Raw genomic sequence first — 72089 nt, forward strand, 5'->3', positions numbered from 1 at the left:
GACTATTCAAATCCCACTTCCCGACCCTTGTGGCACATCAACATTGACGTTAGAGGGAGGTAATGACCCAAAGATTTATAATTGTACGTACAGTTAGAAATTATTTTTTAAAAAACGCGAAGAAAAACATTATTTTCATAGTTTTATTATTGAAAAGTGTTTTCTGTCCTCGGTCAGTGGAAGAGAACATGACTGAGACAATTTTTATTTTTGTTCCAATCCAAAGTGCCCTTTTTGGGGGAGCGGGATTTTTCCCACATTAAAAAACCGACCTTGTGTCTAACTCTGCCCTCGTAAGGGGGCAAGTAAATAGGAAACTCAAAAACAAATGTTAATACGTTTTTCTTTTAAATAAAAAATTTTCATCTGCCAAGTGATGAACTTCGTTTGCTTATAAAGATGGCGACTATATTTTTCGTGTCCGGTTTTTAGGTATTCACTCTACGCTGAAATTGACATAAACGCTTTTTATGTTATTTTTTTGGTGCATCAAAGTCAACAGATCGTTTTTTTTGTTGTTGTTTTTTTTTTAAATATGCCATTTGAAGCAAAAAAAAAAGTACTTAATTGTCATGTCGAAAATAGTAATATATCAAAAATTTACGAAAATTCATTAAGTAGAATAACTGCTACCGTGTTTTGTAAAAGTCCATCGATATTGCCTTAAAAAAAAGTCCGTGATTAATGTGTCGAAAAGGTAGATATGTATGTCTCCTGTATTCACAATCTTCAAGGTGTTCACATCTAGGGAAAATGCAATTTTCCATAATTTTCCGTAAAAATTACTTTTCTACTCAATGAATTTTCGTAATTTTTGGATATATTACTATTTTCGACATGACAATTAAGTAATATAGTTTTAGTTTAAGCAACATATTAAAAAAAAATCGACCTGTCGACTGCATTTTAACAAACACCTATTTTTATTTCTTACTAAAACATGATTTGGCAAAAGAAAATTGTTTTTCAATTTTTAACGGAATCTTTTGCTTATTAAATTGTCGGCTGCCAACATTCGCAAGAATTTAGTAAAAATTTGAATATAAAAATTAAACGTATTTAAATGATTTGTTTGATTCAAAATTCAAGTGTGATTTTTTTGGTACATATTTAAATTTTTATTGTTGGTTTTTTTCTTTTCCTCCTTTTCTTTTTTTCGATGACCGCTGACAGGGAGAGAATCGCAGCGGGATGTTATGTGTTTAATTACCCGTTTATAATGTGGAATTGGGAGAGACTTGGACCAACTACTTAACCTCTCCTTCCAAAGGGATGGGTATCTCTATTCAAATACATTTATGTCGACGGACACGAAGTATACCCCCACCCCCACCACGGCCCCACACCGCCAATCTTTAAGAAGCTATAATGTTAAAACGGTGAAATTAAATTTTAAATGAATAATGAAAAATTATTCTTTTTCGGCGTTAAGTAATTTAAAACAATTGATGTACCGTAAATAAAAAAGAAAGTGAGAGAGAGATAGAGAGAGAGAGAGACCAAATTGAAACGGACCTACTTAGTGGTATAAGGGAAATAACTCAAGAATTTGTTACAACCTGAACCTCCCGCTGTTATCTCCCCTTAACTATTCATTTCAAATACTTTTCTAAGCGACGCTAAAAATGGCCGCAAAATCAAGTTGTTGTTTTTTAAAACTAAATTACATTTATTAAAATCCATTATTTCTGAGTAACTTTTTTCCCCAGAAAGATAAAACCCTGAATTTTATCATATAGAAAACTGAATAATTTAAAACTTTTTCTACTATTTTTAATTAAATTTTAAATGTTAAATTTTCCCCAAAAGTTAACAATTGACATTTTTTGTCTTGCACAAAAAACGTACTTAAATATTTAAAAAAAAAAAAAAAGGTTTTTGAAATAATTAATTTATTTATTTATTGTCTAAGATTTAGGATGATTTTCTAAGAGAATATGCAAAAATATTATAATATAAGTACCTGAATTTCAAATAATTCCACTTATTCATATAGGTAACCAGATATTCCGCTTCGATGCAGAGTCGAGATCGACTCTGTTTACTTTTAGCGTTTTATAAGAAGAAAACTATGGAAGACCAAACAGGCCAAAGAAAACTTATTTTTCAGTGACGAAAATTTCAATGTATTATTAAGCTGAGGCTGGCCAGTACCAGATGGGTGACCATTTCTATGAGTTTGGTTTTTAATGTGTATGTGTGTGGGGGCCAGGCTCCCCAAAATGGGGGGGGGCAATTTAAAGCAGAATAAAAAAAAATTATTTCAGCGCGTTTGGTCCACCGTAGTCGAAAGGAGGCAAACGTTTTCAAACGGGATCGAAAAAGATGATGCTATTTTTAACACAAAGGGCACAACATTTATCGAATTTTTTTTTTTTGTATCGATTATTCAAAGCATGCCCTGTTTAATAATGGTCATGCATTATTCGGCTCGCTAAAAAAAATTGTTAATTTATTTATCAAAAATTTTAAAATGGCTTTTTTCGTATAAATATTAAAAAAAAAAATTTTTTGTTTTGCTTAACTTAAATTAATTATTTTACTTAACATATTCACCGAATTTCACACTTCAAAACTCAAAAGCGGGATAATTAAACACAATCGAAGTTCTGATATTCAGACGTCAAAATAAGGTATGCAAACAATTTTTTTTTTTTTTTTTTTTTAATCTATAATTCTGTCCCTTACAACAACACAATATGTTTTGTTCAGTTTCAGATGATTATTTTAAGCATATTTGTTCCCACTTCAAAACAAGGGGGGGTTGTAAGCAAAAAAAAATATATATATATATAAATATCGTTTATGAAAAATAAGTACACTGTTATAAAGTTCATTCTTCTCCTAATAATCGCTGAAAATTTCGTATTGATCGAATAATTACCTGATTTTTGGTAGATTTTTAAAAAGACGGTCCGTCAAAAAGTACTGACCTGCCCCCCCCCCAGTTTTGGCGGTGCCTACGCTAAAGAAATGAATTGTATAAGTAAAAAATAATAAATGAACAAAATACCAATGGTATTTATCGTCATATTTCTAAGAATATATATATATATATATATATATATATATATATATATATATATATATATATATATATATAAGAGCAAACAGTTAATAAAAGAGTTTTAACTGTTTGCTCTTATTATAAGCTCTATTTCCTATTTGGTTTTATCGAGCTTTTACATCTGGTTGAGATTACTTTATTAATATTAATTCTTTAATATTTATAATATACTTTGGTTTTAGCATCTTGGATCATTTTGGTAAATTTAACTGTAATTCTTATTTCATTATATATATATATATATATATATATATATATAATTATTATAATTATTATTATTATTATTATAATTTTTAAATACCTAGTATAGATACTAGTGTTTCATCCTTTCGGGAATTATCAGTGCAGGCTGACACGATTGCTACTGGTTAGGATATTCAAACCCGGCCATGAAGCCACCTCGTATTCCAATAGCAAGAAACTAGCCTCACAGCTAACCTCAACCGCAACAAATATCGTTGAAATTTTCACATTTATTTTTAAACGTGGTAACGTCAGTCCATAGTGACTTAATCATAATAACATCATGATCTGTGCACGCAATCTTAAGTGATCGACTTTCGTTTCAACTTTAAAAAGTTCTTAAAGGGCTGACATAATTATTACTATAATAATTTTTAAATACCTACAGACACGAGTGTTTCGTCTTTTCGGGAATCATCAGTGCAGGGTGTCATGAATACAGAATGTAACCAGAGTAAAAAAAATCTAAAACATGTGTCTGTATCGATAAATTGAGTCTTAGACTTCTGGTTTGTTGGCTGTCATGGTTCTTGTGAGCTGCGACGTTGTTTGGTTGTGGAAATAATTTTATATTATATATATATATATATATATATATATATATATATATATATATATATATAAACAAATGATTAATAAAACATGTTAAAAAACATCTTGAAAAAGAGTTAAAAACATTTAATTTTAAAAAGGAAGCACAAGATAAGTGGATAGTCCTTAATCCGCGGAGTTTCGAAGAAATACTATCCTTCTCATCAGAGGGCAGCAATTAGCAAAATGTGGGATCGGATTTTGCATGTAAAAGTATTTAATGAAACCACAAGTCACAGATCTTACTTGGTTAAAAATGGGTGAGGTAAGGGGAATAGGAGGTAAAAGAAAAAATGATAAAAAGATTTCACATGAATGGATAGTCCGGTGAAGGGTAAAAAATCCAAGAATAGTAAAATCCAAACACGGTCGAATTAAAAACTTCCAATCCAACAAGTAAGTTACAAAGGAATTGCGTAACTGGAAGATGGTCCAAAATGATCCAAAAGGCAGAATTCCTTGGAAAAAATCACAAATGGAATGAGTTCAAAATCATTAAAAGAAAAGTTCAAATGTGCACAGAAAAAGCACTGGAGAATATTATAAGCTCTATTTCCTTTTCGGTTTTATTGAGCTTTTACATCTGGTTGAGATTACTTTACTTGTAAATATTAACTCTTTAATATTTATAATATATTTTAAGTTTACCATTTAGATTACCTTGGTAAACTTATTGTAATTTTTATTTCTTATATATATATATATATATATATATATATATATATATATATATATATATATATATATATATAAAATAATTTTTTCTTTTAACTTATTCATAATTTTTTATTTTACTTTATTTTAATTTATTTATCAACATAAAATTAATAATTTAGTTTTTATTTTATTTTATTTTAATTTTTGATCATGGAATTTTGAAGCTAAATGCTTCTCATCAGAGGAGAAGGGCCAGAATTATACAAAATGTAAATATAGAAAAAAAAAACTGGCTTAATGATATTTAGATATAACATGCTAAACAATAATTAAAAATACGTACAACATATAAAGGTAATATGTAGATAAGAGTATAAAAAATATATAAGTTACTATAAAATAATGGGAAACACTAATGAAGAGCCAACAATAAAAGAAGGAAAAAATTGAAAAGGTAGAAAAGAAAGCATAGAAAAAAAAAAAAAACAGGAATACGGAAATATATATGTAAATAGATATGTAAATAGATAAAAAGAAAATAATCTGAAAGGGGAGGAAATGGGATTAGAATATAAATACTATATATATATATATATATATATATATATATATATATATATATATATATAAACAAATATATATAAGGGTAAATGTTTCTCACATGCTTTTTCCGTTAAGGGAATTTTTCTTTCTTTTTCTTTCTCTTCAAACAGTGTTTTCTTGGCCTTCGGGACAAGATCAAAGTGTAGTATCTCTTCCGACAGATGATGCACTTAAGATAATTTGTACCAGTCAATGGAGGGGAAACCCTCTATACTGGGACAATTATTATTTTTGGTAACCAGAGTGCCCCCTTTTTGCCTACTTTTAGGGGAGCTGGTTTTTACCTCACATTAAAAACGGCCTTGTGCCTAATTTGCTCAGTGGGGGAGCAAATAAACACCATCTGTTCCGGCAGATGCTGCACTTGGGATGGTTTGTGCCGGTCAATGGAGGGGAAGCCCTCTATACTGGGACAATTATTATTTTTGGTAACCAGAGTGCCCCCTTTTTGCCTACTTTTCAGTGGGGGAGCAAATAAATACCATCTGTTCCGACAGATACTGCAAGCTATGACTAGCTATGACTAGCAAAGACCAGATGTGGGGGCAACCCCACATGCCTGACCATTAACACGCTCCCATTTCCCACCTCTCGGGAGCTGGTCCCCTTTTTCCCTTCCCTCTCCCTTCACTCCTCACATTAAAAATCGGCCTTGTGCCTAATTTGCTCGGTGGGGGAGCAAATAAATACCATCTGTTCCGACAGATGCTGCAAGCTATGACTAGCAAAGACCATATGTGGGGGTAACCCCACATATCTGACCTTCGTCACTGAAGGGGCAACCCTTCATACCAACAGTTACCTATCCAGCTCCCATTTCCCACCTCTCGGGAGCTGGTCCCCTCTTTCCCTCCCCCCACCCCCTATCTCCACATTAAAAAACGGCCTTGTGCCTAATTTGCTCAGTGGGGAAGCAAATAAACCCAACAAGATCAAAGTGTAGTATCTGTTCTTCAGATGCTGCACTTCAAGTTCTTGTTCTCTGTCAGTGGAGGAGAAATACTTCACGACTGAGACAATTTTTATTTTTGTTTCTTTTCTCCACGTTAAAAAACGACCCTGGTGTCTAACTCTGTCCCGTGGGGAGGCATTGTAAATAGGAACAATGTTCTATTGTCAAAAGTGTTTTTATTCATAAAGCCTGAAGAAATGCTGGTTTTTGAAAATTTCCAAATGATATGTTTGAAATTGTCAACCGGGCATGGAAACAATTGTAACGTAAAATGAAATACACTTTTTATTGCTATCAGCATCTTTTTTGAAGTCTTGATTTTGCTTACACGGTATATTAATGCTCAATTATGAAATATGATAATTTTGTAGCTTACTTTTTACGTCATCTCTTTTTGGCTTAAAACTTATTGGTATATGAAAATTTACTGTATTACAGGAACTCAATATATTACATACAAGTCTATATATATATATATATATATATATATATATATATATATATATATATATATCTTCTATAATATAAAGCTGAATGTGTGTGGTCACGAATAGGCTCCTATATGGTTGACTATTTTAAAAAACTGATTACATATAATGATAGATGTATCGAGATACAGGAATGGGTATGTTTGATCTGGCAGAATGGTGGTTCATTAAAATTGTGGGGTCTGCATATGCCCCTGGTCCACAAAGTATGGAATTAAAAAATTAAAAAAAAACGTTTACAAGTGTTTTTGATATAGATGTACATAATAATACTTTGATAAGTATGTTTTAACTTAAATAGGGATGGTATAATAAAATTGTGGGGTCTGCGTTCGCGCCTAGCCTCCATAGAATGGAAATAGGCACAAACTTTAATAAAGACTTTTCATATCTATCTGCATAAGTATACTTTGATAATTATTTTTCAGTTTGAAGAAATATGGTATAATAAAATTATGGGATGTTCCTTCGCACCTGACCTCCATAGAATGTAAATATGTCACAAAGTTTAACAAGGTTTTTTTTATATAGATCCACAGAATATTGTGATAAAGTGTTTCAGCGTGAACAGGTATGGTATAATAAATTATGGATTTTATCTATTTCATTTTTACTTTCATCATATTTTGCTTTGGTTTTGATACCCCCAAATTCGAAGCTCTCTCTTTACAACCCTCCCTTTTCATAAGCTATCATACTTTCATAAATCAGAGTTTATTTTCTGTAGACTGTTTTTGAACCCAGTCAACGATGGGTACTTTTGCTAGTATGTATATATATATATATATATATATATATATATATATATATATATATATATATATATATATATATATATATATTTAATTTCTAAAAACGTAAAGAAAAAATGACTTACTCCAAGTCAGGACTTGCCACACAGACTTAAGGTAAGTGGTAGGAGAAATCATTTATTTACAGTTTTTCAGGAATTAACTTCTCCCTTAACAGCTTACCATTTTTTTTTTTTTTTTTCACATTTTGTGCAAAATAAAACTTAAATAATTAACAAATTTAAACCAGTTTCAACGTTGGAAGTATACAGTTTTTTTTTTTGTTTTTTCTTTTTACAAAGGAGTTACCACTTATCAAGGCCCGGAGGCCACTCGAGGATAAGGGTTAATGAGTGTACGTTAGTCAATGGAACAATATCGTAGTAATCGTTAGTAGTGGAAATTTGGTAAAATGGATTACATAAAGGGAACAGCTCATCAAGAACTTGTTTACATTGGACTTGAAGACGGCCATATTGTAGTCAGCTGGAAAGCAGGGGAACAGAAGAGAGTTCCACAGGCATATAGTTCTAAGAGAGAAACTTTGTTCATGGAATCCACATTTAGGTTTAAGCACAGATAAAGAGTGGGGGGAATTATTGATAGTGGTTTCAGAGAGAGACGAGTGTTTTTCGTAAAAGTTTGGCATGGGGGCACCATAGATTGAAGCTCAGACGAGCACTTGCCATGAAAATGATATGCAGGCTTGCAATGTTTCTTCTGTGGGAAAAAGGTTGTAGAAAAGAGAAAACGAAATCCCCTATGAGGCTACAAAGTATATATTGAACTTTGTCAAGGCAGGAGAAGGTACTTCTAGCAGCTCCTGCCCAGATGTGGCAACAGTATTCCATCCTAGGATGTATTTGGCTCTTATACAGATAGAGAATTGCATCAACAGTGAGATATCTTCTGGAGCGGTAGAATCATCCCCCATTTTTCCAGCAGCCTTGGCAACGGATTTGATGTATGTGTTTCATTTCAGATCAGGATTAAAAGTCAGATCTAGAAGCGTGTCAAAACATGGAACCTCCCCAAGGTCAATAAACAATTAAATTCTACTGCGTTTGGTGTAAGTTATTTGTTGATTTCTGTTTGTTTTTTTTTACTTTACAATTTCTCAGCTGCTAATTATGTTGGGGAGGGGGTTTTATCTTAAGAAAAATATTTAGTGTTTATTCTTTTCTGTCATGTTTGTGTACACAAGGGACCCACACGTTGTATAGTCTACGTCTCAAAGGAGACCAAGACAAAGGATAACTCAAACTCATTTTTTCGTTTTGTAACAACGATATTGATTTCCTAATTTTCCCACCAATAATGATTTCTCATTATGGTTGTGACGTCACCCACTTCTCAAACATGATCGTCTTCTCTAACATGCTCTCTCTCCTTTTTATAATCTTTTCTTTACAGTGACGTCATTTCGCACTTTGTATGCATTTGCATACGTGCATCTGCACTCTGTTACACTTGTTTAGAGAAAAATTAGTTAATAAAAAAACAAAACAAAACACACAACAACAAAAAAAAATAAAATAACAGAAAAACCGTTGCCTCTGATTCGTTAATACATAATTCTATTCTGGACTTTTGCTGAAATTGATTTCCTTGGACTGACCGCAATCTCCATGCTTTTTTGAATTGACCATTTTCACTTATTTCTTTTTCAAAAATAAAAGGCGATCGTTCATCTTCAAACTTCAGTTTTTTGTCATTCTTCCTTTTTGCTATCCCATTCTCTTTTTTTTTTAGTTGTACAGTAAATTGGTTTGATCACCTTTCGCTCCCCTTCTGCAAGATGCTCCCCTACACTAGCAGTGTCAGAAACTGACATTAAAAATGTGTGATAAAAACTTGAATAATTCGACCTCCTATCTTTCCAAGCTTATAACTACTTGAAAAATGTAATTCAAACCCTAATTTTTTTTAAATTAAAGACGCAAAGATCAAATTTTTAAAAAATAACTGGTTTAATAGCAAATTATGCAATATTTGTTTTTTTAAATCCATTTAAAAAAGAAAATCAACGTATTTAACTTGCGTCGATAAATATATGTATATATAAACAGGAATGAAGTGTTCTGTTGTTTGTAAAGGCCAGAGGGGCCCCAATTAAGGGGAAGTCACTTCCCACTTTGGAACTATTAGATATGTTTTTAGCTCTTAAGGTAGCCCAAGTTTTAGGTGATTTTGGGCCCCTTAATATTGATAATTTTTTCCTGATGTCTGATTCCCAAGTTGCCCTCTCGTGGATCCTCAATGGTAAAGGATGCCAGAAGAATATATTCATTGAAAACAGGATCACAGAGATCAAAAAATTTTCAGAAGATATTAATATTAAATTTGGCATTCTACCGAAATTAAAATGTTTCTTCGTCAGAAAATCCGGCAGATCTTTTAATTAGAGGTATCAATACTTCTAAATTTTCCCAGTTATTAAATTTCTGGATGTATGGCCCAGAATGGCTCAATAGAGATGGTATTGTTTGGCCAATCTCACCCTTACCTTGGCTAAACGAAACTAATAAAAAAATTGTATCATATTTGTACTCTCAGGAGACATATCCTTCTGAAAATACCTTCCCGTTGGATATTACAAGGTATTCCAGCTTATCTAAGGCAATCAGCGTCTTAGAAAAAGTGTTGAAATTTTATGATTTGTTACGTCACCGCAGTGCTGACAATTTTAATAGGGCCAAATTATTGCTATTTGCTAATATGCAAATGGAGGCTTTCCCACAGGAATTAGGTTACCTGAAACAACCATCCGGGAAAGTGCCTCTCCCTAGGGTAACTGCCTTAGGGTTATTCCTTGATAAAGATGGCTTAATTAGAACCAGGGGTAGGATACAGAATTCTGATATTCTGCCTTTTGAAGTCAAGTTTCCCCTTTTGTTGGAAAAATATTATTTAACAAAACTGGCGATTAGGGAAGCTCATCTTAACTGTTGCCACATGGGGATTAATTCAACCCTCAGTAAGTTAAGGCTGTCTGGGGTTTGGATCCCTCAGGAGAGACAAGCTGTAAAAGCCTTCATACGTACTTGCATCATATGTGAAAATAAATGCTCTGCCTTGTAAGGCACCTGCAGGGTCGATATTACCTGCTCATAAGGTGAACTTTGTCCGTCCATTCAAACAAGTCGGTGTGGATTTCACCGGTCGATTTTCTCTTAAAGTTGGAGGAGTAGAAGTTAAAATGTACAAATTACTCTTTACATGCATGAGTTTGCATGCAATTCACTTAGAATTATTGCCGGATATGAGCACCCGCTCTTTTATGCTGGCCTTTGTAAGGTTTTACCAACTTATTTGGTATCCCTACGCATGTATATTCCGATAACGCAAAATCCTTTGTTGCATCCGGAATATTGTTATCGAACGTGCTCGAATCGGACAAGTTGAAAGAACAATTTAAATCCATACACATCGTCCATGAACAATTCCCCTTTACTCTGTGTGTGGGGGGGGGGGGCTGGGAGAGACTAATTAAAACTGTCAAACAATATTTCAGGAAACTATTGGGCAGAAGAAAGTTGGATTATTTTGAATTTCTGATGAGCAAAAGGGAATAAATGATAGACCCTTCACTTGTTTCTGCCGACAAAGACTTTAGGATTTTAACTCCAAATCATTTTCTTCAAACAGGATATCAACTTCGTTTGCTTATTAATAATTATGATGCTGAATTATGTCCTGACCCTCCAAATATAACTGCCTTATTACATTCCCTCGAAATGAGGAATAAATTTGTTGAAAAATTCAATCGTATCTGGCATAATGATTACCTCTTGTCATTAAGAGAAGCTGATGCCAAAATCGGGAGCAATTGTGCCCCCAAGTTATCTGTTGGAGAGATAGTACTTATTAAGACTCCCAACAAAACCAGACAATTCTGGAATTTTGGTAATCAAATCAATCAAATTAATTACTGGAAACGACAAAAAACCTCGTGCCCTTGGAAATTAAGGGTAATGATGATATTGCATCAACTGAATTTAAAGAAGAAGGAGATCCCTTTTTCTGTCCAACCTGTTCTGTTCCTAATGATGGAACATCGCCAATGGTGTGCTACGTTTCTTGTGACAGCTGGTACCATTTCAGCTGCGTAGGAGTTAATCATCAAGATACCGTAGGAGAGTGGTTTTGTTCTAATTGTAAGAATGAGGCTCCTCAGGTCGGTCCATATAGTGGAAATTAGCTAATGTCTGGATGCATGAAAAATTGAAGTTTATACTGAAGATTGACAACAGACAATGGCACACATATATTAATATTAAAAAAATTATTGAATTAAAATTGTAATTAAATTGTATTGTGAAAAAAGTAATGATCATCCATTACTTTTTCCTCTCCTCCTTGGCAGTGTAATATTAAGAAAATTTACTGAATTAAAGTTATAATTTTGAATCTCAATATGAATTGTTAAGTTAATAAATTTAACTAAACTAAAAATATCGGAATTATAAAATTGTCTAAGTTAAGATGTATGTTTATTGGATTAACTTGTTATTTGTCGTTTATCCGACTGTTTTATTAATTAACTTGTATTGGGAAAAAAAGTAATGATTATCCATTACTTTTTCCTCTCCTCCTTGGCAGTGTGTGAGAAATTTTCCACGGACAACCGCCATATTGTTATTGGCCGCCTACATGCTTTGTAAGCCGGTCAGTCATTGGCTTAATTTGAATGTGCCAAATCTTGTTTGGCGCCAATTTGTATTCATGTATTATTTTTTAGTCTGTAAATGAACACGGAAGACAGCAGACTCAACCAGAACCAAGATGCTTTCATGGACACCAAACAGTAGGTCTTGTTTTCTTATCTTTCTCCTAAATGCTTTTGTCAAAAATACTATTATTAACCAATATTTGTTTTTTTTTCTTATGTTTAAAACGAAAAAAAAAAAAAAAAGTCTCCCATGAAACTGAACATTTCCCAAATTATATTTGCATATTATCTGAATTCAAAAACATGCGGCTTTTTTGTATTTAAAAATTTTTTTTTCTTAAATATGCATTACTTCTAGCTAAAGTTAATGCATAACCCTAAAGGTATTAATTCTTAACGGGCTTTTTAAACGAGTTAAAAATAACCAGACTTTTTCAATTTGATAAAAGTTCCATTATAGCATATTTATTATGGGGCGGAGCTGGAGCGGTTTAACATCCCAGCTCGACCTAGATAAAGACAAAAAGTATCCATGCATTAACATGGGAGGGGAGACTATCTTCAAGTAATATCCTAAGCTGAGAATGGGTAAAGGACTTATACTAAGTAGATATTAATAAGTCCTTCTCACCTTTTTTTTATTTTAGTTTTTTTTATTTATTTTTTTATTTTTTATTTTAGTTTATTTATTTATTTTAGTTTATTTATTTTTTCAATGGAGAGTAGATGATGCATGTGGATGTGTTATTGCAGCTCCTATAACTCTCGCTTCTCCTTTTTTGTCCTTCAGTCTCCATTTCCAATGAGTGATTTTTCTGACAAATGGTGAAGAAAAAGCTGCTTTCTAGGTCGGTAGTACTTTGTAAAGAGTAGCCTGAGATGTTGGAAAATTTCTGTTTCTATGTCTATCCTTATGGTCATGTTACTAGTAAGGGTGCTGGAGGTAAACTTTTCATCTGGGCTGACGTTACCCACCTGATACTCAGGGACCCGAACCTTGGATTAACCACTAAGGAGGCTATCAGCAGGTGCAAAGTACCGGGACTGCTGTATTGCCAGTTGGTGAATGGATTCTGGACCATACAGTAGTTTCTGGTGGGGCCTCTCGATGCCATACTAGTGGGTAATTGTTACGCCTTTACCTTATGTGCCACAAACAAAAAAAAAAATTTCTTGTCTTTGTCTCTCTTATTTTCCCTCTCTGTCCTGCTCCAACCAAGTCTACCGACCTGCTCCACAAACCCCAAAACCTCAATCACGACAAATCTCCAAAAAAGAAACACACGAATAAACCTAGAACCCCATCCACCAACGTAGACCCCTACTACCAGATCTCCTTCTCCAACATCAGGGGTCTACGTTCCAACCTTCCATAGGTTGAAACACAATTATAGGACACTAAACCGGACATATTGTTCCTAAGTGAAACTGGCATAGTGCCAACCACTTCTCTAGACGAATTCATAATTAAAGGATACTCCAACTTGACATCTAAATCTGACCCCCAAGATCGCCATGGGCATGGAATATGTGCCTACATCAAAGATGGCTTTCCATGTGGTAGGGATATCTCTAGAGAAGACTAATTTACCTTATATGTGCTTTAGGGTTGCACTAACTTACACCACTGCATTTATATTTGCCCTCTATCGCCCCCACAACAGTGGAGTTACTATCTTTAAGAGCATATCTGAGAAAATTGACCACATCCTGTTTACTCATCCTTCGGCTAACATTCACATTTGCGGTGACTTCAATGTCCATAATGTGGAGTGGCTGACCCACTCAAATAAAACCGATGATGAGGGGAGGTTTTGTCATGATTTTGCCATTGCCTATGACCTCACTCAAATTGTTCACAAACCCACCCGTGTGCCCGATACACCCGGTCAATATGCAAGCCTTCTAGACCTTTTCCTCACAACTTCCTCTGAGCTGTGTTCATGTTCCGTTCTATCTCCTCTGGGATCCTCTGACTACTCTGTTGTAGCAGTTAAGATAGAAATGAAATGTAATAAGTCTTCAGACGTACCTCTCCACCATACTGTATATCGATACTCTATGGCTGACTGGGATAGCTTCCGTACATTCATATCTGACCTACCTCTGCATTCCATGTTTAAAAAGGATGTGTCCTCCATAGTATCAGACCTGACCGAATGGTTAATTATAGGCATAGACCGATTCATACCATCCAAAAAATTCCAACAAAAACCTAACAGCCAGCCATGGTTCTCCCCTGAATGTGCTACTGCCATCGCGCACAGAAATCACTTTTTCCATAGCTACCAACTTAATAGATGTACTGAGACTAAAGCTGCTTTCAGGACTGCCAGCAACCACTGTAAAAGAGTAATAAAACATGCAAGAGAGCTATATGCTCAGTCTGTTAAATCCAAAGTAGCTGAGCAGCGGTTTGGTTCCCACCAGTTCTGACAAATAGCAAACAGGATCTTGAACAGAAGTGTGCGTTCTCTCCCAACTATCATCAATGGATCTGAGGTCATCTCGTCAGCATCAGACAAGACCAGACTATTTGCCAAGAACTTTGCAGCTAATTCTACCCTATGCGACAATGACCATCAACTCCCTGTATTTCCTCCTATAACAGACAACACGCTATGCAACATACAAATATCTGTGCATGAGGTCGCCAAACTAATCAAGAACCTTGATTCCAGTAAAGCAACTGGCCCTGCTGGCATTCCAGTTATAGTGCTGAAAAAGCTCCAACCAGAACTTGCCCTCATACTTACAAAACTGTTCAAGCGCTGCCTTAAGGAGAAGTGCTTTCCAACACCTTGGAAAACCTCATCAGTATGCCCTGTATTTAAGAATTCAGGTGAAAAGTCATCTCCCTCTCAGTACAGACTAATAAGTCTCCTGTGTGTCATGAGTAAGTTTTTGGAATCCATATTAAATAAAGAAGTAGTCAACCACCTCAACAGAAACAACCTTCTTAGTGACATGCAATATTGTTTCCGCTCTGCAAGATCTACAGCAGATGTGCTAACGGTTATATCACATAGGATTAGTGAATCTCTTAACAAAGGTTTCCTTTCCAGGGCAATTGCTCTTGACATATCAAAGGCCTTCGATAAGATATGGCATAAGGGCCTACTTCACAAGATTTCCAGCTACGGTATTACTGGAAATGTTTTCTCAATTATTAAATCATTTCTCTTCGATAGGTTCATAAGAGTAGTGGTTGATGGGCAGAAATCAAAGGCCCACAGTATTAATGCTGGAGTCCCCCAGGGGTCCAACCTGGGCCCAACTCTCCTCCTGATCTACATCAATGATCTCCCAAAACACATAAATCATTCGTTGACATCTATGCTGATGACACGACCATCTATGGCAACACATCAAAGGCCGTAAATGAGAAAGTTCTCTCTAATTACCTCTCCTCTGATCTTGAGCACGTAGTACAATGGGGGAAGAAGTGGCTGGTCACTTTTAATGCATCCAAAAACAAGCTTCTATCTTTACATCATCAACGCTCTGATCCCCATCTGGCATCAATTGAAATGGATGGCTCTCGTCTTGGGGAGGCTCCATGTTTTGACAAGCTTCTGGGTTTGACCTTTACTCCTGATCTAAAATGGAACACGTACATCAAATCTGTTGCCGGGGACGCTGGGAAAATGGTGGGATCCTTCTACCGCTCCAGAAGATATCTCACTACTGATACAATTCTCTATCTGTATAAAAGCCAAGTACGTCCAAGGATGGAGTACTGCTGCCACATCTGGGCAGGAGCTGCTAAAAACAGCCTATCCTGCTCTAGAAGTGTAAGCCATTTTGAGTTTCAGAACAGTTTCAGATGGTTCGCTGTTACACACAAGTCCTGGGAGGGGACTTGTTTGTAGTAGACAGTTCCACAAAACAAAATATTCTTACCGTGTTGAAACCTGGGAAAGAACATGTGAAATTGCTCCAGAAAAGGTTTAATATTTATGAAGCAATTCTGGTTTCTGATTGGTTTGTAGCAGAACGTGAATTAATTTGATTCGTCAGTTCTTAGCAGCATCGTTTATAAATAGAATCGTCCGACTGTGTGGGATCATACCCCATTATAGGAACTCTTATGATGGGATGAGTCTCCTAGCGGCCTCGGCTGCAGGGAGACAGGGTAGTACACGTCAAGGATTCGTCACTTGACACTCAGCCCAACAGGTGAGGGGCCGGGAACCGGCCCAGCACCTGTTGGACTGAGGTACACCGCCTGGGTAATACCTAAGTCCACCCTCCCAGGCCTTGCCACCAGGCTTTCCGGTGGGGCAAGTTTATTGCTTGCTGCCTGAGGCGCCCCGACCGGGGAATGCCGATGGGGTTACTCAGGCAATTTTTAAAATTGCAGGAGTGCCCCTCCTTTAGGGGAGCCTGCGGGGTTCCCACTTTCCAGGTCTTGTGCCAAATTATGCTGATGTGAGCAGCATTTAAATAAATACCCCATTATAGGAACAAAATATTGCAACACCTGCCTTGACAGATTACAAAATAGACTTTGTGGTTTAGTGGGGAATGTCCTTTTCTCTTCCCTACAACCTCTCTCCCATAGAAGAGACGTTGCGAGCCTGTCTTTTTTTATCGCTATTTCCATGGCAGGTGCTCGTCTGAGCTCCAATCTCTCGTCCCCCCCTCGCCAATCTTTTACGAGAAACACCCGTCTGGCTGAAACTACTGTCAACAATTTTCCCCACTCTTTATCTGTGCCTAAATCCAAACGTAGATTCCATGAGCAAAGCTTCTTTCTTAGAACTGCACGCCAGTGGAACTCGCTGCCGCTTGCCTGTTTCCCATCTGACTACAACTTGGACGTGTTCAAGTCCAACATAAACAAACTCCTGACAAACCGCCCCCTTAAGTAAGACACTCTATCAAAACCCCCAATACTAATGATTACTACAATACTATCTCATTGATTACTGTACACGCAATAACCCTTATCCCTGAGTGGCCTTCGGGCCTTGATAAGTGGTGACCTCCATGTAAAAAAAAAAAAAAGTGAATATAATAATCAATAGAGAATTGACTTCATAATAAGAAATACGAAATCTGCATAAATTAAAATATTATATTTAAGTGTATTATACGACCGGGTAACGCCAGGCGGCATGCTAGTATTGACTAAATAGATTAAAAAAAAATTTAATCAGATTCAGGGTTTTTCTTTTCTTTTCTTTTTTTTCTATATTATTCTATATTATTTCACATTATTATTCCGTATTTCGTAAAGAAATGTGATGCTGCACTTTCGTAACATTTTGTAAAATGCAATAAATTATCCACAGCAGACGAATTTTTGTTCATTCCTAGCCACAGTTTCGCTATTTATTTAAAAGACTTTTATAAAATGCGGTACAATGCGAAAAGGATGCTGAAGTTATTTTATTTTTGCTTTTGTTGTTATTATTCCTTACTGTAATTGAAAAAAAAAAAAAAAATTATTGTTGTCGGTTTTCCGGCGGAAAAACAACACCCTTTTAGACTTATTTCTCACCATGTCTCAACAGTCAATAAGAGTTATTTCCCTTTAATTCCTGTTTTTCACCATGTGCGGAAATTAAGGTAAGGCATGCGTTTGTGGTTTCCAGCCATGGCCGAATTCTATCTGGAGGTATGTTTTCTAACTTGCTCATAATCTGTTTCCCCTTTGGGACTTGTGCAGTTTATAAATCGTGCTATTTTGTTAATGGCGTTTTCAAGTTAAATTCAATTTTTAAGGTATATATTTTTTTTATTGTTAAATTATTAGGTGAACGTAAAGCTAACGCCCCACTCACACGATCCGTAGAGTGTTCTGTTCTACTATCGCAAAGAAAGAGGTACAATTTTAAATTTTGCGTGATCAGAACCTCCATTCAGATTCTCCTACCTTTGCACCTCCTTTCAAGAGAAGGTAATGCCTGGAAACTTTACCCTATATTCCCTAAAACTTAACATAGCCATACTCCACTTTGTTATAAGCTTGAAGGTCTATACCAGAAGTTAACATAATAGGATTCTGATTTACTTGCCTGCCCACGAGGACAGAGTTAGACGCAGTCTAGCCTCCCCAAAAGAGATACTCTGCCTTGGGACAAAACTAAAAATTGTTAGAGTTTCTCTATCATTGACCAAATACAGAAAAGATGAAATGTATTATCAGAACAGATACTACACTTTGAAACTGGCCACAAGACGAAGAGTCTCCATTTACTTGCCTCCCTACGAGGGCAGAATTAGGTACAAGGTCGGTTTTCAATATGGGAAAAATCCAGCTGCCTAAAAAGATCATTCTGAATTTGGACAAAAATAAAAATTTCCTCAGTCCAGGATTTTTCCTCCAAGAAAAGATTAAGTTTCGTATCAGAACAGATACTACATTTTGAAATATTTGCACAAAATATAAAAATAAACATTTGAACAAATTAGACACAATGTCATTATGAGGGGAAAAATTGGTGTCGTTGGTCAAAGTTACTGAAAATATTTATCCAAGTCTTAACTAAAACCATCAATCATCATAATACCACATTTACTCCACATTTTATGTTGAGTTTTTTGCTTATTAAATGTTTACACATTTTAATCGTGCATTGCTCAAGTTTCGATACGTAAAATAAATGAACTTTTTACACGAAATAATGACTTATTTAATGTTTACGTGCAAAATGAATGCCGATGCTGAAAATGTATAAACATTTTGAGCCCTCCCTTTACTTAAAAATCCACCAAAAACCAGGAAATTAACCAATTTTAATTAAATTTTCAGTATTTATCAAATAATGATCACGGAATATAATGAACGCATTATTTTTTATTTAAATCTTAGTGGAAATGTATTTTGTGTTCACTTTTGTTTGCCATGGCGACAGTTTTTGCGGAGACATTTAATGTCTCAGTTTGAAAGTGCAGCTTACTGCACCATGACGATGGTTGAATTGCCGTTCCATTTGTAAATTTCTCTTGTGAGAAGTTTGTGCAGTTGTACAATGGCATCCATTGGTAAACCTATTTTCCAGTTCAATAAAGCATTTGGGGAATTTAGGTTCAACTGAATATCTAAGATTTTTGGAGTAGTTCCCTCTACTTCGAGTTTTAAGAGTACTTTCTCTCAAACGTATCCACAAAACACCTGTCTATTGGATTGAGGGTGAAAAAGTGAAGCCCAGATGTGTCTGATATTCTGCTTGAAGAAATCTGTAAATTTCGATCTAGTGTAAGCACTACCATTATTGGAGGCTTTGATGCACAATGCAGGCAGCGACAAAGTTTACCTTTCAACGTCCAAAATCAAAATGTGTAAACTTGCTTCTGCACATCGAATTTACGAAGGTTGAATTAATGAAAACAATTTTATTTTGGACGAATCAGAATTTTCTAAATTTATTAAAAACTAGCTTTTCAGCCCGGCGTTGCTCGGGTGTTTGGAAGTGTATGTTGAGCAAAAAAAACAAAAAAAAACGGTCAATTGTTTTTTCTTTTGACCCCTATTATGACCCCTTAACATTTATTGTTTTGGGCTCAAATCAAGTTATTAAGTTAGATCCATGTCCAAGGAACCTATATCTAAAATTTCAAGTGTTTAGACCCCAAATTGTCGGAGGAGTTTGGTAGAGTTCTCAAAGGTCAAATCGTTGAACTTCGACCCCTTAACAGCCAAATTTCTGTCCGAAAACGGATTACAAAGATTTTCCCAAAACTCGGTACACTGTATATCAAATTTCGAGTCTGTAGACTTAAAATTGACAGAGTTATTGCATAGGGAAATGTACACAGACATGTTCACTTTTATAGATATAGATGATCTTTCAGGGGTTTCCTAAATCCTTTAAAAAAAAAAAAAAAAAAAAGCCAGATTTTCTTTCAATAAACAGTTGAGACCAAAAAAATTCATATAGACAAAATACTGTTAGAAATTCGCTCAATATATGTTACCGTGACATAAGTTGACATATTCGGTGGGTTTTTAATAGTATTTTGTCTAGTTTATTATTTATAACACCTTTTCCCGAACTTACCGTGTTAAAGAGAGAGTCGGGCGCCATTTTGAATTTTCCAATACATCGGTAAACACTATGCTTTTCCAGCTGAATAACATGTTACATTGAATAAAAACACGAAAAATATATCCAGTTTGGTAGAAAAGTAACTTCTCTTGCCTTTGATAACATTTATTTGTTATATATTTGTTTTTTTTTGACAACTTTTTCGAATCTATGTGTACAGTAATACAAACCCGGAACAAAAATAAAAATTGTCTCAGTCATGAAGAATATCTCCTCCACTGACAGAACAAGAAATTGAAGTGTAGAATCTGAAGAACAGATACTACACTTTGATCTCGAAGGGCAATGAGATGTTACTCATAAAAGAATTCTTTATTACCAATCAAACCAAAATTTGGCAGAAGTTAGAGGTGATAGGCTATCATGCAAAAAAATCTAATATCCTGACTTATTTTTCAAATGAACTTTCATCTTTTGAACTATAAAAATAATAATTTCATATTTTCTTTCTTTTCCAGAATTTCCGAATCTTGGATTTTACCTTTAATTTCGATGTTGGAATTGGATTTTATTTACCTTTTCAAACGTATTTTTTTCTCCATTCTTCATTAACCAAGAGGAAGTAAACCGAACCTGGAGTGAGATGGGGAGGGGGTTAAAAAAAACCCTCCCTTCCCTCCACATGTAAGAGTGAAGTGGATGCTTGATATAATGACGAATCACTTAAAATACCCATTCAATCCTAACCCGATAGAAAGGGAAACGGTATGAAAGTGTTACAGACATCAGGAAGCACCATTTTTGTTTATAAAACAATAAAAAACAAAATAATTTTAATAAATTATTTGTTGACATCTTTGCAGATGACACAACTATGGCAACACTTTGAAGAGCATTGATAATCAAATCCTTTCGACTTCGAACACATGGTGCAATGAGTTAAAAAAAAAAAATACTGGTTTGTTACTTTTAATGTTTCTAAAACCTAGCTGCTCTCTTTTCACTGACATGTCTACTTCAGTCAAATATTCCTCCATCGATTTCTGCAGCGCAGAGAAGGATTTAACAGAGAGTTCATCCTCCAGATTGGCCATCTCCAGAATCGTTCGGATTTTAGTCCAAAGAAGAGAAATTCTCTTCCTTAAATCTGCTTGACTCACATCCATGGTAGTATGGGGTTCTTTCGCAAATATGTGAAAAAATTAATTTCCAGCAAAGAATCAATGACCGCTCAGATCGAGAAGGGAGCAATGCACTTACCTTAGGTTGCGAAAGAATTGCCCCCTTCCGCGACGTAACCGTCTTGTAGTATCTTCGCCAGACGAAAGTGGAAAAGATTTACTTTCAATCGCCGGCAACTGAATCAATTTGTGGTGAAGAAAAAAAAGAGAAAAAAGACACGAGAATCTCCCCTCTTATATAATGGAAGGATCAGATAATTACCTATCACGTGATCCGGAGCACAAAATAAAACTTTAAAAAGTGAATAACAACAATTCTTCTTGGTTAGTATTCAAGGTAAGTGCACGCCGAATCTTCTCTTCTCGAGCAATCATTAATCCTTTTTTTTTTTTCACAAATTGTAATTTCCGGAAAAAAAGGAGTTGAAAAGGTAATGGCTGGCAAAGAAATCAAATCCACGTTTTTATGTTGGGTCGCTGATGCAATGGACTCTTGTAACGAATTGTTAAGAAAAGAGAAGGAAACGTGAATTGAGTATGAAGAGAGGAGAAAGATCGTTTAAGACGCAATGATGAAGGGAGCAAAATTAGAATTAATAAAAAGCAAAGTTTTTAGACAATAGACAATTCACAGAGAAATACTGACGAATCCATGACCGTGTGGACTGCAAGTTTATTGGGATTTGGAAAACAAGTCCCTTTCCCACAGACGAACTTTAAAAAAGTGTTAAACTAAAAAAACACAAAACAAAAACTCCAGCGAATCAGAAAGAAATAAAAGTTGTCCATTCTACATTTTTGTATACAGACTCATATATGCTAGTAGGTCGCTCGGCGTTGCCTGGTCGTAAATCGAAAATTCAATGTGAATATTTAAAAAAAAAAAAAAAAAATGGCTGCTTCCAGGTTTTCCCTGTTAGATTCCAAACTCTTTAAACTTTTCGTTTGTTCTCATAAATGATGTATTGTAAATTGGATGACCCCCCCTCTCTCCCATGATAAGTAAAAGGGACAAGGTAACTGTCAGAAACGAGAAAAGAGTTTTCTCCCATTGATTGTAGTTCTATCACCCTAAAACTACGACCCTCTGTAATAATATATTACCGACATTTCGGATCAAGTAAAGAATAGATACCCTGTAGCAGACGACGCCGCCTGGCGGTGACAAGCGTACATTTCAACTAACACCGGTGATTTGACCTTGACATTGGCACAAGCACATGGCGTCGGTTGTTTGTAAACACGTCAAACAGCAAACATGCTCGAATATTCGCCAGCAATTTTTTAAATATATTTACAAAACTTTTGAAAATTTAAAAGAAAAACTATATATTTACAAAACATTTTTTTAAAGTAAATAAAATGAACGTATTTAAATAAAAGATATTTAAGTAAATGGGTGTTTTCTGTTTCGGATTTTTTCGACCAAGATTGATTTTTATGTACCATGGATTTTTTTTTGCGTATATGGGGGGGGGGGGGGTTCTGTGTGCGTTTTTAAGACAATTCAATATTTATTTAATTATTCTTTAAAACATTAACTTCAGCGACAATTAATATATTTTTAAAATAATATTTTTAAATATTAAATTTTGACGAATATTCACGAGCAATATTTTTTTAAATAAAAGATATTTAAATAAATAAGCGTCTTTCTGAGTGCGTTTTTAATATATTTACAGAACTTTTTAATAACTGTTTTATTCTTTTTATCAAACAAAAATAGAACTTTTATAATGACATATGGAGTCCATATGTCATAAAAGTTCGATGTTTGAAAAACAGTCCGTAGTCTATGGACTGTTTTTCAAACATCGAAATTTTCAAATTACAGTTAGTTTTATTTTTAAAAAATAAGACGAGGTGGGGTTTTTTTTTTCAATTAATATATAAACTTTATTTGAACTTTCAAAAAACTTTTACATGCATAACAAATAGACATTATAGATATTTTATAATAATTTTTAAATATATTTAACGAAAAAATTTACTTTATCATTTCATTGTTGAATAAAATTTAAAAATGATAAATGGTGAAAAAAATATCTCGAAAAGAAAAAACATCTCGTCTTTTTTTTTTAAATAAAACTTTAATTTAAAAAATTTCGATGTTTGAAAAACAGTCCATAATATATATTTCATTATAAAAGTTCTACTTTTGTTTGATAAAAAGAATAAAACAGTTAATAAAAAAAAACAAAAAAACAATCCATTAAGTTCAAATAAAAACGGTTTGAATAAAACATTAAAAAGAAGGTTCATTATTTATTTATTATTATAATACAATTCAATATTTATTTAAAGTGCGATGTATGTCGGTGGTCAGTGAAGGAGAAATCCTTCTAGGCCGAGGCAATTTTTATGCATAATAAAATCACAAGTATAAACAATCGAGATTTAAAAATTTGGTCGCAAAAATCCGAAACGGAAAGCACCCATTTATTTAAATACGTTCGTTTTGTTACTTACTTAAAAAAAAATGTTTTATAAATATATATATTTTCTTTTAAATCTTCAAAAGTTTTGTAGATATATTAAAAAAAAATTGCTGGCGAATATTCGAGTATGTTTGTTATTTGACGTGTTCTTTGGGACAAGATCAAAGTGTAGTATCTGTTCTTCAGATGCTGCACTTCCATTTCTTGTTCTCTTTCGGTGGAGGAGAAATCCTTCACGACTGAGACAATTTTTATTTTTGTACCTTTTCTCCACGTTAGAAAACGACCCTGGTGTCTAACTCTGTCCCGTGGGGAGGCATAGTAAATAGGTACAAACAACCGACGCTATGTGCTTGTGCCAATGTCAAGGTCGAATCACCGGTGTTAGTTGAAATGTGCGCCTGGCACCGCCAGGGCGCCAGGCGGCGTCGTCTGATACGGGGTATCTATTCTTTACTTGTCGACTATTCGATAGATCTTGTTTGCTAGGACCTAAGCGATGACGTCACTTATCAGCTCACGGGCCTTAATGACATATTATAAAAGTCGTGCTAAAACTCTTTTTTTTTTCCGTCTCTTTTTCTCTCACTCTCTCTTTCTCTGCCTGTCTCTCACTCTCTCTCTCTCTCTCTCTTCCATTCTTTGGAAAATGATAGGAGATTGAGTCATAAAATTGCTATGATTGCTTGTTCTCGTCGAGGAAGATATGTTACTCGTAAAAAAAAAAAAATCATTATTAGCAGTCGAACCAAGATTGCTAAAAAAATTTGCAGCAGTTAGAGCAGATAGCAGGTTATCATGCAAAACAAACAAATTGTGGTTAAATACAATGACCCCACAACTCAATCTTCACTCTTCAATCCTGCAGTCCAATGCACTTCTGACAGCAATTGCTTCTGCCAAACAAAAAAGACACTCTCTCTCCCAAATACAGGCTTTTTATAGGACAAAACCGTCCAAAGTTATTTGCATACTCTTCCCATGATCTCTAGTCTATAAATAGACGCAGTGGCCATTCTCTTCTTCTTCTTTCACTCTCTGAAGTGGGCGTTGCCAGTGGTAAAAGGTTTGCACGATTTTTTTTTTTTTTTTTTTTTTTTTTTACTACACGCCCTCATGATCATTAAAGATCATTCACATCTCATAATCCCGTGTCCAGATCGGCGCATTGCGTTCTCTTTGCGGTCTCTGCATCGGCACCGGTTCATCTTCATCACTCCCTGGCTCAGTACCACCATCCTCATCACCTAAATGGACCACACGCCTTAAATCTAAAACATGTCGTGGCATTCCATTGACACTTAAGTTGTTTGGGGATTGCACTCCTGTTATCACTCCTTTTCCCCACTGCGTTGTGCATCGGGCATTAGGCGGTTTCACCCAAACTTCTTCTCCTATTTGGATTCTGGCTGGTCCTTGATCATTAATTTCCGGTGACATGTCTCTAGGATGTCTCCATTCGTAATTAAAGATTGCTCTATGTGGTACTGTGTCATCTCTTTGCCCGACCTTAGGGGACATGTTGTACCAAAATGTGGCCTCTTCAGGCGATATTCTTCCTCTCTCAGCTATTGCTTTCACGGTCCGATGATGTCGCTCCACAATGCCATTTCCTCCAGGTCTGTAGGCTGCCCTGTAATAACTTTTAATCGTCCATTTTTTTAGCATCGTCTGAAAGATTTCTGAGCGAAAAACAGTGCCGTTGTTCATTATCACCTCCCTTACTAGACCTCGTTCAAGCATCACCTTTTCTAAAACAGTTGCAACTGCAGATGCGGCTTCCACTCGCAGTTCCTTCCATATCGCCAGTCTACTTGGCCCACAATCAATTATTGATAAGTACGCTCCCCCTTGGTAGTGTGCTATGTTAATAGCTAGTCTCGTCCAGTTCGTTAAAACTCCAATTTCCCCAGGATTATGTATATTTGGGGCAGGATCGATCGATTGACACCGAACACAGTTCTTTACTATCATCTGAATTTCTTCCTGTTTTACATTCGGATCCACTTGCCTCACCAAATATAATGTTCTCTCCACTCCCATGTGATGCATGTCATGCAACTCTTTAATTTCTCCAATTCCAAGACAGCATATCGGCGCCTCCTCTTTCTCAATTAACCACTGTTTTTTTATCCGTGTTAGCGCATCTGCCTTGTTTCTTTCTTAGTAAAAAAAAAAAAAAAAAAAAATCGTGCAAACCTTTTACCACTGGCAACGCGCGCTTCAGAGAGTGAAAGAAGAAGAAGAGAATGGCCACTGCGTCTATTTATAGACTAGAGATCATGGGAAGAGTATGCAAATAACTTTGGACGGTTTTGTCCTATAAAAAGCCTGTATTTGGGAGAGAGGGTGTCTTTTTTGTTTGGCAGAAGCAATTGCTGTCAGAAGTGCATTGGACTGCAGGATTGAAGAGTGAAGATTGAGTTGTGGGGTCATTGTATTTAACCACGCTATTCCGGCCAAGAACAGATCATGGAATCTGGGATGTTGAGATTGGGAAAAGATGTGATACCACCTTTTAGTGGAGAAGGTGATGTAGTCGGATGGATAAAGAAAGTAAAACTGGTGGCTAAGCTTCAACATGTGCCAGACCTTGCCAGTTTTATTCCACTTTTTTTGCAGGGAGATGCACTCGCTCTCTATCTTGAGATGAATAATGCAGAACAAGAAGATGCAGAACTGATAGAGATGAGACTCGTGACCGCCTTCACTGAGGGGCCTTTTGAGGCATACGAAAAACTGCAACGATTCAAGTGGACAGGAGAATCGGTGGATGTTTATGCTAATAAAATCAAAAGATTGGCTGGACTGGCGGGATATCTGGGAAGAGGGCTGGAACATACAGCCAAACTGGCATTCATAACTGGATTCCCAGACGATGTATCTGTGGCATTACAGCAGCTACCGAACATAGAGAGAATGGATGTCAGCAAACTGATACCGACTGCACGGCTTTTAGTCAGTAAAAGAGTCGTAGAAACTCGGACATTGGCCGCAAGTGCGCAAACTAATGAGACTAATAAGGGAAAGAAAGAATCAAGCCTTCAGTGCTTTAGATGTCAAGGACCGCACCTAAAAAAAGATTGCACAGAGATCCCTAGGGCCAGGGCAACATGCTACAATTGTGGAAAATTTGGCCACATTGCGAGATATTGTCCTCAGATTCAGGGAAACGGGCAAGGGGGAGCTTCTGCGCCGCAAACTACCCTAGCAATGAAATGAAGGCGCGATACTGGCCTCTTCCTATAATAGAAGTAGAGGTGAATGATTCTGTAATGACTGCACTTGTCGATACTGGGTGCACCACTACTTTAATCAATTCCAAACTTTTGAAGGGATATGGAAGGAGTGGTACAGTGAAAGCAGTTGATGGGAGGAATATAGAATATAAAGGAGCCAGACAAGTGGAGATAAAAGTCTAATCTCCGCTTTATTATCACTTCTCTGGCACCCTTTGTTCGTATTCTGCCACTCTCCTCCACAGTAGAGTTCACCCAACTGAGTACAGTGGCTGAATCAGTTCTTATTTCAATATTTGTCAGTCTCCATTTGATAGCTAAATTGACACCCTTTAGAACAGCATCTAATTCAGCTATGTTAATGTGATTAAAGTCATCACTTTTCCTCAGCCAAGTTGCATCTTCCGCCACCACACCGCCAATCTCGACAACCACGCCAGTTGCAACATTGCTTGCATCACACCACACGACTCCTGTGCTCACTTCAGGTATGTGCCAAGCGCCATTAACAGGGTCTTCTTTTTTCAGCTCAGCTAGAACCTCCTGCATCACTTTCATGGTTCTGCAATCAACTTTTTCTTCCCAATCCACTCCATTTGCTCTTCTTTTCACATAACTGCATGCTAATCGCAGCCATCCAGCAATTGGATAGTGCCCCAATAATTTACCACAGATCGAAAATAGCTCCCGCCTACTAATTTCTCCTCCCATCTCTGGGATCTCGTTGCCTCTCCTGAACATTAGTGCACCCATCTTATTTTTCATAAGCTTAAGGCCCAGTGCCGCTCCTCCGTCCAGGGATTCCGGAGATTTTGCTGCTAACCCAAACCCCTTCAAATGTTCCACAACTTCCTGTGTCGATATTTTCGTTACGTCTACCATTATATCATCAATGTATGAATCAGTGGCCTCTTTCGTCCTACTTCCTTTCTTTAATACTATTTTTAAAATGGCTGCCATAATCTTTGGTGCGACATTAAGTCCGAATCCTAATCGTGTTAGGCAATAGGTTTTTCCTTTATAACAGACCAGCTGGTACTGCCATAGTTCCTTTGCCACGTGTAGTTGCAGGTAGGCAGACTTAAGGTCCACTATTGCGGTCCCTCCTACCAACTGTCTCCACTTTCTTATCTTTTCATCACATACATCTATTATGTCGCTCCCTGTATGACACGCCACAAAACGGTTCAACTCACGAAAGTCGAACACTGGCCTAACTTTCCCTTTTGTGGCCTGAAATACTGCCATCAATGGCAACACGCCTTTTCTTTCTCCTTTCCATGGTAACAGAATACCATCCGATATCCATCTTTCCACCTCTTTCTCGAATTCTAATTTCTTATCGCCTTCCAGAGAGTTTTTATAATATTGGACTTTGTTCTGCAATACTGGAGGCTCTCCCTTCCATGTCCATCTTACTGTCCATTTATCTCCATCGAAGTTTGCTTCAAAGTCTTTATCCTCGATTTTGCAAACATTCAGCTGATGGGCAGCCACGGCACATTGTATATCTCCAAACTTCACTTTGGCTTTCTTTATAGTTACACCTCCCAGCTCATTAATCACGTCCATTCCAATTATGACGTCGATCCCATCAACGATGTGATTCATCAAGATTGCCCTCACCTTTACGTGCATTCCACAGACTTTTATCTCCACTTGTCTGGCTCCTTTACATTCTATATTCCTCCCATCAACTGCTTTCACTGTACCGCTCCTTCCATATCCCTTCAAAAGTTTGGAATTGATTAAAGTAGTGGTGCACCCAGTATCGCGCCTTCATTTCATTGCTAGGGTAGCTTGCAGTGCAGAAGCTCCCCCTTGCCCGTTTCCCTGAATCTGAGGACAATATCTCGCAATGTGGCCAAATTTTCCACAATTGTAGCATGTTGCCCTGGCCCTAGGGATCTCTGTGCAATCTTTTTTTAGGTGCGGTCCTTGACATCTAAAGCACTGAAGGCTTGATTCTTTCTTTCCCTTATTAGTCTCATTAGTTTGCGCACTTGCGGCCAATGTCCGAGTTTCTACGACCCTTTTGCTGACTAAAAGCCGTGCAGTCGGTATCAGTTTGCTGACATCCATTCTCTCTGTTCGGTAGCTGCTGTAATGCCACAGATACATCGTCTGGGAATCCAGTTATGAATGCCAGTTTGGCTGTATGTTCCAGCCCTCTTCCCAGATATCCCGCCAGTCCAGCCAATCTTTTGATTTTATTAGCATAAACATCCACCGATTCTCCTGTCCACTTGAATCGTTGCAGTTTTTCGTATGCCTCAAAAGGCCCCTCAGTGAAGGCGGTCACGAGTCTCATCTCTATCAGTTCTGCATCTTCTTGTTCTGCATTATTCATCTCAAGATAGAGAGCGAGTGCATCTCCCTGCAAAAAAAGTGGAATAAAACTGGCAAGGTCTGGCACATGTTGAAGCTTAGCCACCAGTTTTACTTTCTTTATCCATCCGACTACATCACCTTCTCCACTAAAAGGTGGTATCACATCTTTTCCCAATCTCAACATCCCAGATTCCATGATCTGTTCTTGGCCGGAATAGCGTGGTTAAATACAATGACCCCACAACTCAATCTTCACTCTTCAATCCTGCAGTCCAATGCACTTCTGACAGCAATTGCTTCTGCCAAACAAAAAAGACACCCTCTCTCCCAAATACAGGCTTTTTATAGGACAAAACCGTCCAAAGTTATTTGCATACTCTTCCCATGATCTCTAGTCTATAAATAGACGCAGTGGCCATTCTCTTCTTCTTCTTTCTTCTTTCACTCTCTGAAGCGGGTGTTGCCAGTGGTAAAAGGTTTGCACGATTTTTTTTTTTTTTTTTTTTTTTTACTACAAAATAACATCCTCACTCTTTTCTTTTTCAAATGAATTTTCATCTTTCAAACTATAAAAAAAATAATTTCGTATTTTCTTTTCCAGAATTTTCGAATCTTGGATTTTACCTTTAATTCCGATGTTGGAATTGGATTTTATTTACCTTTTCAAACGTATTTTTTTTTTTTTTTTTTTTTACATTATACTTTTGCTGGAATACAGAACGGCGAAATTCTCGCCATTCTTAATTAATGAAGAGAAAACAAACCGAAGCATGCAAGAGTTAAATGTGTGCTTGATATAATGTGGAATCACTCAAAATACTCCTTCAATCCTAACCCGATAGAAAGGGAAATGGTACGAGTATCATAGATATGAGGAAACCCCATTTTTGTTTATAAAACAATAAAAAAAAAAAAAAAAAAACAATTTTAATAGATGATTTGTTGACATCTTTGCAGATGACAAAACTATGGCAACACTTTGAAGAACATTGATAATCAAATCCTTTTGACTCCGAACACATGGTGCAATGAGTTAAAAAAAAGTGGTTTGTTACTTTTAATGTTTCTAAAACCTAGCTGCTCTCTTTTCACTGACAATGCTCAGATCCTCACTTCTCTCAGGTTGAAATGAATGACTCTCTCTTTGAGTAATCGTCCTTCTTCAAGATTTTAGGACTAACTTTCACCACCAAACTTGAAATGGAAAACTTCCATCAAATATGTTGCTATGGTTGGATCATTCTGTCGCTCTAGAAAGTCCCTCAGTTCTGATGCAATTCCTTATTTGTATATAAGCTAGACATTTTACTAAGATGGAGTGCAGCTAACAGATTGCGTACTGTCTACCCCTGTTGTATTGCTGTAGTGTTGGGTTTGTTTTACAAGTGCTTCCACGGAATGTGCTCCGATGAACTTAATGCACTTGTATTCCCCAACAAGCAGCAAAATCAGTTTTGTCTCATTAAACGACGCTTGTAGCACTATGGGTACTGATTCTTTAATCCCTACAGATGATTCGGATTGTGGCTTCTCATGCAGTGGGAAGCTTTTGTAGACGATACGCAGACACGATTCAGTTTTTTCTCTAATTTTTCTTGGATCACTCTTTCTTGTCTTGAATTACAAAAATGACTTTGCAATTCATTCTCATGTTTTTGTCTAGACATACAAAAATGACTTTGACATCTAGTGGGGGATTGTCTCTTGTCCCTACAGCCTCTTTCACACAAGAGATGTAGTTAGCTTCTCTGCTGTATCATTACGTTTATGGTACATGCTTGGATGAACTCTAATCCCTGATTTCTCTCTAAAACATTCACAGCAAGAACTTATTTAGATGTAACTAAAGCAAAGAACTTTTCTTTTTCTTTCTCATTTTACTACACATCACATCTGTGAAAAAGATACTATGAGTCTGATTTCCGATCGACTACAACAGGTTTGTCTTCAAGTCTAATGTAATTAAATACTTGTAGAGTTGTATTCTTGAGTAATCAATTTCTCTTAAGTAATATTTTGTTCATTCCTCCTATTGTTTCCGGTCCTCTTGTTATCCTCAAGTGGCCTCAGGGTCTTGATAAATGGTCACTTGTCAGTAAAAAAATATGTACAGATTCCCACCTGCCGTCTATACGTCAGATAGTCAATTTGTTTTTCTTTCAGAATTTCCGAATCTTGGATTTTACCTTTAATTCTGATGTTGGAATTGGATTTTATTTACCTTTTCAAACGTACGTATTTTTTTTTTTTCTTCTTGAGGGTTCGATAATTCACTCAAAATATTCCAAATAGTTTATATCTTAAATTATGAAGCGGAAATTATTGATGAATACCAGTATTCATATTATTTGGATTTTTCGAGTTACTGTTCAAATGTTGAGTGTTATTTTCACAACGTTTTGGTCGATGTAACCTCCAACCTTCTTCAGGTATATCTTGTCAAACTCAGATTCAATCGTCAGTGAAGGTGACACTCAAAGTACAATTGGGAATTATAACTTCTATCCTGTCATGGCTGAATTCTGTGCACATTCCTGAGATCAACAAGTTATTTCTGAAGAATAGAAGTTTATATCGACAGAAACGTTGTGAAAATAACACTTATGATTTGAAAAGTAGCCCAAAGAAGTTCATTTAAATGTGGAGTGGTAAGAACGGCTTTCACATGTTCACTAGTTTGACATTTTCTGATTCCAAAGTAATACGAGGTGCCTTCAATAAGTTTCCAGATTTTTTTTGTACAGGCATTTAAAATTGTTATGGACTTTTAAAAATTCAGTATATTATTTCTATACATTTTATGAGATGCAATAAAATTCTGTTTTAAACTTGGAAAAAATGCCAGAGAAACGTATGGAATGCTTCAGACTACTTTTGGACCATCTTGCACGAATCAAGCATCAGTTTTTGAATGGCATAAGAGATTCAAAGAAGGCAGGAGTCTGTGAGGGTTTATCAGAGGTGTGGGGGGGAGTAAGGAAGTCACAACACACAAAAATTGATTGGTCAAATAAAGAATTTCATGGATAAGGACGGTTGTGTGTCTATAGAGACAATAAGTGAACAGTTTGATGTCAGTGTGGGAACTGTACACACAAATATTTGCGAAGAACTGAAGATGCAGACTTTTTGTGTAAAGTTTGTCGCCAGAGTGCTCTATCCTTGTCACAGACTATTTGATCAAGATGGGCATCAGACTTGTCCCTGTGACTTCCCTAATTCCCTAAGCTCAAGGAAAACCTTAGAGGCTGTCGTTATGGACTGAAGAGATGAAAGAGCTTGTGATGAGGGTCATTGACATACACAAGAGGACTTCCATGTGGAGGGGGGGGGGACTTCCAGAAGTTGTTAGAACAGTATAAGTGCATTGCAGCCGGAGGAAATTACTTCAGAAGGGGAATAGTTTCAAACTTATTGAAGGCACCTCGTATGTAAGATTTTAAAATGCAGAATAGGAAAATGACTTCCACATGTTGACCATCTTGACATTTTCCATTTCTAACATATGTAAGACTTAATATAGAAATGAAAAATGGCTGACACATGTTCATCATCTTGACAATTTTTGTTTTTGAAACTAATGTGTAAGATTTAAAAAATGTGTAAGATTTAAAAAATGTGTAAGATTTAAAAAATGTGTAAGATTTAAAAAATGTGGAACAAATCGAGTCTTTATTTGATTGTTGTCTTTGATTGTAACGTTTTTCATTTGAAAATAATTTTTGAAATTTGAAAATAATTTTTGAAATTTGAAAATAATTTTTGAAATTTGAAAATGTAGAATTAAAAAATAGCTTATTTGTATTCTACATTGTGACACCTGCTCATTCGAAAATAATTTGTAAACCTTTCAAATTCAATGTGGAAAAATTAGCTAGTTCATGTTGTGATATGGTGCATTATGACTGAAGCCAAATAACGTTTCTGCGAAAAATGTCATAATTGTAATTTCCGGAAAAAATGAAAAGGTAATGGCTGGCAAAGAGATCAAATCCACGTTTTTATCTTGGGTCGCTGATGCAATGGACTCTTGTAACGAATTGTTAATGTGGCGGTGGGGGGACTGAATTGTTAAGAAAAAGGAGAAAAGAGGAAGAAATTCTTATCTACTGCCTGATTGGTGTGTGTGTGTGTGTGTGTGTGTGTGTGTGTGTGTGTGTGTGTAGAGAGAGAGAGAGAGAGAGAGAATGAAAGAGAATAAATGGCAAAAAATATATCCCAAAATTCATGATGTTTACCATCTTATAATTTATTCTTTTAATTCAGTTGACTTTTACAATTCTTGACTGTTTTGTAACGCAAAATCAATCACTTAATTATTATATCAATTAGTGAATCTATTTTGCCCTTAACTCATCAGAAGGTGGACATGGTCTATAATTTTAGATTTAAACAATATTTATAATTCTTAATTAACTTAAATTAGAATTAGATTTCACTTAAATATACATTCATTTAATTATAACTAAAATAACATTATTTCAGGTTAGGAAACTCTGAAACCTAATTAGAGAATTAGGCTATATCAAATGTTATGTAACAAGTTCATAAAATGTTTATTAATACTAGATTGTCGAATGTTGAACTGGTTAAAGTATGTGAAATGTAAAAATTGAAAATATTGTTTTCAAAATCTATATATTTACAAAAATCTAATTCTTGGTTCGTTATCAATAAAACGATATTTCTATATTACCAAATTAATTGAAATTTTCAGACAGTCTATCCTTAGAGTCGGGGAATGTTTTAATGAAGGCACCACCAAAACTGGGGGGGGGGGGCAGGTCAGTACTTTTTGACGGACCGTCTTTTTAAAAATCTACCAAAAATCAGGTAATTATTCGATCAATACGAAATTTTCAGCAATTATTAAGAGAAGAATGAACTTTATAACAGTGTACTTATTTTTCAGAAACGATATTTATATATATATATTTTTTTCTTACAAACCCCCCTTGTTTTGAAGTGGGAACAAATATGCTTAAAATAATCATCTGAAACTGAACACAAGATATTGTGTTGTTGTAAGGGACAAAATTATAGATTAAAAAAAAAAAAAAAATTGTTTGCATACCTTATTTTGACGTCTGAATATCAGAACTTCGATTGTGTTTAATTATCTCGCTTTTGAGTTTTGAAGTGTGAAATTCGGTGAATATGTTAAGTAAAATAATTAATTTAAGTTAAGCAAAACAAAAAAAAAATTTTTTAATATTTATACGAAAAAAGCCATTTTAAAATTTTTGATAAATAAATTAACAATATTTTTTAGCGAGCCAAATAATGCATGACCATTATTAAACAGGGCATGCTTTGAATAATCAATACAAAAAAAAAAAATTCGATAAATATTGTGCCCTTTGTGTTAAAAATAGCATCATTTTTTTCGATCCCGTTTGAAAACGTTTGCCGCCTTTCGACTACGGTGGACCAAACGCGCTGAAATAATTTTTTTTATTCTGCTTTAAATTGCCCCCCCCCCATTTTGGGGAGCCTGGCCCCCACACACATAAACATTAAAAAACAAACTCATACAAATGGTCACCCATCTGGTACTGGCCAGCCTCAGCTTAATAATACATTGAAATTTTCGTCACTGAAAAATAAGTTTTTTTGGCCTGTTTGGTCTTCCATAGTTTTCTTCTTATCAAACGCAAACGTAAACAGTTGCGATCTAGACTCTAGATCGACGCGAAATATCTGGTTAGCTATATGAATAAGTGGAATTATTTGAAATTCAGGTACTTATATTATAATATTTTTGCATATTCTCTTAGAAAATCATCCTAAATCTTAGACAATAAATAAATTAATTATTTCAAAAACCTTTTTTTTTTTTTTTTAAATATTTATGTACGTTTTTTGTGCAAGACAAAAAATGTCAATTGTTAACTTTTTGGGAAAATTTAACATTTAAAATTTAATTAAAAATAGTAGAAAAAGTTTTACATTATTCTGTTTTCTATATGATAAAATTCAGGGTTTTATCTTTCTGGAAAAAAAAAAGTTACTCAGAAATAATGGATTTTAATAAATGTAATTTCGTTTTAAAAAAACAACAACAACTTGATTTTGCGGCCATTTTTGGCGGTGCCTATTTTAATGTTATTAAAATAAATTAATATTGCAAATTATAAATTAAATGAAATAAAAAAATATTTTTCATAAGTTGATTCTGCGTGACTTCTCGGATTTACTCCGGTAGTTATTTCAATTCATGCACCAGCACCACGATTTGAAGACTCTAATCGATAAGTGAAAAAAAAAAAATCCTCTATTTTTAAAATTTAAATTCATTTGTTTATCTTCCCAATTTTTTAATTTAAAAAAAATTGCTTGCCAGAAGGTGCGTTTTGATTTGAAACATAAAAGTTGAAGAACCTTAACAAAACTATCTTTGCCGTAAAAATCATTTTTTAACAAAATTGGCAGCACACGTTTTTTTTTTGTTTTTTTTTTAATTTTATTTTTTTTTTTTTTTTAAACAGTTGTTTCCATATAAGAAAATATGAAATTTTTTTTTATTATTATAAGTATAAATTGTTAGGTGTTTTGTTTTTGCTTTTTATTTTTTTTATTTTATTTATTTTTTTTTTTTTACCGTAAATTGTATGGTTAAAGTTTGTTTTTCTTCTGTTTTTTTTTTTTTCAAGTAAACTTTTTTAACAAATTTGAAAGTACACTTTTTTTACAGAAGTTGTTTTTATATGAGAAAATATGAATGCTTTTTCTTTATTAAAGAAATTGTTAGGTGAAATACAGAAAAGTTTCTACCAAGAAAACCGTTATTTTTTCAGCCATTCTTACCATGGGGAGGGGATGATGTTTTGTAACTATTCTGTGCTTTCAACTAACAATTTATTAAAATAACAAAAAGTAAATTTTCACATTAGGTCCACCTCCACAATGGGTAGGTTGGGGATGTTTATTCTGAAAGCCGTTCTTAATATGGAGAGGTTGGGGGTGTTTATTTATGGCCGCCAGTGAATTATAGTGCATAGTACAAGTCTTTATATCTCGCAAACTACTTGCCTCTGCAAATTTTAAATGAAATTTCTTTATTTAGCATAGTCGAAAACCTTTAAAAGTAGTCATTTTAAAGAAAATTGTGGAGGTGGACCTAATGTAATAAAAATACCCCCCCCCCAAGATATTGTGAAATTTAAATTTAACTTGGAAAACCTATTTTAAAATAGCGCAGTACCAAAACTAAAAATAGACAGAAAAATACCCCCTTCGGGTTTGTACTTGCACTAAGATTTGAAAATGTCAACAAAAACAAATATATAACAAGTAAATGTTTTCAAAGGCAAGATAAGTTACTTTTCTACCAAACTGGATAATTTTTTAGAGTTTTTATTTAATGTAAAATGTTTATTCGGCTCCAAAAACACAGCGTTTACTGCTATATTTGAAAATTACAAATGGCAGCAGACTCTGTGTTAAACACATTAAGTTTGGGAAAATGAGTTTAAACTAAAAAACTATACAAATTACTGTTAAATAACCACCGAATATATGTCAGCCTATGTCACGGTAACTTATGTTGAGCGAGTTCCTAACAGTATTTTGTATAGTTTTTTAGTTTTAACTAATTTTCCCAAACTTAACATGTTCAAAACAGTCTGCCGCCATTTGTATTTTTCAAATATACTGATAAACACTGCATCTTTTCGAACTGATTAAACATTTTACATGAAATAAAAACACTAAAATCTTATCCAGTTAGGTAGAAAAGTAACTTATCTTGCCTTTGATAACATTTATTTGTTATATATTTATTTTTGGACAACTTTTTCGTATCTGTGTTTAGTAATACAAACCCTTTTTATTTAATGTAATGTTTAGTTGGCTCGAAAAATAGTGTTTATCAGTGTATTTGAAAAATACAAATGGTGGCGGACACTGTTGATTACGTTAAGTTTGGGAAAATGAGTTAAAACTAAAAAAACTATACAAAATACTGTCAGAAACCCACCGAATATGTCAGCCTATGTCACGGTAACATATTTGATGAGTTTCTGACACTGTTTTGTATAATTTTTAACTTATTTTCCCAACAGAGTCCGCGACCATTTGTCTTTTTCAAATACATCGATAAACACTGTTTTTCGAGCCGATTAAACATTTTACATTAAATAAAAACACTAAAAAATCATCTAATTAGGTAGAAACGTAACTTACCTTTGCTTTCAGTTATTTGTTTTTGGACAACTTTTGCAAATCTGTGTATAGTAACGCCCTCTCCCCCTTCACCCAAATATTAATTAAAAATTCACATTTTTTGAATACAGAAAACAAAATAAAAACTCGATATAGCGTTTCAACAGTTTAGCAATGTTCAGTTCGGCTTAATCCACTGATTGTTGGTCAAGTCCAAGCCATGATTGACGGAAACTCCCGAGGATCTGGATCCAATTCTGCAAGAGTACCATTTTTTTTTTTTGTTTTCGCCCCCCCCCCCCCCACTTTTTGGAGTGGATTGCTGTGCTAAGAATATAAGAAACATGCATTTTCTTTTTATTAGACTTTTCCATTACACCAAATTGAGCCACAGCAACGCATGACAGGGTACAGCTAGTAAATAATAATTATGGTAGTTATATTGATAAAATGTAATTAATATAAATATATAAATAAATTAAAATTAATGTAAGTAAGCAATTAATTTACAATTCAACATAAGCAGAAATGAAGTATAACTTAATAACTTATGACTATCGATTGAAATAATTTTAATACTAACATTTTATATTGGACAGATTAGTGATTTAATTTATAATATAAATCAGTTTAATTTTTTAATAACATTAAATGAAAGACATTAGAACAATATCAAAATTACTTATTAGTTGAATATGGATGACTATGGGTTGAGAAACGTTTATAGTATGAATGTTAAAAAAATAAATATAAGACAAGTTAATATATCGATAGATTTGATCCAAGGGAGGTAACTCTATCTCACTTTAAATTAAATTAATTTTAACTATTTACAATTACGATAAGCAAAGGAGTTTTCAGCAAATTTTAAACTTAACCAAACGTAATTATAGGTTTTGAATTGAATGATTCTAAGAATAACTAACTAGCGGGGGTACACGGCGTTGCCCGGGTGTTTGTAGGTGTGTGTGGTGTTAAATAAAAAAGAAACCGAGGGGGGGGGGGTCGAACCCGAAGCCTTGAGGCGAAGTTTGAAAATAAAATCGGCCAGCCAGAATGAGTTACTGAAAGATGTTTGAATTTATTTAAGTAAGAATGAAATTGACAGGTGCGTGCACGGCTATTCAGCAAATGAGGTCAATGACCAGGTTTGTTTGTTATAAACGAAGTAAAAGAAAACAACGTTAAAACTTAAGGGGGGGGTAATCAAAACATCGGGGAAAAAAACACAAAAAAAAGTAACGTAAGGCAAACGAACGATGTTAAATGTAAAAATCGGAAAAAGAAAATAGAAAAACGAACACGTGCACAATGGCTTCAATAAGCCTGTTTCGATATTAAAATTTAAAAAATCGGTGGGTACCCGGGTGTTTTTGGGTGTGTGGTCGGAGGTGGATAAGCGAAATAAAAAAAAAACAGAAAAACGAACGTTACGTGAAAAATGGCTTAAATAACACTGGTTCAATATTTAAATTTAAAAATCGAAAAAAAAAAAAAGGCATCTCACACCACGATTTGAACCCAAACCGTTTAGATAACGAACCAACGCGCTAAACAACTGAGCTAACGCGACGTACATGGAATTTAGTCAGTTTTTCAACTATTTAAAGTAAATCAAGTTGTGATGTCATCTGACGCATGTGTAGAACCGGTCGTCGTCACGAGAGGACCCCCCCCCTCGAAAATTGTCGATTTCGAGGTGAAAAAATAAACATTTTTGGCCAATTTTTCGAGCGAAGGATGGAGCTTCGATATGATGCAGAGTTTGTGAATTTTCATCATCTGTCGAAAGTTTTAAGCGGACACACAAACACACATACAAACATACATACACACATTTTCGCTTTTATATTTATAGATAACTAGCGAGGGGTACCCGGCGTTGCCCGGGTGTTTTTTGGGGTATATGAAAAAAACCCAAAAATGTGAAAAAAAACAGGTGCCTGTGAAAAAAAAACGAAACCTTGACGACGCGCAGTTGGAAAATAGTAAAGTGTTAAAAAAAAAAAACAGGTGCGCATTTTTGATTGACGTGATGGCGATAGGTATTCAGCAGTAAGCATTTTGTGCGGGACAGTTTTGAAGGAGGTGAATAAATCGGTTTGTTTGTTTTTAAAAACCCGCTCCCTGTTTATTAGGAGGAGCGAAATGAAAGCTACAGTCTGATATGACGAAGTCGACATTGAAGAAACGTTACTTAGCTCTCTTGAGACAACTGACTTTCGGCCTGTGATTAGAGTCGAGTTTTGCTTTTTTTATACCGAAAACCGAATGTAACGCGTGCCGATGCGGGAAATGTCGAATAATTAACGTTTGAAAGTCAATAAAATTAAATAGACAGGCGAGCTCCATGGGTAACTCTGAGATATTACAATTTATAGATGATATAAAAAGTTTTAAGAAGTTGTGAACCGAGCAAGCGCTTCTCTGAAAGAAGCCTTTTGTGGACATCGAGGAAAAGCGTGCGTACATACATACATACATACATACATACATACATACATTTTCGCTTTTATATATATAGATAATAAGCTTCATTATAATAGTCAACAGAATTGAATTATGTATGGTTTTCAATTCAAATCAATTGATTATTTATGATAACCGTAAAGATCAATCGTTTCTTTTGGGTTTTTTTTGTACTTTCGTATATGCAAACATGTATAATAGTTTATAATTTATTATTTTCATAAGTATGTATACACAAATAAGAATTAATAAATTTACTGATTATTAAATAGAAAATTTTGGTAGATGATTCATAAATTAATTAAAATTGTTATTACGAATAGTTGGGTTTAATGTCTTTGTTTGATAAAATTCAAAATGGCGTAATGGAAATATATTAAAGGTATTTGCAGCTTCCCTTCCCATTTTCAGATTTTAATCATGTCAAATCACAATTCATTTCCTTTTGATGGATTGATTGTTGCTATTTCTTCTGATGAGTTAAGGGCGAAATAGATTCACTGATTGATATATATTTTTTTTTACAAGGTAGTCACCACTTATCAAGGCCCGGAAGCCACTCAGGGATAAGAGTTATTGCAAGTACAGTACAACGTGTGGAGATTAAATAAAGTGTCTACTTAAGGGGGCGGTTCATCAGGAATTTGTTTACGTTGGACTTGAACACATCCAGGTTGTAGTCAGGTGGGAAGCAAGCAGACGGAACAGAGTTCCACAGGCGTGCAGTTCTAAGAAAGAAGCTTTGTTCATGGAATCTACGTTTTGATTTAGGTACAGAGAAAGAATGGGGAAAATTTTTCACAGTGGATTCAGCTAGACGGGTGTTTTTTGTAAAAGATTGGCGAGGGGGGACCAGAGATTGGAGTTCAGACGAGCACCTGCCATGGAAATGACGATAAAACATAGATAGGCTTGCAACGTCTCTTCTATGGGAGAGAGGTTGCAGGGAAGAGAAAAGGGCATCCCCCACTAAGCCACGAAGTCTATTTTGTACTCTATCAAGGCAGGATAGGCTGTTTTTAGCAGCTCCTGCCCAGATATGGCAGCAGTATTCTATCCTTGGACGTACTTGGCTTTTATATAGATAGAGAATTGCATCAGTAGTGAGATATCTTCTGGAGCGGTAGAAGGATCCCACCATCTTTCCAGCGACCTTGGCAACAGACTTTATGTACGTGTTCCATTTCAGATCAGGAGTAACGGTCAAGCTCACAAGCTTGTCAAAACATGGGGCTTCTCCTAGACGAGAGCCATCCATTTCAATTGATACCAGATGGGGTTCAGAGCGTTGATGATGTAAATATAGGAGTTTGGTTTTAGATGCATTAAAGGTAACCAGCCATGTCTTCCCCCACTGACTCACACGCTCAAGATGAGAGAAGAGAGAATGAGAAAGAACGTTGTCATTTACAGCCTTTGATGTGTTGCAGTAGATGGTTGTGTCATCAGCATAGATGTTAACGAATGATTTAAGTATGTGTTTAGGGAGGTCATTGATGTAAATCAGGAAGAGAGTTGGGCCCAGGATTGACCCTTGAGGGACTCCAGCATTAATACTGCAGGCCTCTGATTTTTGTCCATTGACCACTACTCTTATGAGCCTATCAGAGAGAAATGATTTAATGATTGAGAAAACATTTCCAGTTATACCGTAGCTGGAAATCTTGTTAAGTAAACCCTTATGCCATACCTTGTTGAAGGCTTTTGATATGTCAAGAGCAATTGCCTTAGAAAGGAAGCCTTTGTCAAGAGATTCACTAATCCCATGAGATATAACCATTAGCACATCTGTGGTAGATCTTGCAGAATGGAAACCATATTGCGTGTCACTAAGAAGGTTATTTCTGTTGAGGTGGTTGACTATTTCTTTATTTAATATGGATTCCAGCAACTTACTCATAACATACAGGAGACTTATTGGTCTGTACTGAGAGGGAGATGACTTATCACCTGAATTCTTAAATACAGGGCATACTGATGAGATTTTCCAGGGTGTTGGAAAGCACTTCTCCTTAAGGCAACGCTTTAAGAGTTTCGTAAGTATGGGAGCAAGTTCTGGTTGAAGCTTTTTTAACACTATAATTGGGATGCCATCAGGGCCAGTTGCTTTACTCGAATCAAGGTTCTTGATTAGCTTGGCGACCTCATGCACAGATATTTGTATGTTACCTAGCGTGTTCCGTGTTATTGGAGGAAATATGGGGAGTTGATAGCCTTCGTCGCATAGGGTAGAATTAGCTGCAAAGTTCTTGGCAAATAGTTTTGCCTTGTCTGATGCTGATGAGATGACCTCTAGTCCATTGATAATGGTTGGGATAGAACGCACGTGTACTTCTGTTCAGGATCCTATTTGTTATTTGCTAAAACTGGTGGGAACCAAGCTCAGCTACTTTGGATTTAACAGAGTGGGTATATAGCTCTCTTGCATTTTTTATTACTCTTTTACAGTGGTTGTTAGCATTAATTAAGTGATTGATTTTGTGCTACGAAACAGATACTGTCAAGAATTGTATAAGTCAGCTAAATTAAAGGAATAAATTGTAAGATGGTCAACCGCATTAATTTTGAAGTATAGTTTTTTGTCATTTATTCTCTATATTGCTCTGTAATTACATTGAGCTTCTTAAATAAGGATTAGTATATATTATAAGAAAATATACTTCTGCAGAAATATATACATACATATATATATATATATATAGCTGTCATTCCTTTTTTAAAAGATAGAATCATTGAAGACAAGATGAAAGCAAGTAAGGTCCAGAGAATTATGTAATTATATAGATATATATACTCTTGGAATATATTATCGAATAATTTGTTGTTCATTTCTTCTTTCTAGATTGTTTTGAAGTGATTTTTTTCGTAGACATCTCTAAACAAGACCTTTCCAGTGACGAGGGCTTCAAATGAAATAGTGATCTTTGGAAAGAAAAGATCGCCAGCATCCAGTGATTTGGAGATGTCCAGTCCGAGTAATTGACTTTTGAAATTAGGCCAATTTTTTTTCCAGCCTTTCTGATTCTTCATATATTGCATCCCATGTCGAAAACGATAGTTTTTTGGAGGAAGGGGTAAAATCGGTGTAACATTTTCTTTTAGTTCAAAGTCAACTGCTGCTGTTGTGCACAGACCAAGTCCTTTTAACAAAAGCATGCAAGGGAAATTCGGATTTCAAACTCTTAATAAATCTTTCGGTTTGCTTTGTCTTATTCTTTATGACATAAACTTTATTATGGAAAGAATTAATCAGTAATTTCCATGAGTTAAACATACAATCCTTTCTAGAACGAAAAGATTTTCTGAAGAAGTACATACACTTTTGATTTGGCAGTTTTTTAAAGGGTCCGAGACAATGTTATATTTGCGATCTTGCATTTGAGATTACAGATAATTTGTAATGCATAGCTAATACCGACAATAGACCATGGAACACACAGGTTGCATTTGTGGTCTTGAGGTGATGTGTAAGCAGACATTACAGTCCAATATCCTGATAATTTCTCATGTGTAAGTAATTTCTCATAAAAATGCTGAATGGTAAAACTGGCATATGTTCACCATCATGACAATTTCTCATTCGAATGTGATTTATAAGCCTTTAAAATGAATGGTCATATATGTTCATCGTCAAGAGATTTTCTCGTTCAAAAGTACTAATTTTTACATTTTTAAAATGCTGAATGGTAAAAATGGCATATGTTCACTGTTGTTACACTTTCTTAGACAAAATTAATTTGTACAATCTAAAAATGTTATATTGTTTTACAAAATGCGTGCCAAAGTATAAACACTCTTTTGACTTTTTTTTTGGGGGGGGGGTTGTAATCAAACAATAACTTGTTAAATCAACAAAGTTTTATTTATTTTACAGATGATAATCTGATAATTGAGAGTTCAGACCAGTATGAGGATGGTGTTTGGTGGCCGGTTGGATGGCGGCAGAAGTGTGTTGCTGGCTTCTCTCTTTTCTCCTTGTCTCATCGTCTTTGTTTTGACTTCTATTTTGGTTTCCCGATCTCAATTCTTTGATCAGAATGTAGAGTTGATGTCATCAACAGCAATCCAATTTCCACTGGTTTTGCCCAGCTCCGATATTTTCTGGAACAAAAATACAGAATAGAAAAATAGTTCGTTCATGTTTACCATTGTGACACTATCATTTCGTAATGATTTTTCAGACCATAAAGGCCGAACATCAATGGCGAAAATCATACTATTAGATGGCAATGCACCACAGGCCAAAAAAACTATTGTTCCACAAAAAAATGGTAATGTTCATACAGCATCTCCTCTAATAGCTTCACTAGACCTTTTTAAAGTCTTGAAAAGCTGTGCTAGTCACCAAAATGACATTCTGGAAACAAGTTCTTGACAATTAAAATGTCCAGCAGCAATTGTGGGAAGTGTAATCACATTTCATGAGTTTATCGAACAAAGAAACATTTTCTTGCGATTAACAAAGTTTCCATGGATCTCTTTACCCGGCGTTGCCCAGTCACAAAATACGCTTAAATATGATATTTTAATTCATGCAGATTTTATGTCTATTATTATCGAGCGAATTCTCTATTGATTCTTGTATTTTACCCAATAATAATGATTTCAAAAGTTTTAAAAACAAATGAGTTTGGTGCCACCAGCTGGAATCAAAATCAAAGTGGATTGTTTTTTTCATCACGGGTATGTACATCGTACAGAATTTGTTTTCGTAGAGGAAGAATTCTGGATAAACACAATGATTATCTAATACTAGCAGGATCTGTGGAAATGCCACAGTTTTATTGTTCAGCTGTTGTATATTGGTGCCATTAATTCTTATTTTATGGACCTCATAACTCACCCTAAAACACTTGAGAATAAAGTTACTGAAATGATAGAGTGACAGCAATTCTTTTCCCTTTGTCAGAAAAATCGCTCATGAAATTTGTGGATTTTCTGTTTTAGCATATAGTAAAAACCTTGTGCCCAAAAAGGGACATTTAGTGATTTTTTGGCCAAATTTTAAAGTTATTTATTACATTCAAGACCTAGTTTCCCATTTAGACCTATCATTTAGGATTACTTTCCTGCAAAAATGGACCAAAAACCTTTAATATGCTCCTCGTGGCGGTTAATTGCATGATGACCATTGGGTAAAAAATCGCTCATATCTTAGTTCCTTATCTAGGTTCTATTCTGCACAAAAAATTGTCTCATATTTGCTATCAGGTATTCTAATTGCTCCCACTAGCTTAATGCTAGGATTTTTCCATTGAAAATGGACAGGTATTCGGGTTTTTTCTCGAAAAATGTATATTTTTGGGGTACAATTTTTTATGTTTTTTTAATATTATGACCAAATTTTTCCTCTAATTTCTCTGAAAATGATTTTCATTCCTTGCCAATCATAATTATTCAGCTACAGGATGTCAGGAAGTGAGAAAAGTCCATTGGTATAGCTACCATAGACTAAAGGTCAAAAAAATTTGATTTTTTGAACATGCTGTATTTCCGTCCACCCGTCACAAAAAGTCTGAGAATCAAATTTTCATTCTTTATAGTTATAGTAATGAGAATTGAAATAGAAAGAAAACTGCAACCAGTAAAAATTAGTAATTGACACAATATTTAAAGACATAATGCCTCTTTTTGTTCAAATAGCATGGCACAATTTGATATAAAGGGTATTCTCAGATAATATTTGTCATGACTTAGAGAGGAATTTAATCAGCCACAAAAACTTCTGTCATGTTAGAAAAATTGCAGATGATACAAGAAACTAGAATTATCATCGACAAGTGAGTAATCTACTATAATGGAATGTTGAAGAAAAATAGAACAATCAAAATCAGTTTTTGTGATGGGTGGACAATTTCAAAGTTCATTTGTCAACGTCGATTTCTGTTATTTTTCAGAAAAGTGCAAAAAGGAAACAAGAAAAATGATGAAAACAAGAAAGGTGACAAGGAAAGCCACTGTGCAGCAGGAAGCTGTAGGTGATGAGAAAGATGAGAAACCGAAGATGGGACGTCCAAAGAAGGCAAAACCCATGTTTGCAGCAAAGCGAAAAAGAAAATCACGTCTCAATCCCGAAGTCAAAAAACGCGAATACGAAAAAGAAAAAGAAAAAAATCAAAGAATTGAGGGAGAGCAATGAAGAAAAATTGAGACAAATGTGGCAAAAGCGGAAGGAAAATCAAAGAAAAAATATGACAAAACAAAAAAGGTATGGAGTACGACAGAAAGCCAAGGCAAGGAAGAAGCTGGAAGTTGAGAAGTCTGACGTATCCACAGAACGCACAAGGAAACACCGCGCATCAATGAAAGTCAAGGTAAATTTCAAGAAAACGCCACTGAAGAAAAAAAAACGGCTTGGAGAACAACTGTCTTCGCTAGAGCGTGAAGAGCGCATCGACTTCATGAAATCTGTGATAAATAGTCAGAGCCCAGGTACAAAGCAAGCACTGGAAGCAACATCGTCCAGTTCATCACCAAATTTGAAACCAGTGGAGGAAACATACACTAAACTGAAAAAGAAACGAGATCCGATCAGCAACTGCGTTAGGAGAGCACTTCTCACAACACTTAAGATAGTTGTCCTAAAAAGAAAGTCCGTAAGTTAGGAGCATCTTACCACACATATAAGAAGGCAAAAAAATGGAACCTTGAAGAAATGCTCTCTGATACAGGAAAGAAGATGACCACAAGACCCAAGATAACAGAAAAAGTTAAGCTGGCTATTAAAGAATTCTATGAAAGAGACGACATATCCAGAGTACTTCCATATAAAAACAAAACACTGAAGATGAAGAATCAAAATGGTAAGTCAGCAATTCTCATGGTATTTACACACAACACTTTGCATGTTGTTGCTTCCCATGTTTAGAAGGAAATTCTGCTCGAACAAAGAAGGTATATTCTCTGATGATATGTCTGCCATTCGTCTAAAGTGGACTCTATTTAAGGAGAAAGGTGCTGGGCAGAAGGATGCCGGTGATTCCAGCAGCAGTGAAGATGAAGGACTATGAAGAGGGTGAAGCATACAGCATGCTGCAAGAAGGAGACATCGCCGTTATACAATCAGGGGATGATCATCCATACTATCTTCTGAAGTTGGATTCACCTCCATTCGAAACAACTGTTGACGTGAGTGACGATTACCACCACAACTTTCCTCGTTGTCATCGTGTTATCCGGGGACATTACCTTGAAATTTTCAAGGAACTCAAAGACGGTGATTTGTACTATTTGGAGAGGAAGAAGTTTGCCTATGTCTCAAGTTTGTGCGTTGTTGGTATCTCTCCAGAATTGCAAACTGTGATGCAAATGAGAAGAGGAAAAGAAGAAACCATGTTCATGGTAGACGAGGAACTTCACCAGGCATTGAGTGAGCTGGTCACCTCACCAACCAATTGAGGCATTTATTAAACGTGAACATTTGAAAAGAACATGCAGCTTTTTATTTCTGTTTGTTAGTCCTCCGATTTATTGAGGGGGCTATAGTTTTGAGGCATGTCGTCCGTCCGATGAAATTTTGCATGAAGTTGTAACTTTGGTCAGGTTAGAAAGTGATATTATTCAATTTTGAAAGGCGGTCAAAAGAGGTAAAAAAAAAAAAAAAAAAATGCCCCGAAATGACATTTTTTGCCCCATAACTTTGATCCATCCATCCAATTCAGGGGCAGGGTATGATATTTTGTGACAGAAAGACAAGGGATGGGCTTATCTCACATGGATATCCATTTAAATCCCACTTTTTCCAGTTTCGAAAAATCCTGACTTTTTGTGACGGGTGGACGGAAAACGAATCAACTGGCCTTGCAGGAGAAGGCCTCATGAAAAAAATCTGACCAACTGGTATGAAGAAGCCTTTCATAGTGCCTTCGATTTTAGGTATTAGCCATTCTCACCAAATCAATGTAAATGCATTAATTCTGAGGTCCTTACTTTTTGTGACGGGTGGACGGAATTTTAATGGCCAACACAGATTGCACCCAGTGAGCAAGAAAAATGTATTAGCAATGAAAAAAGATGACTGAGTTCCAATCCAAATTAGATAAATTAATGAGAAATCATGTTAGGGGCATTTTCCAGAGTACTTAGGGTACCCAAAGAGAAAGATCAAGACATAAATTGAAATTTTTGTGCAAAATGTTCGCTACCAACCAGTTAAGTAAATGTATACGTGACTCCATGTTGCTTGAATTTTTGGCCAATTAATGAGTTATTCATCATTACTCATAGAAGATGCCAAAAAACCACCTATATAATATACCTCTTTACTTCAAGTAGTATTTTAGATGGAGTATCTCTTTTTAAAAAATTCCAAAAAACAAGTGTTCCGCCCCAAAAGTGCTATTTTTACCTATAAATGACCAATTTTCCCTACATTCCCTTGTTCAAACATATGACATGTTATATACTGTCGGAAAGGAAATTTCGAGGGGATTAAGAATATGGTGTCCATTTATTCATTCCAATAACATGGTGGCCACAAGAAAAGAAAAACTGTCTGGGCACGAGGTTTTTACTTAATTCTTTTTCTGGGTCAGCTGTTATAAGTGATAGTTACAGATTTGCAATCCTCTCATAATATTCATCATGCAGCAGTAAATGCCATAAAGGATCATATCAGAGATGGGTACTGGTTGCGGTAAGAGTTCCCTGCCGAACACCCTCAAAAAGCAATGACTTCTCCCCACGCATGCGCAAAGAACATGTTTTAGTTACCATAGTAACTAAACGATCATGAATTTTTATTGACTTTGTTTTACTGTTTATGAATATTGAAATAAAAGACATTACTACACATTTATTAATAATATCTCACTTTTAATCACTTTTATCGACTTTTTTAAACTTTTTTTTTTAATTTTTAATAGCATTTTTTACTGTTTATGTGTCACTTTTATCGACTTTTTCTTTTCTGTTTTAATAGCATTTTCTTAAAATGAATATTAAAATAATTTCCCAACTTTTTTCATTTCTATGTGTTTTTAGTTTTGTGTGTTGAATGAAACTTTTATTTTTCATTACAACAATAGTTATCGACCCCGGTTCTTTGGCTGACACACGACATCTGTCGGCGGTTCTTGAAACTAAATTACATGCATTCACTTCATGTTACTGACATGCAGAAGTGCCAATGGTGCCATAGGTGTTATTGTAAATTAACACTCTTAGCTAATTCCGTAAAATGAGATTCTACTTTTTTAGGCGAATTTGCACCCTCCCCATGTTAAGAATGGCTTTTTAAATAACGTTATTTCAGCACGGATCAATAAGTGCACTAGTACCACAAAATGGTGATAGAATAATAAATTTACTTACGTTTAATCAATGTTATTTTAATATAAGAAAAGAAAAAGTCGATAAAAGTGACACATAAACAGTAAAACAGTAAAAAAATAAAAATAAAAAATATTAATAAATGTGTAGTAATGTATTTTATTTCAATATTCATAAACATTAACGTTGTCATTTAAAAAGAAAATGCTATTAAAAAGTAAAAAAAAAAGTAAAAAAAGTCGTTAAAAGTGAGATATTATTAATAAATGTGTAGTAATGTCTTTTATTTCAATATTCATAAACAGTAAAACAAAGTCGATAAAAATTCATGATCGTTTAGTTACTATGGCAAATAAAACATGTCCTTTGCGCATGCGTGGGGAGAAGTCATTGTTTTTTTAGGGTGTTCGGCAGGGAACTCTTACCGCGACCAATACCCAGAGATGTTCTATGGGAAATATCTTTTCTCTTTCTGCTGAACAGTATGCAAATGAGACAACTGAATGGTTCAAAGCAGCAATTGCAGCACATATTCCCACACATAAGTTCTGTAGCAAACCCTACTCTCCCCAATGGTTTAATTCTACTTGTGCAGCTGCCATTGCTCAAAGGCAGCATGCATACCGCAGACTTATCCGACATAAATCTAGTAAAAGTAGAAAAAAATATATAGAGGCTAGAAGTAATTGTAAGAAGGAAATAGCCATAGCCAAGAAAGAATATACCAAAACCACCAGAAAATGCATTGAAGCGCAGAAATTAGGAATTCATGATTTCTGGAAAATCTATAATAGCATAGTAAATAATGGGTAATCAACAATCCTCACTCTATCCAGCAATTTGGAAGTTTTTTGCACAGCAAATGAGAAGGCTAATCTGCTTTTGCCTCCAACTTTACTTTGGATCTAGCAAACCACTTGCTCCCAGATTTTCTTCTGCAGACAGAAACCACACTAAATGATTTGAAAATCACCCCTTCTCAAGTACATGATATAAAAAACCCAAGACTTCTCAAAAGCATGTGGACCTGATCTCATCCCGGCTGTTCTATTAAAAAAATTCTCCGTTAAGGTTGCTTCAGTTCTCTCCAAACTTTTCAACAAATGCCTTAACGAATCTTGCTTTTCTGACTACTGGAAAACTGCCTCTGTGGTACCAGTTTATAAGAATACTGGCAAAAGAACCGACCCATTAAATTATCACCTCATTAGCCTCCTCCCTCTTTTCATCAAAATATTTGAGTCCATAATTAACCAAGCTCTAGTCCACCACCTCACAACGGCTAAACTTCTATTTAATCAATAGTATGAGTTTGGGCAAGCCTGTTCTACTGCAGATATCCTAACTGTAATCTCTGAACATATATACCATGCACTGGATAAAGCAGGGGGGATTAGGGCTCTAGCCCTAGAGATATCTAAGGCCTTTGATAGAGTATGGCACGATGGTCTTCTTAGGAAAATCAAATCCTATTGTATTACTGGACGACTGCTTAACATAATTAAATCCTTCTTAAATAAGAGAAGAATCCAGGTTGTCATCGATGGTCATATGTTAAATCAATCTATATATATAAAAGCGAAAATGTATGTATGTTTGTGTGTCTGCTAAAAACTTTCGACAGACACAACAAAATTCGCAAACTTGGTCTCATATGAAAGCCCCACCTTCCGGACGACAAATATCGAAAAATTGTCCCAAAGTGACCATCAGAAGTGCGTCAACTGATCGATTTTCTGCAGTGACATTTTAATGTTAAACATTACATATTTTTTAATCGATTTATAACAACGCATGCGTCAGATGAGGTTGTGACCTGATTTACTTTAAATAGTTGATAAACCGAACAAACTTTATATACGCCGCTTTAGCGCAGGTAGTTAAGGCCTTGGTTCATTATCTAAACGTTTTGGGTTCGAATCGTGGTGTGAGATGTTTTTTTTTTTTTTTCGATTTTTTAAATTTAAATATTGAACCCTGTATTATTTAAGCCATTTTTCATGTAACGTTTGTTCGTTTGCCTTACGTTATTTTTTTTTGTTTTACCCCCCCCCCCCCCCGCTTAATTAAAACGTTGTTTTCTTTTCTTACTTCGCTTATAACAATGCTTACATCGTCGTCGTCGTAACGCTCAACGACTTTCAAACATCTTTCACTTCTGGCTGGCCGATTTTATTTTCAAACTTCGCCTCAGGGGTTCAGCTTCGATCCTCCTCTACCCCCCCCCCCCCCGGCTTCTTTTTTATTTAACACCACACACCCCTACAAACACCCGGGCAACGCCGGGTACCTCTCGCTAGTATAATATAAATGCAGGTGTACCTCGGGTTGATTCTGGGACCTGTATTATTCCTGATATTCATAAATGACCTTCCTGATAAAATTGTCTGAGATGGGTATATTTGCCGATGACATCACGCTCTATAACAGACATCCAAGGCAATGGCAGAAATCTTAAGAGGAAGAAGACTGTTAGATGGAAAGGCTGTAAATAAGAAAAAAATTAAGTGAAAATGAGATTAGGGTAAGCCTAGAATCGAACCCTGTAGGCAAAGTTAAGAAATGGAATGTGAGAAATTAAGTCTATTGTTAATTCTTTTAGAAATCTGAATCTTAATCAGTAAAAGAATAAACAATGCAAATTAACATCTTCATCTCCTTACATAGTCCCTTGTAGACATGGTTCCAAATTATAGCCTCTTATGTCAAAACGGCAATATGCTTTTAATCACGTTGACACACCAGTTCTCGTTAGATCACCGAAGTTAAGCAACATTAAGCCTGGTCAGTAACAGATGGGTGACTAATTTGGGAATTCCAGGTGCTGTATGTAGGAGAACGTCAACATCTCCCTGCAAGAGTTGCAAAAACCTAACGTTGTCATCTCCCTTAACAGGGATGTACATGCGACTGGAGACTGCTTGTGAATTTCATACTCCCATGAAACTTCCTCCTTTGGAGGAAGCCAGTTAAACTCACATAGGGTTTATACTGTTTCCTTGCCTTGATTGGAGTGACAAAGAGTAAAAAATATCTGTCCATCCCATTAACTCTTATCCTCGAATGCCTTTTAATTTTTAGTCCGTCTCATTAGTAAAAAGAAAGAAAACACATCTTTGTGAAATCAGTTGATGCGCTCGTAGCAAAACAAAAAGAAAGACACAGAGCACTATTCACTGTACGCAGGTCTGAACGCTTCCCCCTAACTTCTCCAATGGCCTGCTTTTATCGTGTCCGAGCATGCATTAGCAGGTGTTTCATGTGACCGTGAGAGAACTGTGCGAGATCAAGGGATTTAAAAGATCACGGATGCCATCGGATCTCTTTGATTTTTTTTTTTCTTCTCGGCCCACAGGACAGACAGACATAAGGGCACTTCTGAGGTAAGTGTTGATTATTTATTTATCGTTTGTGTAGCCACACAAGGCACAGACGCGTGGCCGCTTGTTTCTTTGATGACTATCACAGCACTTACCAGATGGCTTAAGAGGCTGGTGGTGAATGCTAGCACCTGTATTGAATTCTAAATAAAACTGTATTTTGTATTTTATGTTTTTGTTTTGTTAATCTTTTGTAATTGAAATGTATTTATTTTTTTTATCTCAAGCTTTTGATATTGTGCCAATAGTTGGAGATCATTTACAGACCTTCGAGCTGGAATCAATATTAGTGATTCGGCAGGGGAGTTTGAATTACTGAAAACCTTCCTCGAGTGTCTTCTGTCTCTTAATACAATGGTTTGTCAGGACAACCTGACATGAGGATACTTCATGCTACAAGTAAACTCTGACCAAATATTAAAAAAAAAAATACAGGGTGTCCAAAAGTCTTGGGTACATTTTAACATTAAATATCTCGAGAACTATTATTACGGATATAAAAATGCATTTGGTTTATTCAGAAAGCTTGTAGTCTCAGGTTTTACATGGAATTTTCAAAGATGTGAACATCATTGATCACATGACACATATCAAGCCGATAGTCCAATTCTTAGAATAGTTGCAAAAGCTTCCGTTATCTGGGCCTTCAGCTCATCCATTTGGAATGGGAAATGTATAGACCAGTCGTTTCACAAATCCACACATCAAACACACAAAACTCCTTTTCTGGTAGAGTTAATGCTGTTACTTGATCTGAAAAAAAAAAAAATGAAAAAACTCAACGGCGTTACAAAAAACTAAATGTATTTAGCTTTCAAATTGCACCACTTTCATCGTACTACCATAGTTAAGCAGATATGAGGACTGGAAATGTGTCCAAGACTTTTGCAACACCCTGTATAGTTCTCTTAGTCTTTCTGTCTGTCCGTTCCACTTTTTTTCACAGTTGCTGGGTGAATCCTGCTGAAATTTTGTATGGACCTTTGTTATAAGGTGCAGTGAACTGAGTAGTATGGTATACACTCTATGCACGTAAGTAAGGAATTAATAGGGAATAGTCACCACAATACCACATTGGCCAATCCTGCTGAAATTTTTTATGGACCTTTGTTATAAGGTGCAGCGAACTGAGTAGTATGGTATACACTCTATGCACGTAAGTAAGGAATTAATAGGAATAGTCACTACAATACCACATTGGCCGATGTAGCTGAAATTTTGTATGGACCTTTGTAATGATAAGTTGCAACAAACTAAAAATTGTGGTATTCGTTCGATGCATAGTAAGCAATTAATAAGGATTAATATTTAATGCAAAATAAGTACAAATTTAATCGTATTCAACCATCAGTTTGACATAAAGCACTCATCCGTAGATTCCAAAACGTAGATTCCATGAACAAAGCTTCTTCCTGCACGCCTGTGGAACACTTTTTCGTTTGCCTGTTTCTCACCTGACTGCAATTTGGATGTCTTCAAGTCCAACATAAACAAATTCCTGATGAACTGCCCCCTTAAATAAGACACTTTATCAAATCTCCAATACTAACTATTACTACTATACTACCCCATTGATTACTGTACATGCAATAACCCTTATCCCCGAGTGGCTTCTGGATCTTGATAAGGGGTGATCTCTATATAAAAAAAAAAAAAAAAAATCTAAAATAACAGGCTATAACTTTTGCTGATTTTTAACAGACTAAAAAATCTAGTCATTGTTTTATTTTTGTGTAAAATGCCCCCTTTTAGGGAGCTGGATATCTTCCACATAAAGTACCAACCTTCTGTCCCATTTTACCCTTGTAGGGAAATAGATTGCGACATAAGGTAAAGTGAACCTTTATAATAAATTTAAATAATTATTTTTTGTGTACCTGCCTTCTACAGCAAAGTTAGGCACAAGGACAGTTTATTGTCAGAACACAGCCCTCTCTCCCCAAAAAAGTGGCTTGCTTAAAGGTTGGAAAGTTAGTTGTAATCAGAATAATTTTAGATCTGTTATAAATCAACCCACACTACATAGGAGGAGGCAATGCCTGGGATATTGACCACAACATATATTATATTTTTACCCTTGTCTTGGTATATTTAAATATAGACTCTTTAGTTGCTAGAATGTACGCTCCCTAATAGGGTTTTACTAAATATGTACAACAAATTACGGCACAAGGAAGCATGAAAACTGCGCCTGTTGTTTGTGTTATAGTTATGTACGTTATTCGAACAACTCGTAATAAATAATTAAATTATTATTTTAATAATACAAAATTATTAGTATTTTTAATAATACAAAATTATTAGTATTTTTAATAATACAAAATTATTACAATTTTTAATAATACAAAATTATTAGTATTTTTAATACAAAATTATTACTATTTTAATAAATCATTACTAAATTATTTGTATTTTTAATAAATCATTTCTAAATTATTACCATTTTAATAAATCATTACTTAATCCCTATATTATATTATAATGAAAGAGATGCAGTTTTTTTCCCTTTGGACCAAAATACCGTAGGTTTACAACAACAGATTCTACATACAAAGTTATTGTCTAAACTTATCTAACTACACTACGTCTTTTCATACACAGTTATTCTTTATATTTAGATCCTACATTGCATCCTAGGAGATGCATCATCACTATTGCCCTGACCTATACACAAAGTTGTTTGTATTTTCCCCTCTCCCTGACACGTCTCAGAAAAGATCGGGTAAATATATAACCATTACAACTATTTTGCCATGACACCCTTATTAACTGGATTAAACACTCTTTCAAATACAACAACCATTACACTTCACTATTCAAAAATAATGATTTCTCCTGAGTAACATTTCTTCCTATTCTCATTGAGAAATTCTATTATTCCAGATCATGCAAAAAACGAACACATACACCCATATTCAAGATGGCTGCCCGATCTTCTTGCATTTACATAGATTATTTACATCTAATGAAAATACTGTTCCTTTGTTTTCAACCGTCCAACTTTTCTTCCTTTACTCATTTGATGTAATAAACAATATCGTCAAAACTTATGTGACGAATATTTGAACGAATCTCTGGCGTATGTCTATAACATAGATCCTACCCCCACTCTAAGAACATTATAACTGAAGTCTGACCTCCGATGCTAAACGTCATAAAAACATTTCCTGTAGTTACTGTTACCATGAAAATGATGTAAACAATTTTTTTATAATTAAACAATCAACACCTTTTTTGATGATAAACATTGTTAATAGAAATAGAAATATTAAATTATCAGAACATATTAAAAAATTTAAACAATATAAATAGAACTTTTTTATAATTTTAAACTATGAAAACCTTGTTTAAGTTTAAGTTGATGTAAACGTCTGGACAACTTCGATCATGGAAAATATGAACATGACAAAATTATTCAGGACAAAAACTTCATTGACCCGATTGACCCCTCGAAACACATGCAAACCATAGAAGGTTTATGGTCCCATTGTCAAAAAAAAAGAAAAACTGAGAAAAGTTGGAAACAAGGAAACTTTTGGGACGCATATGATGGAATTCATGTGGTGAAGGAGGGAAAAGAGAGAAGTCTTTCCCCGAAGAATAAAATGCATTTGTGAACAATATTTATTTTTAAATAAAAAATTAAAAAGTTTACCATTATAAACAGTTCTATTTACATTGTTTAAAATAAATTTGAAAACATTTTGTGAACAATATTTCTTTCAAAATTAAAAAAAAATCTATTTCTGTTGTCTAAAATTAAAATGTTCTATTTATATTGTTTATAATATAATAAAAATTCAGTATATATTGTTTAAAATAAATAATTGTTTATTATTTAAAGAAAATTTTCTGTTTAAGTATGTGCATATTTTTGGTACACAACTATGGCCACCACCTTTAACATAAAAAATTATATTGTTTAATATTCGAAAAATTACGTATTTGCAGAAAATTTAAATGTGATATTCGTTTTCAGCATACCCAAAAACCTATAAAAGTCGTCATTTCAAAGAAAAATGTTCAGGTGGAAACCAAGTAAAAAATTACCGTTTAAAATTATAAAAAGTTCGCTGCATATGTATTTTTTTACCATGCTGAAACAATAACATTATTTCGAAAGCCATTCTTAACATGGGGATGGAGGGAGGGTGTTTTGTAACTATTCTGTGCTTCCAACTAACAATTTAATAAAAATAAAAGTGCGTATGAACTTATTGAACCGCGCTATTTTAATATAATATTTTCAAGTTAAATTAGAGTTTTACGATATCATTTTTTTTTTAAATTGTTAGGTGAAAATACAGAATAGTTACAAAACACCTTCGACGCCAGGGATCCTGCTAAGATAGCTGAGGGGGGGGGGTATGGTTGGGGACGCTATGCTGACAGGTGTCCATGAAATTCTGTCGATCAGAAAAATACTGTTTCAATGAATGGAAAATATAAATCTGATAATGGGATTCTTTGGAACAAAGGATCTGAGGGGAAAGATTGTTTTTCTGGTTGGTTTGGTAAAACTGGATTTTTTGGTTTGGTAAAACCAATTGAAGCAGACAAGTACAATAATTGAGATTCAGAAAGACCAGACTTTTGTCGTCAAGCGTATAGAAAAACTATACATCAAGAGAGGGGTGACTTCAGTCTCCCAACTGTTGCATGTCTGGCCAGTTGGCGACTCAGATAGTTGCGGATGGTGATGGACCCAAATTGGGGAAGAATCAATATTGATATCACAAAGAACCTTTAGAATATATAGGGAGATGGGTGGACAGATAAATAAATAAATTGACTTAGTATATATTTGGAGATAGAAAGGTACAGGTTGAAAGAGAGGGAGAGAATAGAGAGGGAAAGAGAGATAATCTCAAAAAGATGGGGGAACCAATTTCATAAAAAACAGACTGGCCGGCTGAGATATATGTCCTCAAACTTGTGAGTTAACTTTAAAAGAAAAAGCCCTGAGAACTAGCCTAAAATCGCCAAGTGGAAGAAAGCTATTGGAAAAAGAAACTAATTAAGATTTTGTTTTACCTTAACGGAAAAGCACCTGTAACCAGAAACCTAATTGCTTAAGTCTAGAGACGGATCCAATGATCTAAACTCTTCCTTTGTACGAGATAGATATTGAATTTTTTTTTTTTTTTTTTGTCAAATAACACCCGTCTAGCTGAAACCACTGTCAAAAATTTTCCCCACTCTTTAGCTGTGCCAAAACCAAAACGTAGATTCCATTAACAAAGCTTCTTTCTTAGAAGTGCACGCCTGTGGAACTCTCTTCCGTTTGCCTGCTTCCTACCTGACTACAACCTGGATGTCTTCAAGTCCAACATAAACAAATTCCTGATGAACTGCCACCTTAAGTAGACACTTTATGAAATCTCCAATACTAACGATTACTACGATACTATCCCATTGATTACTGTACATGCAATAACCCTTATCCCTGAGTGGCTTCCGGGCCTTGATAAGGGGTGACTACCTTGTAAAAAAAAAATAAATAAATAATTAACTTTGTTACCTGAAAATTATCCGCAGCGTTGTCATTATTGATACTTGTGTTGTGGAGAAGGACCAATTGATTTTTTAGCTCTGCCCTGAACACTGATATTCCAGCTGCAACTGTGAGGAGCACCTATCTGCTGACACCAAAGAAATTCAACCACAGACGCTGATGTGAGACGATTACCCAACAGTACCACAGGTGTTGTATTCTCTTAGCATCAGAGTGCTATTTTCTAGGGGCCAGAGAGCGCCTAGTTGCATTTTGAGGGGTCCAGCACTTGATGGAGTAAAGGTGTTGCCACAGGGACTTACGGTTAGCGCACGTTTTCGTGCCTGTGTTTGCGACCTGACCCCTGCTGGGTAACTGTTATAATAAAAAATTCTAATTTAGTAATTACTTATAAAAATCCTAATTAAGTAATAATTTATTAAACAGTAATGTTATTAATATTTTATTTAAATCGTAATAATTTAGCAATATTTTATTTAAATCGTAATATTTTAGAAAAAATAGTAATACTTTAGTATATAAGTTATGTTTCATTAAAATTGTAATATATAAGTTATGTTTCATTAAAATTGTAATATATAAGTTATGTTTCATTAAAATTGTAATATATAAGTTATGTTTCATTAAAATTGTAATATATAAGTTATGTTTCATTAAAATTGTAATATATAAGTTATGTTTCATTAAAATTGTAATATATAAGTTATGTTTCATTAAAATTGTAATATATAAGTTATGTTTCATTAAAATTGTAATATATAAGTTATGTTTCATTAAAATTGTAATATATAAGTTATGTTTCATTAAAATTGTAATATATAAGTTATGTTTCATTAAAATTGTAATATATAAGTTATGTTTCATTAAAATTGTAATATATAAGTTATGTTTCATTAAAATCGTAATATATAAGTTATGTTTCATTAAAATTGTAATATATAAGTTATGTTTCATTAAAATTGTAATATATAAGTTGTTTCATTAAAATTGTAATATATAAGTTATGTTTCATTAAAATCGTAATATATAAGTTATGTTTCATTAAAATCGTAATATATAAGTTATGTTTCATTAAAATTGTAATATATAAGTTATGTTTCATTAAAATCGTAATATATAAGTTATGTTTCATTAAAATCGTAATATATAAGTTATGTTTCATTAAAATCGTAATATATAATTTAATGTTTTATTAAAATCGTAATATATAAGTTATGTTTCATAAAAACCCATATAATTTAATGTTTTATAAAAATCATAATAATTTGGTTATGATTTATTAGAAATTAAACAATTTAGTAATGTTTTATTAAAAAGTAATAATTTAGTTATTATTAAAATTGTAATTTTTTATTGAGTGTTATTAAAATAATTTTTTTTAAATTGTAATAATTAAGTTATTAGTTATTAAAAGCATTATAATTTAGTAATGATTTATTAAAAATAGTAATAATTTTGTAATAAATTATTTAAATAGTAATAATTTAGTAAAATGTACGTAGATTAATTTTATTTAGTAATGTTTTATTAAAATCGTAATAATTTTAGTTATGATTTATTAAAGTTGCAAGAAATTAGTAATTATTTATAAAAATATCTATAATTTAGTAAAGTTGTAAAAATTTAATGATTATTTGTTAAAAATACTAATTTAGTAATGATTTAATTAAAAATGTTTTTGACTACTAATGGGAGGTATGACTCCAATGATCTTAACAATCGTTTTTATAACCACGGTTATGACAATCAACCAATCAGAAGCTTAAAACGTTACTATAAAAAATATTGAATTTTGGATTAAATTCAGTTCGCTGTCAACCTCTGTCTCGAAATGACTGAATCATGACTGCATTGATTCTTTACCGCCATCTTTGTTACTAAGAATTACTCTACACTCGAAATCGTGACTATCTTGATTCTTTGCCGACTTGATTTATTGATGCCATCTTTGTTCAACACAATGTCTCAACACTTAACAGGTTATGTGCCCAGCCATCATTTTTGCCTTAACGGATCAGAATCTAAATTCGAATTGTGGTAGGTGAAATTTTGGGGGTATTTAAGGATACGAAAACTACACAAAATTATACAATCGCCGCCAGAGAATCCTAACGATCCCGAATTTCTTGAAAAGTACACAACTGCCTTTGCAGAACTGATTCAATGCTTAGACGATAAAAGTCTGCCTGATTATAAGAGAAGCCTTGGATGATGGACGGAAAGCATTGAAAATATTTAAGAGAGCATTATCTAGCAAAAGAGAAACCAAAAATTATATCTCTATATACAGAACTAACGTCTCTAAAATGTAACAAAGATGAAACTATTACCGACTATATTATAAGGGCAGAAACAACCGCCAATGCCTTAAAACTCTCCGGTGAAATAATAAGCGATAGCCTATTAATATCAATGACGTTCAAGGGACTTCCAGCCGATTTTAAACCATTTACAACTGTTATAATGAAAAAGAAACAAGCCCATAACTTTCAGTGAATTTAAAGTGGCATTGCGCAGCTACAAAGAGACGAATTGGACGCTTGTGGACAATAATAACTCTAACAATATCATGAAGTTCAAAAATGCTTCCCCAAAACCGACACAACCAAATTACACATCTCACTGCAATGTTTTCCCCAAAAATAATTAAAAAAAGAAAAAAAGAATGAAATTATCTGCTATAATTGTGGATGACCCAACCACAAAAGTTTCCAATGTCGATATAAACACTCTAAAATGAACTCCGTAAAAAACGTTAAGAACTTTAATGAAAAACATATGTAACTTTGACAATACGACACACGGTAAAAATCTTCTTGTAGACTGTGGTGCTACAGCACACGTTATCACCAAGGAATCTGATTTTATTAATTTTGATTAAAACTTTAATCTAGAGTTATTTTGTCAAACTGACTGACGGTAGTCAAATAAATGATATAGTCTTGAAAAGAGGTGATGCTAAAATATCACTAAAAATAATAAAGGCAAAATCTGTAACTGTATTCTAAAAAATGCTCTTTTCATACCTACATTCAAGCAATACATATTTTCCGTACACGCCGCCATTAAAGAAGGTGTGAATATAAAGTTTAGCCAAAACAAGTCAAACTTGATATACTCAAAAGGAACTGTATTTGACATTAAAGAAAATGGCCGACTATATTATTTAAAAAGTATGGTTCCCTCAAAAACTGCCTGTCATGACTTGGAAACCTGGCATAAAATTCTAGGACACTGCAATACAGCTGATATTAAAAAATTACCAAATGTATTTGAAGGCATGAAAATAATATCTTCAGACGATCTCCCAAATTGTGATGTTTGAGTACAGGGAAAAATGGCAAAATATATAAGCAAAACACAAGACAAAAAGGCCACGAAAATTCTCTCACTTGTGCACTGTGACTTGGCAGGCCTGATAAGCCCGATGGGAAGAGATAATTTGAGGTATGCATTGAATTATGTTGACGATTATTCAGGTTTAATTATGGTTTATTTCCTAAAAACAAATCCGACACTATCCTCGCCACTAAGAAATATTTAGCTGACTGATATCGCCCCGTACGGCTCAGTAAAATGTATTCACTCAGACAATGGGACTGAATTTACTAATAAAGACTTTGAACTTCTATTAATTAACCATTGTATTAAACGATAAATCAGCGCCATATTCCTCATTTTAAAATCGCACCGCTGAAAGAGCATGGTGGCCTCTTTTCGAGACTGCAAGATGTCTACTTATCGAAACGAAATTAACTCATAATTTATGGATGTACGATTTAATGGTAGCAGCATATATCAGAAATGGATTGTTCAATAGAAGATTGGGCAAAATCCAGTATGAAGCGTTTTGCAGTTAAAACCAAAATTGAACCAAATGCATATATTTGGTTCAAATTGCTTCACATTCATAGAGAATACCCGTAAACTAAATATTAAAAGCGAAAAATGTACCTTCGTAGGTTATGATAAAAGTAGTCCAGCATATTTAATCGACTTTTCAGACCAAAATGCACTAAAAAAGGTTAGATGTGTAAAATTCAATGATACATTGAATTTAAAAAATGACGAACCAGTGAGCAAATATTACCTAGTATTTTAATCGATCACAATTAAAATGTTAATAATGGCGACAATTGCAGTAGAACTACTGACATAAATATTAACTCGACATGCCAATAACCATTAAGGGAGTGAAAAAGGCCAGACTTCTTAAAAATTGAAAAGATACAAGACTACGCAGTGGATTACTGTTACTCGTTGAAAAGCGCAACGGAAAGTTATAATGAGGCAATTAATTCAGAAAATCACCAAGACTGGAAAAATGCTATGGAATCCGAATTGAAAACTTTATCTGAAAATAATGCATATGAAATGGTGACAAAACCAAAGGATAAGAATATAATTTCTTCTCGCTGGTTTTTCTCCAAATAAATCACAGCTTTTGGCAGGGAAACATTTAAAGCAAGATTTGTTGCAAAATGTTTTTCACAAATTTCTGGAGTGGAATATTTTGCCACATTTTCACCGACAAATTTAACAACAATTAGAATTCTATTACAATTTGCCGCTCAATACAATTTAAAAATACATGAAATGGATATAAAAAATGATTATTTAAATACTCCGATTGACTGTGAGATTTATATTTACACCCATATGGACACTGAATATGTCACTGTACGGTCTAAAACAAAGTGTTCACAATTGGAATTTAACGCTCCATAATTATTTAATAGAACAAGAATTCAAGCAATGTCCCGTAGATGCATGCATGTATACCAAAAATATAGGTAATAAATTATTGATTTTGGTTTTTGGGGTTGACGATATATTACTCGGGTCAAGTTGCGACAACACTTTAAAAGATCTTAAAAATAAATGAAAAAATTAAAATGGCCGATCTTGGACAATTGTCATGGTTCCTCGGTATAACGTTTACCTGTGAAAATGAAACTATAACAATAAACCAATCACGGTACGTTAACAAAATCCTGCTACAGTTAGGAAAGTAAGATTCCAAACCATGTAACTCCCGTTGATATTGATATAAATAAAAATACAGACACCAAAACTAAATTAATAGACAATCGATTATACAGAGAAATTATTGGAAGTCTAATCTGTTTAATGACCGCCACTAGGCCTAATATATGTTATACTGTAACAAAGCTATCTCAAAACTTATCAAAACCGACAATTGAGGGCTTACCTCGTTCAAAACAAGTCCTTCGTTATCTAAAAGGAATCAAGGAACAGTCTTTAATATTTAAAAAGTCAACATATCCTCTAAATTTAGAAGGATTTTCAGATTAGGATAACTCTGAGGATTGAAAAAATATAACATGATACTGTTTTAGACTGTCAAAGACTGGACCTATGACCTAGAAAACTAAAAAACATTAAAAAAACAAAAACAAACAATTGTTGCCCTTTCTACATGTGAGGCAGAGTTTGTGGTACTTATATATTCAGCAGAGGAGACAATTTTTCTAAGCAACCTTCTAAAGTTTAAAACCAGATCTAAGTAAAAAAAAACAACAAAAAAACAATAGTAATTTATTGTGACAATCAGCGTAGTATCTTATTAGCAAATAATTCTATGATTCATCAAAGGTCGAAGAAAATTGATATCAGATACCATTTCATAAAGGATGGTATAAGAAAAAAATCTATTTCTATTAGTTATTTAATATCTGAGAATAATATAGCCGACATTTTCAGTAAACCTATCAAACGGATAAAATTAAAACATTTTATAGTCGAACTTTGGAATTTAATCATGAATAAATCTATTGTCTGAAATCCAAAATGAGAAGTCAAAACCACACAAAAAAAAAATAAAATAAAATAAAAAAAATAATCTATATATTAATTTGCTTGTCCGTACGGTGTCACGTCATCATCATCGCAAACATTAATTAATGAAACGCGTCATCATCATCGCAAACATTAATTAATGTGAATTATCTCCCTTTATTGTTCAATCTTTATCAGTTAAAAATCAGTAACCCCTTTTATTTCCCAAAAGTTCCCGAACAAAAAAAAATAATAATAATAGCTGTCTATTTATGGTTCCGAATTATTTTAAAGACAATTATGCCTAGAAATTTAAATTATATGGATAAATGCGTGCATGAAAAGTAATATTCTTAAGATTTTATTAAACCTGGAAAAGTAAAGAACAAGAAATTCAACCTGGAAAAGTAAAGAACAAGATATTCTAGTAAAGTAAAAAATAAGAATTTTTTAGACTTAAAATATTGCAGCTAAAAATAAAATTTGAATGTTGATAAATATTTTATTTATTATTTGCATATGTTGTTGTTTATTGTTGAGTTAGAAAGGGTGTCAGTCGCTGGATTGAACTTATTTCCCCCCTATTATTTGCATATATTTATGTAGTGAAAATTGTTTAAATAAAATTAATTCATTAGTTAGTTAGTTAGTAGATGGAATTAATAATTTTATAATTTACATAAAAATTAATAATTTTATTATATCATAATTAGGATCATTTAATTCATTTTTTAGCTGCAATATTTTAAGTCTTATTTTTTACTTTACTAGAATATCTTGTTCTTTACTTTTCCAGGTTGAATTTCTTGTCCTTTACTTTTCCAGGTTTAATAAAATCTTAAGAATATTACTTTTCATGCGCGCATTTATCCATATAATCCATGATTTTTCCAGGCATTGCTATTGTATTAATATATAAATTTATAATATTTATTAATGATTGTCAAAAAAAAATTAGCTCTCAAACACACATTTATGCAATATTTATCACAGTAGTTCCGAGCCAGGGTCTCTACCGAGACTGCGGGTCATAAATTTGTGATCTGTATAGAGCGTAAACTAACAAAAAAGAAGATGGCACTCGGTGTCTTTTTAGATATTGTTGGAGCTTTTGACAACATACCCTTCAGTAGTATGTTCAAGTTGCTACGAGAAATCAATGTGCCACCAGTACTCATCCCATGGATTGAGTATATGGTGAGGCACAGAACAGTTCAAGTAGAACTACTGAGGGCAACTGTTAAAAGGGAAGTAGTTAAATGAACCCTCAAAGTGGGGTTTTATCACCTTTACTATGGAACTGTATGCTGAATCCTCTTTTAAAGTTCGGTTTTTTAAATATAAAAAAACGATACACGGGATTGAACCTAAAATCTTTCCACCAACCCTCGGTACTCTAACCTTTACGTTAACATGTCATATTGGCAAAATCGCAGTAAAAAATATTTATATACAAAAAAAGTTATGCAAAATAAAAAAAAGCGTTAGTCACTTATGTACTTACTCTCCTGTTTGTTAACTCACATATTTTGTTGTAAACTTTTTTTCTACTGAGCCAATTTTCGAAATTTTTTTTTTCAAAATGTAGCTAATGAGGTGTTCTATCCAACTATATACTGTTTGAAATTTGGTTGCAAACGGAATTAGTGGTATGGGTTTGAATGTGTCTCGATTCATTCAATTTCGGACTTAAGCATATATTCAACCACTACCGTGGTTGAATGATAGTATAGTATTTTACTTACATTTTTAACGATGTCTTCTGTTTATTATTGTAGGAACGCTTATTCTATTTTATTCAGTAATAAATATATTTTTTTACATTTAACGCTACGAGTACGTTTTTTTTTTTTTTACTGTGCCACTTTATGTTTTTTTTTATTTACTTTTGAGTGAGCCTTACACAACAAAAAATATGTTTAGAAATATATGTTACAAAAGTCATGAATTAATTAAATAAATCACCAAAGTCACCATTCACAAATACACTGAATAACACAGAGTCAAAACATATTTTACGTCTTGTTCTGTTTTTTTTTTGTTTTACGACATATCAATCCTTTTTCGTGTTATTTAATGCCGAATCGAGTCATTTTGTAACATTTATGCAGCTTCACGCTGTTTACATAGTCATTACTTATGTTTTGTTCGTTTTATTTTGCTTCTTTTACAGGCATTCATCTTCTAATGCCCACCGACAATTTTTTTTTTTAATATGAAATAAAACAGTGTTTCATTACTTACGATTTAATTTATTTAAAGAAATATTTATTTCCTATTTAAAGATTTTCAATATATTTTATTTAACTGAAGAATTTTTCCATTATTTTTATTATATTGTTAGGTGAAGTTTCAGAATAGTTAACCCCCATCCCCATATTAAGAATGGCTTTCAGCATGATTCTTACAATAGTGGTATCAAAGTTTTTTGGTAAATAACGCTACTACAGAACACTGACCACTCTAATTTGTTTTGTTTTTTATAGGTAATTGAGGTCGCTGACAACGAATCTGATAGTCAAACTTGGGGCAAATTTACCGTTTGCATGGTATTAACCCCCGAACCCACGAATAACTTTCCACCATTTTGCAGCATGAACGACGGCTTGCTTCACCTAGCAAACTGCCTTCTCACATGGCGTATCAATCAAAAAATTACGGACTGACATTTTTTTAATGACTTACAGTTAAAGAAAAGTGCAATAAATTGGGGGACTTTTTTTTTATTTTTGTCTGGCGTAGTTTTTAATGTGGTTTACAAAAACATAAGCACCAAACATCTTTATGTTTTTCATTCTTTTTTTACGGGAGGGGGATTCAATTATAGAACTTATGTGGCTTAATAGGTGCTTTTGCAGTTTAGTTATATGTTTTTCCGTAAGTAACGCACCGACATTTACCAATTAGAACACCATTTAACATTTTCCGAAGATTTTACTATGTACATTGGGGGCGCGATCGGGTGAGGGGCGGATGTGATGTTGGGGCACGCGCGCCCCAACATCACATCCGCCCCTCACCCGATCGCGCCCCCAATGTACATAGTAAAATCTTCGGAAAATGTTAAATGGTGTTCTAATTGGTAAATGTCGGTGCGTTACTTTTTGAAAATTTGAAAATTCTATGTTCCAGGTAAAAAAAAAAAAACAGATAAATTACCCCCCCCCTACTCCAACTTGGAGTGCTTTCCTTTTCTTGTTTTATTTCTTTTTCAGCTAATTTTAAATTTTCCACCCAAAAAGTGCTATAATGTATTTTTGAAAATTAGAAAATTCTATGTCCTGGAAAAAAAAATCCCCTCCCCCCAACGTAGTTTTCTTGGTGAAGCCATCATTTATGCTACAACGTGCATGCGTGTAGCATAAACGGAAGCTGCAAAATGGTGGAAAGTAGTTCGTGGGTTCAGGGGTAAATACCATGCAAACGGTAAATTTGCCCCAAGTTTGACTATCAGATTCGTTGTCAGCGACCTCAATTACCTATAAAAAAACAAATTAGAGTGGTCGGTGTTCTGTAGTAGCCTATCTGGATATTTACCGGGTTTTTTTTTTCTTATTTTAAAACAAATTATAAAAAAAAAAGATACAAGACCATTAATTTTTTTTCATTAAATCGCTATTTAGGTGAAGGTTCAAAATAGTTAACCCTTCTCCCCATAACCGTTTTTTCATGCAGTAAAATACTTTGTTTCAATAATTATGGTTTAAATAAATATTTATTCCTTATTTAAAGATTTACAGTATATTTTATTTAACTGAAGAAATATTTATTGTTCATACATATATTTTTCCTTTATTTTTTTTACATTGTTAGGTGAAGTTTCAGAATAGTTAACCCCCCTCCTCATATTAAGAATGGCTTTCAGCATGATTCTTACAATAGTGCTATCAAAGTTTATTGATTTTTCTTATTTAACAAAAATTATAAAATTTAATTTAAATCTATTTTTTTGTGTATAAACAATCAAATGATCCAAAATCTACAATTAATTCAATTGTACCAGCTATCTCGAATAGGATCTCAAATATATCAGCTGACAAAAATTTTCAACATTTTACAACAACGCTGTAAGGCATTCAGGATATATGGATAATATAGAATACAAAAAATAACAAAAAGAAAAAAACCCTAAGATTAAAATGTTAGAATCAGTAATTACCCATTGTATGACCCAAGAGACCCGTAAAAACGATATAATACAATCTACTCTGAGCAAAAATAAGCCCATCCTGAAAGATGCTAATGTTAATTTCAAGCCACAAACAAAATAAGACAAATAGACGACAAAGACGAAAGAAGTCCATATGGTTTAATCCATCTCATAGCTCGAATGTAAAAACACACATACCTTAAGAATTTTTCAAAATAGTAGAAAACCCTTTTAAATACTCACATAAATATAGTACATTATTAAAAAAAAACGCTATAAAAATATACTTAACAATGCCGAATTTAGCACAAACAATCATATCTTGTAATAATATGAAAATAAAAAGTTCAGACACATCCCCTACCTATGTCCCATATAAATAAATGTAATTGACAAAATAAAGAGCTTTGTCCGCTGAATAATGATTTCATACATAAGAACGTTGTATATTCTTGACAAAACTTCTGATGCATGAAACCCATCTTAATAACATAATAACCAATGTCTAATCAAAATATTTCAACCATAGAAAGTCACACGGCTACCTTAAATAACAACAACTCACAAAACAATTCCTGTAATAATATTCCTAGAATTAACTCGCAACCAATGGACCAGTATACATCAGACTCTTCTCCTGAAATTTATTCAATTCAAAACCACCATATATCAAATACCAACTTCGATATTAACCTAATGAACTAAATTGAAATTCGATATAAAAACTTATACATATATAGACACAACTTCTAATTTAATAAAACTGAGAATCTCAAACACACATTCCTTCAAAAACGAAAATACACAGAATAAAAAAAGCCCTTCTTTAACTACCTTAATCAAAAACCTAACACTTAGGAAGATTTTAAATGGGATATACTAAAAAAAGCAAAATCTTCCACACCAGGATCTAAAATTTGTAATCTCTACATATCCAAAGCAGTTAAAATAATTAATTTCCCTAGAGTCACAAGCAATACTAAAAACGAATTAGTCTCACAATGCAAACACAAGAGAAAATTTAAATTACAGCCAGTTTGAAATAACATAGATAATTTCGCTTCACTGCATATTATCATTTTATTCAAAATACTCAATCTTGCCTTCTTCTCTTATATATAATCTAATATGTTCTTTATGAATCCTTCAATCGGCTTAATCGGGTGTTTCTCTTTTGTAATTCATTCTTCCTTCTTATTTCACCAACACGTTTTCATAGTGCATGTTAACTCTTAGCTCCCGAGCTTCACTTTTAGAAAAAATCATTTCATATTCTTTGCACACTTATATTCATCTACGTATAGCACTATCCTGACTCCCCCTTAATTTTACTATTTTAACTCATAATTTTCATATTTGATTATAACTTTATTGATATGCTTCTAAACTACCTCCCACAATCTAAATGGAAATAAAAACTTGATTTGCTCAACTGCAACTCATCTTCTGTGCCTTTCTGCAATCTCCTTTCGTCTGCAGAAATGCAATCGCCTACAATTCATCCAAGATCTTTTTATTAAATTCTAATATTGACTAACTGAAATTTAATAAGACAAATAACATTAGCATAAAAAATATATGTACGCCTATGTCACAGTAACATGTATTCGGTGGGTTTCTGACAGTACTTTGTATAGTTTTTAGCTTTAACTCATTTTTCTAAACTGAACGTATTCAACAGAGAGTCTGCCGACATTTGTATTTTTCAAGTACACAAATAAACACTGTTTTGCGAGTCGATTAAACATTTTACATAAAATAAAAACACTAAAAATTTAACCAATTCGGTAGAAAAGTAACTTATCTTCCCTTTGATAACATTTATTTGAGTGGCAATATGCCTTGTTTGAGGTGAATGTGAGCAAAAGAAACAAAAAGACATCTCGGGTGAATGTTGCTGACTGGTTGGTTGGTTTATACAGGTAGAGGATTGTGTCAAAAGTCAGGTACTTTCTGGAGCAATAGAATGATCCAACCATTTTTACCAGCTACTGTAGAAACAGATTTGATGCAAGTTTTCCATTTAAGTTCTTGTGTAAAAGTTGTGATAAGCTTATCAAAACAAGAGTCTTCATCAAAGTTCGTTTCAATTGAGGCAAAACAATGATCCGAGTGTTACAACTGTGTAAATCAAATCTATCACCTTTCTTTATTAGCAAAAGGGATGTCGAGTCTGCAAACAGAAATTTCCTTCTAAAGAAAGGTTCCTTGAATTACAGAAACTCAATGTCTTTCTGAATTGGACATCTTTTCATTTTCAAACGATCTGATTTTTCCGAAAAAGAATGATAAAAAGAGGGAAATATTCACATTTTTTTGCCATTATTTTTTAAATTTAAAACAAAGTCCCAAAATCAATGCGTCCTCTATCTCGATTTGAAAAAAAAAAATCAACAAATTGTTTCTTTAAGATATTCATATTACAATTGAAACCAGTGACGTCAGAATAAAAATACAAATTGAATCCGACAAATATTGCATAGTTTGAATATTTTGAATAAACAGACAAAATATCTTAAAAATGTTTTTTTTTTTTTAAATAAAATTGACTTTTTCTCATTGAAAATTACACATTTTCTTGAAAATGCTTCCAAGAGTGATTTGGTGAATTCTCATTACACTAGCGTGACGATGCGCCTAAAAAAAGTTCAAAGTAAAAAGATTTTATCCACATCACAACATGCAACAACATCTGAATAAATATTGAATATTTTCTACAACACCAAATTACATGATTCCTCTGAATTAGCACGCGCACACACACACACACACACACACACACACCCTGCTTCCCACCTGACTACAACCTGGATGTCTTCAAGTCCAACGTAAACAAATTCCTAATGAACCACCCCTTAAGTAAACACTTCAATAAATCTCCACACTAACTTACTGTACTTGCAATTACCCTTATCCCTGAGTGGCTTCCTGGCCTTGATAAGTGGTGACCACTGTGTAAAATAAAAACAAAAAAAAAAAAGCACAACTAAAAAATCTATGATTTTATTTTTTTAACGGAAATCGCTCCAGACAACGCATGAATTTACTTGATGTAAGGAGCTAAAAAACATATTCTGCTTCAAAGTCTAAAATCATCTCAGAAGAAGTGTGGGGTACATAGATTCTGTACCAAAACACAGCAATTATTCACCCTTTGTCAGAAACATTGTTCATGGAATATGATGACTAAAGGACAAAATAAAGGAAATGAGAGTTAATATCTGGAACAAGGCAGGATCAGAGTGTAGTATCTGTTCTGATGCTACACTCAAGTTGATTTGTCCTTAGTCGATGGAGGGAGAAACCTTTCAATACTGCAGTATTTTTTTTTTTTTTTTTGCCTACTTCCAGTGCCCTTTTTGGGGGGAGCTGGTTTTCCCCACATTAAAAATGACCTTGTGTCACATTTTGCTTATGCGGGAAAGCAAATAAATAACTATCATTCATTTTTAATGAGTTTTCAAATTTAACACATGAACTAAAATGTAACAATTTGCTAGAGACAGCATAAAAATGTCCATTAATATTTCTAAATGTTTGAGATGAGGATTGATAATTTGTATTATTTGAATGCTCAAACTACTGTTCTCATATTGTTATTTTCACAACATTTTGACTGATATAACCTTCGACCTTCTTCAGGTGTATCTTGTTGAACTTGGGAATCTTTTCATCAAACTCAAGGACTTGTGGCATAACAGATAAGGTACTAGGTAAAATTCTACTAGTGGTTGAACGTTCAATCCTCAGTGCAGACGATACTAAGAATACAATTGTGAATTACTTAAGACTTCTACTCAGTCATGGCTGACGGAACAAGAACATATTATCAGTGTGAATTAAATAAAGAGTTCCGTTAGAAACTCCGTGCAGATTCCTGTGTTCAATAGAAAGATTTTAGAATTCAACAAAATATATCTGAAGAAGGTTGGAGGTTATATCGACAAAACGTTGTGAAAATAGCATAAGAACAGTAGTCCAAAGAATTTATATGAATAAAAAATCTTTTTATATAAAAATATTTATATAGAAGTAAAATATTTCCAATTAAAAATTAATGGCCTCTGAACGTGTTAAATTAATGGCCTCTGAA

The 72089-nt window shown here is 34.1% G+C and overlaps 1 protein-coding gene across 2 annotated transcripts; it reads left to right on the plus strand.

Moving 5' to 3' along the window:
• Positions 1-17615: 17615 nt before the first annotated feature.
• Positions 17616-48556, plus strand: LOC145301647 (uncharacterized). Of its 2 annotated transcripts, XM_080144588.1 has the most exons (4): positions 17616-17687; positions 20580-21579; positions 31414-31481; positions 43757-48556. In XM_080144588.1, the coding sequence occupies exon 4, from the start codon at positions 46852-46854 to the stop codon at positions 47278-47280; it is 429 nt and encodes a 142-aa protein (XP_080000714.1). In that variant the 5' UTR covers positions 17616-17687; positions 20580-21579; positions 31414-31481; positions 43757-46851; the 3' UTR covers positions 47281-48556. The 2 variants fall into 2 exon arrangements, 1 of the variants encoding a protein (XP_080000714.1); XR_013873605.1 differs by lacking the exons at positions 31414-31481; positions 43757-48556 and adding an exon at positions 29852-31395.
• The last annotated feature ends 23533 nt before the right edge of the window (positions 48557-72089 follow it).

Source organism: Euprymna scolopes, chromosome 2, assembly GCF_053919585.1.
Source record: "Euprymna scolopes isolate OS-2025 chromosome 2, ASM5391958v1, whole genome shotgun sequence".
Lineage (NCBI taxonomy): Eukaryota > Metazoa > Mollusca > Cephalopoda > Sepiida > Sepiolidae > Euprymna > Euprymna scolopes.

Bases quoted from the DNA above. Each gene is read 5' to 3' on its own strand.
- LOC145301647 (XM_080144588.1), top strand. From the start codon at position 46,852: ATGCCGGTGATTCCAGCAGCAGTGAAGATGAAGGACTATGAAGAGGGT.